At 45.0% G+C, this 57,095-nt stretch overlaps 1 protein-coding gene across 1 annotated transcript; it reads left to right on the top strand.

Annotated features, from left to right (window-relative positions):
- Window positions 1–19,772: 19,772 nt before the first annotated feature.
- Window positions 19,773–48,495, top strand: LOC139398362 (N(G),N(G)-dimethylarginine dimethylaminohydrolase 1-like; the record flags this gene model as incomplete). The annotated part of the gene is made up of 5 exons (XM_071144409.1): window positions 19,773–19,872; window positions 23,234–23,333; window positions 24,624–24,697; window positions 28,254–28,373; window positions 48,352–48,495. Coding segments are annotated over exons 1-5 (459 nt in total), but the record flags the coding sequence as incomplete, so codon positions are not given.
- Window positions 48,496–57,095: the final 8,600 nt, after the last annotated feature.

Genomic DNA, 57,095 nt, shown 5'->3' with positions numbered 1-57,095 from the left:
AGGGGGGGTAGAGGGGGGTAGGAGGGGTGTAGGGGTACAGTCCCTGGTGGTCAAGGCAATACAGGAAGGAATCCAACAGACTAAAACCTCTTTGTTCTGTCTGAGTTGGAGTAGAGTTACAAAGAGGCAACCCATACCCTCTCCCACACACACACACACTCTCTATTCGCTATATTTGTGGAGCCGTCAGAGCACAGTGTGAATGTAAAATGTGTGAAATGGCTAGCTAGTTAGCGGGGTGCACGCTAATACTTTCCAGGTCTATGCCCAAACAGTTTGAGCTTCTAATCTTAAAAATTAATCTCTCCAGAAATAAATCTCTCACTGTTGCCTCCTGTTACAGACCCCCCTCAGCTCCCAGCTGTGCCCTGGACACCATATGTGAATTTATTGCCCCCCATCTATCTTCAGAGTTCGTTCTGTTAGGTGACCTAAACTGGGATATGCTTAACGCCCCGGCAGTCCTACAATCTAAGCTAGATGCCCTCAATCTCACACAAATTATCAACGAACCCACCAGGTACAACCCTAAATCCGTAATCATGGGCACCCTCCTAGATATTATCCTGACCAACTTGCCCTCCAAATACACCTCTGATGTTTTCAATCAGGATCTCAGCGATCACTGCCTCATTGCCTGCATCCGCTATGGGTCTGCGGTCAAACGACAACCCCTCATCACTGTCAAACGCTCCCTAAAACACTTCTGCGGGCAGGCCTTTCTAATCGACCTGGCCCAGGTATCCTGGAAGGATATTGACCTCATCCCATCTGTCAAGGATGCCTGGTCATTCTTGAAAAGTAATTTCCCCACCATCTTAAATAAGCATGCCCCTTTCAAAAAATATAGAACTAAGAACAGATATAGCCCTTGGTTCACTCCAGACCTGACTGCCCTTGACCAGCATAAAAAACATCCTGTGGCGGACTGCACTAGCATCGAATAGTCCCCGCGATTTGCAACTTTTCAGGGAAGTCAGAAACCAATACACACAGTCAGTCAGGAAAGCTAAGGCTAGCTTTTTCAAACAGAAATTTGCATCCTGTAGCTCTAACTCCCCAAAATTTTGAGACACTGTAAAGTCCATGGAGAATAAGAGCACCTCCTCCCAGCTGCCCGCTGCACTGAGGCTAGGTAACACTGTCATCACCGATAAATCCACGATAATCGAGAATTTCAATAAGCATTTCTCTACTGCTGACCATGCTTTCCTCCTGGCTACCCCAACCCCGGCCAACAGCTCCGCACCCCCCGCAGCTACTTGCTCAAGCCTTCCCAGCTTCTCCTTCACCCAAATCCAGATAGCAGATGTTCTGAAAGAGCTGCAAAACCTGCACCCATACAAATCAGCTGGGCTAGACAATCTGAACCCTCTCCTTCGAAAATTATCCGCCGCCATTGTTGCAACCCCTATTACCAGTCTGTTCAACCTCTCTTTCATATCGTCCAAGATCCCTAAAGATTGGAACGCTGCCGCGGTCATCCCCCTCTTCAAAGGGAGTGACACTCTAGACCCAAACTGTTATAGACCTATATCCATCCTGCCCTGCCTTTCTAAAGTCTTCGAAAGCCAAGTTAATGAACAGATGACTGACCCTTTTCGAATCCCACCGTACCTTCTCTGCTGTGCAATCCGGTTTTCGAGCTGGTCACGGGTGCACCTCAGCCACGCTCAAGGTACTAAACGATATCATAACCGCCATTGATAAAAGACAATACCCAGCAGCCGTCTTCATCGACCTGGCCAAGGTTTTCGACTCTGTCAATCACCACATTCTTATCTGCAGACTCAACAGCCTTGGTTTCTCAAATGACTGCCTCGCCTGGTTCACCAACTACTTCTTAGACAGAGTTCAGTGTGTCAAATCGGAGGGCCTGTTGTCCGGACCTCTGGCAGTCTCTATGTGGGTGACACAGGGTTAAATTCTCGGGCCGACTCTTTTCTCTGTATACGTCAATGATGTTGCTCTTGCTGCTGGTGATTCTCTGATCCACCTCTACGCAGACGACATCACTCTGTATACTTCTGGCCCTTCTTTGGATACTGTGTTAACAAACCTCCAGACGAGCTTCAATGCCATACAACTCTCCTTCCGTTGCCAACAACTGCTCTTAAATGCAAGTAAAACTAAATGCAGGCTCTTCAACCGATTGCTGCCCGCACCTGCCCGCCCGTCCAGCATCACTACTCTGGACGCTTCTGACTTAGAATATGTGGACAACTACAAATACCTAGGTGTCTGGTTAGACTGTAAACTCTCCTTCCAGACTCACATTAAGCATCTCCAATCCAAAATTACATCTAGAATCTGCTATATAGCCTCATTATTGTTATTTTATTGTTGCTTTTTATTTTTTACTTTAGTTAATTTAGTAAATATTTTCCTAACCAACAATGCTGTTTTCAAGAGAATAGAGTTAAGGGCTTGTAAGCAAGCATTTAACGATAAGGTCTATATACCTGTTGTATTCGGCGCATGTGACAACTTACATTTGATTTGATACCGCACTTACGCTCACATCCTATAAGACTTCCCTTGTGAGTTTACTGCATACTGAAGCACGCCTATAATAATAAGATGTTACTGCACAGGTACTGTGCCGAAGTTTCTTTAAACTCGTCTTTAAAATGGATAGTGATAGTGCTTATTATAGTGATTTTTATTTTATTTTATTTATTTCACCTTTATTTAACCAGGTAGGCAAGTTGAGAACAAGTTCTCATTTACAATTGCGACCTGGCCAAGATAAAGCAAAGCAGTTCGACACATATAACGACACAGAGTTACACATGGAGTAAAACAAACATACAGTCAATAATACAGTAGAAACATAAGTCTATATACAATGTGAGCAAATGAGGTGAGATAAGGGAGGTAAAGGGAAAAAAAGGCCCTGGTGGCGAAGTAAATACAATATAGCAAGTAAAACACTGGAATGGTTGATTTGCAGTGGAAGAATGTGCAAAGTAGAGATAGAAATAATGGGGTGCAAAGGAGCAAAATAAATAAATACGGTAGAGAAAGAGGTAGTTGTTTGTGCTAAATTATAGATGGACTATGTACAGGTGCAGTAATATGTGAGCTGCTCTGACAGCTGGTGCTTAAAGCTAGTGAGAGGGATAAGTGTTTCCAGTTTCTGAGATTTTTGTAGTTCGTTCCAGTCACTGGCAGCAGAGAACTGGAAGGAGAGGCGGCCAAGGGAAGAATTGGTTTTGGGGGTGACCAGAGAGATATATCTGCTGTAGCGCGTGCTACAGGTGGGTGCTGCTATGGTGACCAGCGAGCTGAGATAAGGGGGGACTTTACCTAACATGGTCTTGTAGATGACCTGGAGCCAGTGGGTTTGGCGACGAGTATGAAGCGAGGGCCAGCCAACGAGAGTGTACAGGTCGCAGTGGTGAGTAGTATATGGGTTTTTTGGTGACAAAACGGATGGCACTGTGATAGACTGCATCCAATTTATTTAGTAGGGTATTGGAGGCTATTTTGTAAATTACATCGCCGAAGTCGAGGATTGGTAGGATGGTCAGTTTTACTAGGGCATGTTTGGCAGCATGTGTGAAGGATGCTTTGTTGCGAAATAGGAAGCCAATTCTAGATTTACATTTGGATTGGAGATGTTTGATGTGAGTCTGGAAGGAGAGTCTACAGTCTAACCAGACACCTAGGTATTTGTAGTTGTCCACATATTCTAAGTCAGAGCCGTCCAGAGTAGTGATGTTGGACAGGCGGGCAGGTGCAGGCAGCGATCGGTTGAAGAGCATGCATTTAGTTTTACTTGTATTTAAGAGCAATTGGAGGCCCACGGAAGGAGAGTTGTATGGCATTGAAGCTCGTCTGGAGGTTTGTTAACACAGTGTCCAAAGAAGGGCCAGAAGTATACAGAATGGTGTCGTCTGCGTAGAGGTGGATCAGAGACTCACCAGCAGCAAGAGCGACATCATTGATGTATATAGAGAAGAGAGTCAGTCCAATAATTGAACCCTGTGGCACCCCCATAGAGATTGCCAGAGGCCCGGACAACAGACCCTTCGATTTGACACACTGAACTCTATTAGAGAAGTAGTTGGTGAACCAGGCGAGGCAATCATTTGAGAAACCAAGGCTGTCGAGTCTGCCGATGAGCATGTGGTGATTGACAGAGTCAAATGCCTTGGCCAGGTCAATGAATACGCCTGCACAGTATTGTTTCTTATCGATGGCGGTTAAGATATCGTTTAGGACCTTGAGCGTGGCTGAGTTGCACCCATGACCAGCTCTGAAACCAGATTGCATAGCGGAGAAGGTATGGTGGAATTCGAAATGGTAGGTAATCTGTTTGTTGACTTGGCTTTTGAAGACCTTAGAAAGGCAGGGTAGGATAGATATAGGTGTGTAGCAGTTTGGGTCAAGAGTTCCCCCCCCTTTGAAGAGGGGGATGACCGCAGCTGCTTTCCAATCTTTGAGAATCTCAGACGACACGAAAGAGAGGTTGAACAGGCTAGTAATAGGGGTGGCAACAATTTCGGCAGATAATTTTAGAAAGATAGGGTCCAGATTGTCTAGCCCGGCTGATTTGTAGGGGTCCAGATTTTGCAGCTCTTTCAGAACATCAGCTGACTGCATTTGGGAGAAGGAGAAATGGGGAAGGCTTGGGCGAGTTGCTGTGGGGGGTGCAGTGCTGTTGACTGGGGTAGGGGTAGCCAGGTGGAATGCATGGCCAGCCGTAGAAAAATGCTTATTGAAATTCTCAATTATAGTGGATTTATCGGTGGTGACAGTGTTTCCTATCTTCAGTGCAGTGGGCAGCTGGGAGGAGGTGTTCTTATTCTCCATGGACTTTACAGTGTCCCAGAACTTTTTTGAGTTTGTGTTGCTGGAAGCAAATTTCTGCTTGAAAAAGCTAGCCTTGGCTTTTCTAACTGCCTGTGTATATTGGTTTCTAGCTTCCCTGAAAAGTTTCATATCACTGGGGCTGTTCGATGCTAATGCAGAATGCCATAGGATGTTTTTGTGTTGGTTAAGGGCAGTCAAGTCTGGAGAGAACCAAGGGCTATATCTGTTCCTGGTTCTACATTTCTTGAATGGGGCATGCTTATTTAAGATGGTGAGGAAGGCATTTTTTTTAAATAACCAATATCCTCTACTGACGGGATGAGATCAATATCATTCCAGGATACCCCGGCCAGGTCGATTAGAAAGGCCTGCTCGCTGAAGTGTTTCAGGGAGCATTTGACAGTGATGATTGGAGGTTGTTTGACCGCTGACCCATTACGGATGCAGGCAATGAGGCAGTGATCTCTGAGATCTTGGTTGAAAACAGCAGAGGTGTATTTAGAGGGCAAATTGGTTAGGATGATATCTATGAGGGTGCCTGTGTTTACGGCTTTGGGGTGGTACCTGGTAGGTTCATTGATAATTTGTGTGAGATTGAGGGCATCAAGCTTAGATTGTAGGATGGCTGGGGTGTTAAGCATGTTCCAGTTTAGGTTGCCTAGCAGCACGAGCTCTGAAGATAGATGGGGGGCAATCAGATTTTTAAAGTAGAAGTTCAAATTGTTTGGGTACAGACCTGGATAGTAGGACAGAACTCTGCAGGATATCTTTGCAGTTGATTGCAACACCGCCGCCCTTGGCCGTTATCTCTTGTCTGAAAATGTTGTAGTTAGACCACCAAAAATTCAGAAATTTTCATTCTTATCTAAGCCATGATTCAGACACGGCTAGAACATCCGGATTGGCAGAGTGTGCTAAAGCAATGAATAAAACAAACTTAGGGAGGAGGCTTCTAATGTTAACATGCATGAAACCAAGGCTATTACGGTTACAGAATTCATCAAAAGAGAGCGCATGGGGAATAGGAGTGGAGCTAGGCACTGCAGGGCCTGTATTCACCTCTACATCACCAGAGGAACAGAGGAGGAGTAGGATGAGGGTACGGCTAAAATCTATGAGAATTGGTCGTCTAGAATGTCTGGAACAGAGAGTAAAAGGAGGTTTCTGGGGGCGATAAAATAGCTTCAAGGTATATTGTACAGACAAAGGTATGGTAGGATGTAAATACAGTGGAGGTAAACCTAGGTATTGAGTGATGATGAGAGAGATATTGTCTCTAGAAACATCATTGAACGCAGGTTATGTCATCGCATGTGTGGGTGGTGGAACTGAAAGGTTGGATAAGGTATAATGAGCAGGGCTAGAGGCTCTACAGTGAAATAAACCAATAAACACTAACCAGAACAGCAATGGACAAGGCATATTGACATCAAGAGAGGCATGCTTAGTCGAGTGATCATAAGGGTCCAGTGAGTAGTGAGGTTGGTTGGGGTCACGGCGATTCAGACAGCTAGCCGGGCCATCGGTAGCAAGCTAGCATAGGATGGAGGTCTGTTTTTAGCCACCTCCGTCTGTAGATTAGTGGGGTTCTGTGTGGTAGAGGGGATCAATTCAATTGGCAAAATAGATACAGTGACCCAAGAAAAATTGTCCGATAAATCTATTCAGATAGCAGCCGATAAGACAGCTAACGATTAGCGGGCGTTCAGGTAAAGTCGCGATGGAGGGGCCAGTTGGATAACTCTCTCGGGCAGATAACGTCGGTAGTCCAGTCGTGAAGGCCCGGTGGGGCTCCGCGTTGGCAGTAAAACGGGTCCGGATAGGTGATTGTAGCCCAGGAGTGGCTGATGGAACGCTTCAGCTGGCTAGCTCCGGAATAATTTATGTTTGCTCCGGGATTGACGTAAGCAGCAGGATAGCTTAGTGGTTAGAGCGTTGGACTAGTAACCGGAAGGTTGCAAGTTCAAACCCCCGAGCTGGCAAGGTACAAATCTGTCGTTCTGCCCCTGAACAGGCAGTTAACCCACTGTTCCTAGGCCGTCATTAAAAATAAGAATTTGTTCTTAACTGACTTGCCTAGTTAAATAAAGGGAAAAAATTGAAAAAAAGCCAATAGTTACACAGATAGCAGCTAGCTAGCTGTGAGATCCAGGTGTAAATATCCAGAGCTATATAGATAGATTGAGTGCTTATGAAATAAAAAAGTATTATTATTACTAGTTTGTTAGACTCTTTCCCAGTGTGGAAGGGTAGTTGACTCATTCCCAAGAGGGAGGGTCTGAGTGAATCACTTTGACAGAAAACAAAACAAAGTGAACGTCCTTATTGTGGAGCCCTTAACAAAGCCAGTCTTCAACATGGTGTATCTAATGATAGTGACAGAAAAACCGCCTTTCTCTCTCAATGCTCTGAATGCCAGGGCAGATGCCTGAGCTGTTATAGCAGCTGCCTTGATACAGTTGAAAACAAACTCTACGTTTGACTAACAAGAGATATAATGGTCCCCTTCTTGCCTAACACCCCAGGGGGTTGGAGCGTTAATGGTAACACCAAGGGGATGGGACTGAAATGTACCCCCACCAGGGTGAGAGGGGTGGGGGATGGGAGGGGGGCTACCTGGGGGTTCACTCTGGCTCGCTTGGGTAACAGGGTGGAGGGTGGAACATAACAGAATAGAAGAGAACATAGGGTGGCACAGAGAACTCTACCTTACCAAGTCTCTCAAGTGCCCCCCCCCTTCCCCCTCTCTCTCCCTCTCTCTGGTCTGTGTCTCTCTCTCTCTCTCTCTCTCTCTCTGGTCTGTCTCTCTCTCTCATCCTCTGTCTCTCTCTCTCTCTCTCTCTCTCATCCTCTGTCTCCACCCCTTCTCTCTCTCTTTTTTTCATATCTCCCTATAACTCTGAGAGTTTTCTATGTGAGGTTCCTCAGACCTAAAGTCAGTGTCCAGCACAACAATCCACACTCAGACCATAATGTACCATAATGTACCCACACCCTCCATAGTACCCTGGCCTGCCATAAGTGTGTCAGCCTCACAGGTTGTTTGAATATCCTGGGAGTCCAAATGAAACCGGTCTGGCAGCAGTTGGCTCTTGTCTGCCTCCTAAATGGCACCCTTTTCAATTCAAATCAAATTCCATTTGTACTGCACTACCTTTGACCAAAGCCATGCCCTCTGCACTATATAGGGAAATGGAATGCAATTTTGGACAAAGCCTCAGTCTGGCATTGGTTGGATCTGGGTCTCCTGCTCTAGCTAGCTTCCTCGCCTTTTCTCTGCTGTTGAGCCAGGCGGCCAGATCTCCTATGGAGGTTGCTCTGCTCTGCTGTGAAGTTCTAGATGAAAATACTGTTCCTGCTTTACTTTGACCTACTTCTCAAAGATGGATGTAATCCCTAAACTGATGGTTGTGTTAAGAAAGAGAAAGAGAGAGAGGAGAGAATGGAGGGCTTGGTTAACTTAGCCGCAGCTATCTTTTCAATGTATTCCGCTGGGATTTGTATGGATACCGACCTGCCTGGCCTGGACAAGGCTTTGAGAGGTTATTTTCATTAGACTTGTTCCTTTGTTAGCAGGTTGTGTTCTATAACGCAGTTCACTGCAGGAATGGGACATTTGACTATAGTTACAGAAGCTGGTCATATAGTATGCTACTTATGGAACACAAAGCAGGGCATAAAGTATGATATTTATGCAACACAAATATAATTGACACAGTACTATGTGTGCACATGCATTTCGTTTTGTGTGAGAGAAAGTGAGATAGCTCGGCAGCTGTGTTGGTGTAATGGAGAGTTAGATGTTAGAGGGGACAGTCCAGAGCTGTGTTGGTGTAATGGAGACTTAGATGTTAGAGGGGACAGTCCAGAGCTGTGTTGGTGTAATGGAGAGTTAGATGTTAGAGGGGACAGTCCAGAGCTGTGTTGGTGTAATGGAGAGTTAGATGTTAGAGGGTATAGTCCAGAGCTGTGTTGGTGTAATGGAGAGTTGGGTGTTAGAGGGGATAGTCCAGAGCTGTGTTGGTGTAATGGAGAGTTAGATGTTAGAGGGGACAGTCCAGAGCTGTGTTGGTGTAATGGAGAGTTAGATGTTAGAGGGGACAGTCCAGAGATGTGTTGGTGTAATGGAGAGTTAGATGTTAGAGGGGACAGTCCAGAGCTGTGTTGGTGTAATGGAGAGTTAAATGGTCATCAAGGTAACAGTGTCCCTGCCAGGGTCTTATTAGCCCTCACTAGCACACTCACCCTAGCTGCTGCTGCTATGTGAATGTGTTCGTGTTACCCTCAAGGCCAGGTATGCAAATTCTGAGGGAACCACTCAGTGAGAATCATTGACCATAGCAAACCTCTGGACAAACTGTGATTGATTCCTTAAAGAGTGTATGCCTTTAAAAAGCAATGGATCCCTTTGAAAATGGCCTATGTGGTATTGATATAAGTCAGAAACAGTTATTCTAGTGTCAGAATTAACTACAAAATGTAAATGGGATCATTTTGGTCATAAAGACAGTCTCATCTAATATGGGTTGAGTTTTGATTTGATGATGTCCATTTGCCCACTAACATGGGGTGAACAGCTGTGGTGATTGCTCTGTATCCAATAGCATAGACCGTGAGACAGACCTGCCCAGTAGCTCCCACTTTGTTTACATAAGACAAAACGTTGCACATTTTTTACATGAGAAATACTGCACCAAACACATTACTTACATGTAAAATTGTGCGACTAAAACATCCTCTGCAAAAAAAGTTAAATTACAGAATTCTTTAGTTATCTTACATTTATACTGGGAATTTTGAGGAGGTAAAATAGGCTACAGTGTCTCATGAGTGACAAACATCATTGACCAAACGTGGAATGGTCAGGAAACACACCTCCAAGACTGAAATCTCGTTTTGTTTTATGAGCAACATAAAAACATGTTCAGTGGGCTCTTTAAGGCTCTCTGTTACTCCTATCATCACTGAACAGAGTTCAGTCGTCTCTCTGGTTCTTCCATGACGTCAAATATGTACTAAAAAGATCTGATAACGTTATCCTGATGGAAAGCGTTAGGTAGCTTTGTCATTAGTGTTTTCCTACTCCGATCAGCATTCCCATTCCATTCTGTGAACTTCCTTCTTTGCATTAGTCCTATATGTTCATACTCATCTGTGTTCTGAGATTAGGAAGGGTGCAATTGCTGCCAGCAATTTGGGGCATTCCTGCATCTGCAGGAACCCTTCTTTATACTTCTATTAGTACATTTTTAAGCTAGTACTGGCGGGAGGCAGGGACGCTCCTGTACAATAGATGCCGGTAATGCACCATAACGCCCACATGCAAGAACACTCAGAATTGTGGGCCACAATCACACACTGTTGCTGGGATGTCAAGCCAAAGCACTAAATCAAATCAAACTTTATTTGTCACATGCACCAAATACAACAAGTGTAGACCTTACCGTGAAATGCTTACTGTTAGCATTAGAGTTTAGAAAATATTTACCAAATAAAGTAAAACATAAAGTAACACAATAACATAACAATAACGAGGTTATATTCAGGGGGTACCGGTACCAAGTCAGTGTGCGGGGGTACAGGTTAGTTGAGGTAATTTGTACATGTAGGTAGGGGTAAAGTGACTATGCATAGATAATAAACAATGAGTAGCAGCGTGTGTAAAAACAATGGTTGGGGGGGTAAAAAAAAAAAGTATTGTCATGCCCTTGTCTTGACGTTGGCCTGGGGGTAGGTTTATGACAGTCATAAATACCTCTTCCCTCCTTTTTCCGCTCTCTAGCCTACTGATGTTACATTTGCAAAACCCTTGGTTAACATAGAGATTCTGGGAACATCAGAAGGTGGGGGGAAATTAACTATATTCTGAACATATGCAGTGGTACTTAATGAATATGATGTCAGTTCGGTTGTCATCTGAGACATTCTCATCAATGATAAGATTACATAAACTCTACAGTGGAAAGTCTACACATTAGAGTTATCGGATTCACATGGAATTGTTGTTCAATTTAAATGTTTGAATATGAAGTTATTCGTGATGGGATGAAATGTGATTTTAGCTTCTAAAATGTGTTTTTAGCTTCTAAAATGTGAGATTTGGGGTTCCATAAGGTTAGGGCTCTGCTCAATCAGTAGCCCGCCCCTGTGAAGAGACATGGGCTATAAAACTTTTCAAACACGCCCTCCTCTCCCTTCCTATATAAAGCCTTGACGACAATGTCGACCTCCTGTTCCGAGGACGACGGTCCGATGTCAGAATGGTTCAGAAAGTAACTACAGAACGGAGCCAACATCAGCGTGAGCTTTGGTTGCGAATGGTATGAACTTTGAACTCTTATTCAATACAGAAGTGATACCTCCTAGCCGTTGAGTTAGCAACAGCCGCCGCAAACGCAGGTTAGGAAGGAACAGGCAGAGTATCCGGTCTACCACACAATGACGGTACTGCAACGTATCCAATTTACCAGCAGAGACATTCTTCAAAGGACTCGGTTGGGCAACACGGCCTTCCATCTACCGCCAACCTACCAAAGCGCAGCTCAGAGTAAATATTTATTGCATTTTCCTTATCCAAATGGGCGGTAATTTAGAATGCATAACATACTGTATTTACGATAGCACAGCTTCGCCCTTTGTCCCTCAGTCTTCCCGCTCTTTCACTCAAACCCAGCCCCTTTTCTTTTGTGTAACCAGCTGTCATATCTGTTCCGCCCGCTAGGGACGTTTTCCTTTATGACGTAATTTGAAATCAAGTTATGATTAATTATGTGTATGTGTAATTCTGTGTGATTAGTTAGGTATTTAGCAAATAAATAATTAAACCCAATTTTGTATTGCTGATTCAACTTGTTAGCCAGGGTTCGTGCAGATAACCAAGAATTTACAACTTTCAGATGAGACTGAATTAAGGTGAGGATTAATATTGACTGCTATTGATGTAAAATATTACTAGGTCTTTAAGAGTTTATTCGGAAGATAACAGCTCTATAAATATTATTTTGTGGTGCCCCGACTCTCTAGTTAATTACATTTACATGATTAGCTCAATCAGGTAATATTAATTACAGAGAAATTATTTTATAGAATAGCATTTCATATCACTTAATCCGGCATAGCCAAAGACACGACACCCTCTTCACGACTGTCTTGGTGTGTTTGGACCATGATAGTTCGTTGGTGATGTGGACACCAAGGAACTTAAAACTCTCTACCATTGATGACACGTGAACTTGACTTTTTTATTCCAATGGCCATGGAATTAAAGGGAGGCTATTTAATTATCTTTTCATGTTTCGACTATTAGTAGCCTGGTCCCACATCTGTTAGTGATATCATGCATGACAGTGACCATAGGAGTTGTCAAGGCAGCACAAACAGATCTGGGACCAGACTAACAAGGGCCCCAGTCCAAAATAACATGCTGTTAATACTAAGTGTCATCTCAAGCCAATCACAGAGTACAATCTCAGTGTACAGTACATATATACAGTTTAAGTCGGAAATGTACATACACCGTAGCCAGGTACAGTGAGGCAAAAAAGTATTTAGTAAGCCACCAATTGTACAAGTTCTCCCACTTAAAAAGATGAGAGAGGCCTGTAATTTTCATCATAGGTACACTTCAACTATGACAGACAAAATGAGGGAAAAAATCCAGAAAATCACATTGTAGGATTTTTAATGAATTTATTTGCAAATTATGGTGGAAAATAAGTATTTGGTCACCTACAAACAAGCAAGATTTCTGGCTCTCACAGACCTGTAACTTCTTCTTTAAGAGGCTCCTCCGTCCTCCACTTGTTACCTGTATTAATGGCACCTGTTTGAACTTGTTATCAGTATAAAAGACACCTGTCCACAACCTCAAACAGTCACACTCCAAATCTCCAAAGAGCTGTCAAAGGACACCAGAAACACAATTGTAGACTTGCACCAGGCTGGGAAGACAGAATCTGCAATAGGTAAGCAGCTTGGTTTGAAGAAATCAACTGTGGGAGCAATTATTAGGAAATGGAAGACATACAAGACCACTGATAATCTCCCTCGATCTGGGGCTCCACGCAAAATCTCACCCCGTGGGGTCAAAATGATCACAAGAACGGTGAGCAAAAATCCCAGAACCACACGGGGGGACCTAGTGAATGACCTGCAGAGAGCTGGGACCAAAGTAACAAAGCCTACCATCAGTAACACACACTCAAATCCTGCAGTGCCAGACGTGTCCCCCTGCTTAAGCCAGTACATGCCTAGCCCGTCTGAAGTTTGCTAGAGAGCATTTGGATAATCCAGAAGAAGATTGGGAGAATGTCATATGGTCAGATGAAACCAAAATATAACTTTTTGGTAAAAACTCAACTCGTTGTGTTTGGAGGACAAAGAATGCTGAGTTGCATCCAAAGAACACCATACCTACTGTGAAGCAGGGGGGTGGAAACATCATGCTTTGGGGCTGTTTTTCTGCAAAGGGACCCGGACGACTGATCCGTGTAAAGGAAAGAATGAATGGGGCCATGTATCGTGAGATTTTGAGTGAAAACCTCCTTCCATCAGCAAGGGCATTGAAGATGAAACGTGGCTGGGTCTTTCAGCATGACATTGATCCCAAACACACTGCCCGGGCAACAAAGGAGTGGCTTCGTAAGAAGCATTTCAAGGTCCTGGAGTGGCCTAGCCAGTCTCCAGATCTCAACCCCATAGAAAATCTTTGGAGGGAGTTGAAAGTCCGTGTTGCCCAGCAACAGCCCCAAAACATCACTGCTCTAGAGGAGATCTGCATGGAGGAATGGGCCAAAATACCAGCAACAGTGTGTGAAAACCTTGTGAAGACTTACAGAAAACGTTTGACCTCTGTCATTGCCAACAAAGGGTATATAACAAAGTATTGAGATAAACTTTTGTTATTGACCAAATACTTATTTTCCACCATAATTTGAAAATAAATTAATAAAAAATCCTACAATGTGATTGTCTGGATTTTCTTTTCTCATTTTGTTTGTCATAGTTGAAGTGTACCTATGATGAAAATTACAGGCCTCTCATCTTTTTAAGTATGAGAACTTGCACAATTGGTGGCTGACTAAATACTTTTTTGCCCCACTGTACATTTAAACTCAGTTTTTCACAATTCCTGACATTTAATCCTAGTTAAAATTAGGATCTCCACTTTATTTAAGAATCTAAGATGTCAGAATAATAGTAGAGAGAATGATTTATTTCATATTTTATTTCTTTCATGACATTCACAGTGGGTTATACATTTACATACACTCAATTAGTATTTGCTAGCATTGCCTTTCAATTGTTTAACTTGAGTCAAACATTTCGGATAGTCTTCCACAAGCTTCCCACAATAAGTTGGGTGAATTTTGGCCCATTCCTCCTGACAGAGCTGGTGTAACTGAGTCAGGATTGTGGGCCTCCTTTGCTCGCACACGCTTTTTCAGTTCTGCCCACACATTGTCTATGGGATTGAGGTCAGGGCTTTGTTATGGTCACTACCTTGACTTTGTTGTCCTTAAGCCATTTTGCCACAACTTTGGACAACTGGTCAGGCACCGTGTTATGCGGTGGAGTGCACAGTGTCTCCAGTGCGTGTTCACAGCCCGGTGCGCTACATTCCAGCTCCCCGCATTGGACCGGCTAGAGTGGGCATCCAGCCAGGACGGATGGTGCTGGCTCAGCGCGCCTGTCCTCCAGTGCGTCTCTTCGGCCCAGTGCGTCCTGTGCCAGCGCACCGCATTTGCCGGGCGAAAGTAACCATCCAGCCAGGACGGGTTGTGCCGGCTCTACGTTCGAGACTTCCAGTGCGCCTCCACGGCCCAGTGTATCCGGTGCCTGCTCCAAGAACCAAGCCTCCAGTATGTCTCCCCAGCCTGGTGAGTCCTGTGCCTGCTCCCAGAACCAGGCCTCCTGTATGCCTCCCCAGCCTGGTAAGCCCTGTGGCAGCTCCACACACCAGGATGCCTATACGTCTCCTCACTCCAGTGATAATCCATGGCACATGGCCCCAGTCCGGAGCCTCCAGCGACGGTCCCCAGTCCAGGGGCCTGCAGTGAGGGTCCCTGGTCCGGGGCCTGCAGCTAGGTTCCCCAGTCCAGAGGCGCCACCAAAGTGGGGGGAGCCAGAGGTGGAGCGGGGTCTGCGTCCCACACCGGAGCCGCCACCGAAGTAGATGCCCATCTGGACCCTTCCCTATAGAGTCAGGTTTTGCGGCCAGAGTCCGCACATTTGGGGGGGGTGGTACTGTCACGCCCTGGCCATAGAGAGGCTTTTATTCTCTATTTTGATTAGGCCAGGGTGTGACTAGGGTGGGCATTCTAGTTTCTTTATTTCTATGTTTTGGCCGAGTATGGTTCTCAATCAGGGACAGCTGTCTATCATTATCTCTGATTGGGAATCATACTTAGGCAGCCTTTTCCCACCTGTTTTTTGGGTAGTTGTTTTCTGTATAGTTTATGCACCTTACAGAACTGTTTCGGTTTTCCCTCTTGTTTATTTTGTTTGAGTGTTTTGTGATCTAATAAAATCATGAACACTTACCACGCTGCGCTTTGGTCCAATCCTCATTACGACAAGAGCTGTGACAGGTTAGACGGCTGAGTGGCCCCATGGTGTTTATACTTGCGTACTATTGTTTGTACAGATGAACGTGGTACCTTCAGGCGTTTGGAAATTGCTCCCAAGGATGAACTAGACTTGTGGAGGTCTACAATTTTTGTTCTGTTTCAAATATTTTTTATTGAACACACACAAGAATGGTGTATACAAGACAGGTATACAATTCTTATCTAACCATAAAAGAGCATACAGGAACAACAAGACCCAGAGTTCTGGGTGCAGAACAAATAATACAAAACACGACATACAAAACAAGGACACGTAGAAGAAAGAGGGAAGATGTCCCCCCTATCCCCCCCCCCACCCTTATTCCCCCAAATGGTAGATTAAAATATTACAATTGAGAGTGCGTTAATAAGTACAAATTCACAGCGCCGACTCGTCCAAGTAGGAGAGGAAAGGCTGCCAGATTTGATCAAATGTTGATAATTTATTGTTCAGAATATATCTAATTCTTTCTAAGTGTACAGTGTTTGCCAATTCACTGAGCCATAATTTGGTAGAGGGCGCTTCCCTCCTTTTCTAAACAACAAGATTAGTTTTTTTTGCCGAGATGAGATCGTACGAGATTAGTTGTTTTTGGGGGTTGGTTAATCCGTTTAGGGACTCAGATACTCCCAGGATTATCAGAAGCGGGTCTGGATCTATTGAAGTCTCCAAAACTTCAGAGAGTCTGCCCCCTCCCAACCATCACCCCCAGTCCCCTGCAAGCAATACATTAATGGTATGGTAGTAAGAATAATGTAAGGATTGTAAAATAAATAACGAAACAAAACAAAAGTGGGGGAATATAAGTATATCCGTCCGAAGGTGTCAGTGATCAAACCTGGAAGTAAAAAATATGCATCGCTCTGAGCACAGCCGGGATGAAAGTGAATTTAACGTTAAATGAGAGCTCTGACCGCCATCCATTGGTCTGCTCAACGTCTTACATGTTCGGTAGCCCTTGTTGAGCCCGTTTAATACGTTTTCACCCAATATGGTATAGTATGGATTCGAGTCCATGAGCAGACCCTAACACGCAATAACAAGGCACTCTAACCTGTACAGGGGATTGGTGTATATCCCCGGATAAACTTCTCTGCGTCCAAAACCGAGGAGAGACAAATCTTCTCACCGGAAGGCGGGGTAATTCTTAGTCTTGCAGGGAAGAGTAAGGCTGGGCGAAGATGGAGTTTGTCGAGTTTGTCGAGTTCTGGTCATGACATCTCTGTAGTCGGCGCGATGCTTTGCCACATCGGGCGCATAATCCTCATAGACACGGAATGGATGCCCTTTATGTGACAGGTTGCCCCTCATTCGAGCTTCACGCAGGATAAGATCCTTGGTCTTGATACTGTGACAGCAGATGATTACTGGGCGAGGACGTTTGCCCGGTCCAGGCACTGGGACAAGGGAGCGATGTGCGCGGTCCAGCTGGGGATCCGAATCCAAAACATCCGATCCCATTGCATCCTTCAATAGCTTGGCGAAGAAGTTGGTGGGGCGAGAGCCCGCCTCTACCCCCTCTGCCAGACCAACAACGCAAAGGTTATTACGTCTGGATCGGCCCTCCAGGTCAACCACTTTCACAGAAAGCCTCTGTACACTATCCTGCAATGACTTGCATAGCTTCTCTAACTCGTCGATCCTACCAGCGTTGAATTCAGAAGCTTTCTCAAGGTCCACAATACTCTGGCCATGCGAAGCGACCGTTCGAATGATGCTCTCGATTTTGGTGTCCAGTTCAGCAATAGTGGCCTTAAGATCCTCAGCTATAGCAACACGTAGCTCCCCCAAAGCCCGGGTAAGTTCTGTAAGTGTCACGTTGTTGCATGTGCCTCCCGCCATGTCTGTCTCGTTGTTTAGTGGGGAGTAGGCCTCCGCTGTGGATTTGTTGTCCTTTGGTCGCTTATTACTCGGCATTTTCATATAAAAAGTTACAATCTTGTATTAGAAAGAAACGTTTGTTGTAAAAAGTGCCATAAAGTAGGTTAAATTAGTTTATTTCGCAAAAAAGTTGCAGGAGCCTCTCACGCACAGCCGTTCACTCCAACATGCTAGCTCCGCCTCCTACAATTTTTGTTCTAAGGTCTTGTCTGATTTCTTTTGATTTTCCCATGATGTCACGCAAAGAGGCACTGAGTTTGAAGGTAGGCCTTGAAATACATCCACAGGTACACCTCCAATTGACTCGAATGATGTCAATCAGCCTTTCAGAAGCTTCTAAATCCATGACATAATTTTCTGGAATATTCCAAGCGGTTTAAAGGCACAATCAATTTAGTGTATGTAAACTTCTGACCCACTAGAATTGTGATACAGTGAAATAATCTGTATGTAAACAATTGTTGGAAAATGACTTGTTTAATGCACACAGTAAATGTCCTAACCAACTTGCCAAAACTATAGTTTGTTAACAATAAATTTGTGGAGTGGTTGAAAAACGAGTTTTAATGACTCCAACCTAAGTGTATGTAAACCTCCGACTTCAACTGTATCTGAGTCTAGTTAAAGGCAGCCCAAGAATCTTGGTAAGTAGCCGTTGTAACCACCCCCCTTTCATCCCTCTCTGAGATCCTCCTCACGGCAGGCAGTGACCTGGGGAATTCTGTCATTGACCCACCTGCCACCACTAACACTGTTGAGTAAAGTGTAACTTATCTGCAGGAGTTAACTTCATTACATGAGACTGTGTGGTGTGTTATGTTGGCCCCATGGAGCGTGGGACACTGTTACTGGGGGTAGAATGGGGTAGGATGACTGGGGGAAGCGGGGCTCTGGAATACCGGCCAAGGCTCTGGAATGTCATTGTGTTCTTCATTCCTATTCGAAATGTTCCAAGTTCTATCTGGCTGATGGTTCTTTTTAGCAATTAGATGCGATATCACTGCTGGGTCCAGAGTGTTCCAGGCAAGCAGGACAAGAGGGGGGTCTATACAAGCCCAGAGAAAAGGCTCTCCTGTCCTTTCTGCTCTCTCTGCTCCATCTCCCCTGTCTGCTCTGCCCAGGAACGGGAGGAATGTTGGCAGGCGGGGCCAAGAACAGAACATCTAAAACCCCCTCATGAATTTTAAAAGGCCTTTCTCATTCAAAGCAGAGCCTGGCTCTCAGCGTGTGGCCCTGGGCAGGGCGGGCCGGGCGGTGTAGCAGAAGAGTGGGTAGCGGCCGGTTTGAGAGCGGAGCTGGCACCCTCTTTACATAACATATTGGGATATTGGGTGTCCCAGGCCTGGGAGATAATGGCCACTCACTCCGTCTGTGCGGCTAGGCTATCCAGATGGATTCTTGGCCCTGCCGTGCATGTCTGGAGAGAATGGGTGGAACAAGAGAGAGGGAGACAGAGAGAGACTGAACATTATAGAAGAGGGTTCCATTAGTTAGGCCAACAGTTGACCTTGTGCAGTTTAATGGGACTTATGAATGAACAAACAAATAACCTAGTTATATGCAGGTAGACATAGCCTCTTTAATTCAGCCAGAGCGTTAATGTGAGTGCATCAGGGTGTACGAGCTGGGAAGAGAAGAGGCCTATTGGAACAGAGCAGAGGGATTGTCAGCCTCAAAGTTTTTTATTTTATTTATTCTAAGTAGCACCATGTCTGCTGAGCCTTGCAGAGGCCTAGTGGAGGCTTAGCAGCATGCTAATTGTTTTAGGCCCTGTACCAAATAGCACCCTATTCCCTATGAAGTACAATGCTTTCGATCAGGGCCCATAGGGAATAGGGTGCCATTTGGGACATCACCCTAGCCTCGTCTGCATGCTGATAGGCGCGCTACGTCAATCACCGTTAGTTACAGCACCAACAGGTCTGTCTGCTGGAACGCCCATAGGTAATAATGACACACTGCAGTGTGTGCGCGTGTGCGCGTCGAGACAAGCCATTCTACTCCCGGCCTTCTGCTATCTGCCAGAGAAACAGCAACCATTGAGATGCATTCTGAGCTGAGGCCTAGTTAGAGAGGTGGGTGGATGCTCAAGGCTCACACGATGGAGGTGTTTCCAGCTTTTCTGGCAAGAGGAGACCAAGGAAAGACAGAAATAAACATAAAATATTACTAGAGGAGGGACACAGTAAAGACTTAATAGAATCTACTTTTATTAACACTCATTTAACAATTACCTCATAAATGATGTGTGACTATAGCTAGGTCTTTAATCCATTGGCGACTGATTTTCATGTGAATATTCTAAAATCTGCATAAAGAATATACCACTGGTGGGAAAATGTGCATGTTTCTACCAAACGGACTTGTCGCAGATAAAAAATTGTTGAGTGATGACGTAGTGCTCACAAAATGTACTTTTTCACTTAAGTTTTCATGTACCGAATAAAAATATGTTGTGTTAAACAGGAAATGTGCATACTCTGGTGTTGGCAAGTTTGCGCGACTGTAACGGATCTCTTCGTCGTCTGACGACGAGTATGAAATATGGGACCAATGCGCAGCGTGGTAAGTGTCCATGTTAATTTATTAACTGAACACACAAAACAAAATAACGAAGTGAATGGAAGAAACTAAACAGTTCTGCAAGGTGACATACACTCAACAGAAACAACCACCCACAAACAAGAGTGGGAAAACAGGCTACCTAACTATGGTTCTCAATCAGAGACAACGATTGACAGCTGCCTCTGATTGGGAACCATACCAGGCCAAACACATAGAAATACCAAACATAGAACAAAAACATCAAATGCCCACCCCAACTCACGCCCTGACCAACCTAAAATAGAAACATACAAAAGGAACTAAGGTCAGGACATGCCAGAATCTTAAGTACATTTTTGACAGCAGCCATTCTGTGAGCCATTCAAAATGATGAGGAGTTATGTTACGTCAATCACCATTAGTTACAGAACAGGTCTGTCTGCTGGAACGCCGATAGATAACTATGACTGTCTGTCTGTCTGTCTGTCTGCCTGCCTGCCTGCCTGCCTGCATGCCTGCCTTCCTGCCTGCTGGAACGCCCATAGATAACTATGACACTCTGTCTGTTGGAAAGCGCATAGATAACTATGACTGTCTGTCTGTCTGTCTGTCTGTCTGTCTGTCTGCCTGCCTGCCTGCCTGCCTGCTGGAACGCCCATAGATAACTATGACACTCTGTCTGTTGGAAAGCCCATAGATAACTATGACACTGTCTGTCTGTCTGTCGGAACGCCCATAGATAACTATGACACACTGTCTGTCTGTTGGAACGCCCATAGATAACTATGACACACGCAAAATTGGCAGTATATCAAATACTTGTTCTCCCCACTGTAGCTTTTACACACTGTATGTCTGTCTGCATGCGTAGACCTGATCATTAGTTGGTGGGTTGACGAAGATTTGTGGAGGCTGCAGCTGTGATTGCAGTAGCAGAGGCTCCAGAGTGCCACATGGGGAAGCAGAGGGGAAGGTAAAGGAGAGGGGCAACTGCATTGGTGGAGACTGGTCAGCTGTAGGGGAATGGTGGAGTAGGCTGGTCAGCTGTAGGGGAATGGTGGAGTAGGCTGGTCAGCTGTAGGGGAATGGTGGAGTAGGCTGGTCAGCTGTACGGGAATGGTGGAGTAGGTTGGTCAGCTGTAGGGGAATGGTGGAGTAGGTTGGTCAGCTGTAGTGGAATGGTGGAGTAGGTTGGTCAGCTGTAGGGGAATGGTGGAGTAGGCTGGTCAGCTGTGGGGGAATGGTGGAGTAGGCTGGTCAGCTGTGGGGGAATGGTGGAGTAGGTTGGTCAGCTGTGGGGGAATGGTGGAGTAGGCTGGTCAGCTGTGGGGGAATGTTGGAGTAGGCCAGGGTGGGTAGCTGGCTTAGCAGGGTGACTAAGGGGTGGGGACTCATTATAAAGTTGAATCTTAACCCCTTGTTGCGCTTTCTCCATCCTTAAACCGCAAGGAAGGAAAGAGTAGTGAGATATAGAGAAATGGAGATGAAACTGAATAAAGGGAGATGTTGACTTATGTGATTTCGCTCCCTACACAATATAAGGCCACAGAGAGGGAATGTAGACCTAAAATCTTAGGGCAATTACTATTCATCTCAATTACTATTCATCTCAATTACTATTCATCTCAATTACTATTCATCTCAATTACTATTCATCTCAATTGGAGCTGAAGGTGTTGCCACTGATAACCTTCTAAAGGAAACAATGTCTGGTCCAATTCCAATAGCTATTTTCCTTGCTGACCATTAAGAATTGACTTCATAGTATCTACCTATAGGGAGGTACAAGGGAGGTTTTGTGTGTGTGTGTGTGTGTGTGTGTGTGTGTGTGTGTGTGTGTGTGTGTGTGTGTGTGTGTGTGTGTGTGTGTGTGTGTGGTGGGAGCATAAGAAACTACGTGTTTGTGTTATCTGTGCGTGGCCCGCATGGCAGGCTACCTGGGTGACCTCATGGCTTGGCCCAGGTGTCAGCTAGGCTGAGGTCATGGTGAGATAGAGGCCTGTGGAATCTCGATGGTCCTAGTTCCCTGGGGACCCCAAAAACAGACTGGGTGGTCAGAGCCCTCACGGCCAGACGATACTGACCCAGTTCACCTCCACCAAACAACTGGTATTCTTCTACAGAGAGAGAGAGACACACACACACACACACACACACATCACACCACACAGCTGACCCAGAGAATGGCCCAGGAACACTGAAACCTCCAACCCTTTTTAGGTTAGTGTTGGTCTCCTCTCCATGTACCCCTCTTTCCAGAGTCGCGGCCTCATAAAAACTTTAACATACTTCCTGTGTTATGACTTCGTGGATCGCTAAGATGATGTAATGATGATCTCTTGGACAGACTGTTTTGGTTTTACTGTCGTGCTTCATAACAAGAACCTGGCTCTGCTGTCTGATCATCTGCCTTTTAATGCTCGTATTTTACATGATATGTAATGATGATATCATCGTAATACCTTTCTGTGAATGAACGCTATTTGTTGGGCTGTGGGGCTACCCTCAGTATGTATATGACCCATATGATGTCATTGAGAGCTCTACTGTTGGTGTGTGTTGTAATGTAATCTCATTACCGTTTAGCTCTTTGCGGTACAGATTGATGGCATGCAGTGAATGTTTTGTGTGTGGGTCCCTATGTGTGTGTACCTGTGTCTTAACCATATGTGTCTCTCTGTGTGTCTTAACCATGTGTGTCTCTCTGTGTGTCTTAACCATGTGTGTCTCTCTCTGTGTCTTAACCATGTGTGTCTCTCTCTGTGTCTTAACCATGTGTGTCTCTCTCTGTGTCTTAACCATGTCTGTCTCTCTCTGTGTCTTAACCATGTGTGTGTCTCTCTGTGTCTTAACCATGTGTGTGTCTCTCTGTGTCTTAACCATGTGTGTGTCTCTCTGTGTCTTAACCATGTGTGTCTCTCTCTGTGTCTTAACCATGTGTGTCTCTCTCTGTGTCTTAACCGTGTGTCTCTCTGTGTCTTAACCGTGTGTCTCTCTCTGTGTCTTAACCATGTGTCTCTCTGTGTGTCTTAACCATGTGTGTCTCTCTCTGTGTCTTAACCATGTGTGTCTCTCTCTGTGTCTTAACCATGTGTGTCTCTCTCTGTGTCTTAACCATGTGTGTCTCTCTCTGTGTCTTAACCATGTGTGTCTCTCTCTGTGTCTTAACCGTGTGTCTCTCTCTGTGTCTTAACCATGTGTGTCTCTCTCTGTGTCTTAACCGTGTGTCTCTCTCTGTGTCTTAACCATGTGTCTCTCTCTGTGTCTTAACCATGTGTGTCTCTCTCTGTGTCTTAACCATGTGTCTCTCTCTGTGTCTTAACCATGTGTCTCTCTCTGTGTCTTAACCATGTGTGTCTCTCTGTGTCTTTGTGTTTTCTAGACAGCGGCCATACGGCAGACCCTGAAGGAGCTGGGCCTGAACATCGTTGACATGTCTGATGAGAACGCCACTCTGGACGGAGGGGACGTCCTCTTTACAGGTACACCACCATATCCCATCAATAAAACACCATTATCACCATTACCTGCCAAGGCCACTGCCACTACCATAATTGATCACTATGGAAACTGCTATATTCAGTGAACTAAACATTTATGACCACTTTATCATGCAAATGATATGACCTATCACCACAGGGGTGTGATTAAAATTGTTCAGAATAGTTGTAACTCTGAATAGTCAAGTAGTTGATGTGACCTGAACTAAAATGGCAAATTACAAACTGACTGGCTGTCTGACTGGCTGTCTGACTGGCTGTCTGACTGGCTGTCTGACTGGCTGTCTGACTGGCTGTCTGACTGGCTGTCTGGTTTTTATGCATGATTGAAAATGGTTCTCTCAAATGGAAAAGAAGCCTCCCCCCACACACACACGCACAAACACACACCACCTAATTTCATCAGCTGCCTTGTTCCACATCAAGCATCTCACAATAAACCTGATGAGAGCAGAGGTAGAGAAACCGAGGTCTTTATAATGTTCCCTCTCTGTATGTTCTGTATCAGTTGTGCTGCCTTGCCTTTGAATCTAGTGTGGTTCATTCTGTATGCTGTTTAGGGCCTGGAAAAAGCCCTAGAACACTTAATTGAGTTTCTAGACGTTGGCTCTCTCTCCGTGGTGTGTTCCTCCCATCTCATCCAACTGAAATGGGTTTCACATGGCAGGCAGGGCTAAAAACATTTCCTCTTGGCAACGGCGTCGCTAATGGATCATTTGTAAAAGCTCAGCAGCTACGCCCATTCTCTCTGCTCTGGAGTGGTTCAGGCCTGTAAGGGGTGTGTAACTGGTGGCAGGGAAGTCAGACGCAGGAGAGCAGAACTGGGTAATAACCAGAGCAGTTTAATATACAAAACCACCGGCATCCAGAATAACAACGTATGGGTACAAACGCCGTCGTGCACCAGACAACAATGTGCACAAGCACTTAAACAAACAATGGGTTAGGGTTAAATACACAACACGTAATGAGGGAATGAAAGCCAGGTGTGTGGGAAAACAAGACAAAACAAATGGAAAATGAAAAATGGATCGGCGATGGCTAGAAGACCGGTGACGTCAACCGCCGAACACCGTCCGAACAAGGAGAGGAACCGACTTCGGTAGAAGTTGTGACAAGGCCACTCTTGTTTCTATCTTTCTATCTATCTCTCTCTGTCTGTCTATCCGTCTGTCTCTCTCTTCTCTTCCTCCTTTCTCTCTCTATCTGTTTATGCCTCTATTTTCTCTCGCTCTCCATACTGACCACAGGTTGTTGTCTGTTTTTCCTCAGGTAGAGAATTCTTCGTGGGCCTTTCCAAACGGACCAATCAGAGAGGAGCTGAGATCCTGGCGGACGCGTTCAAGGTGAGTGAGAGCAGACTAGAGCAGTACACCCTGAGATTATTCAGATTGACTTCCTGTGCCATCAAACCACCATTAGTGAGGTAATCCTGGTCTCATTCAGGGGTCTCAAGGGCCACATGGCATTCTAATCAGCTATTGATTAGACGACAACCTCTCAATGATCAGCTATGAAAAGCCAACTGACATTTACTCCTGAGGTGCTGACTTGCTGTACCCTTGACAACTACTGTGATTATTATTATTTGACCAGGCTGGTCATTTATGAACATTTGAACATCTTGGCCATGTTCTGTTATAATCTCCACCCGGCACTGCCAGAAGAGGACTGGCCACCCCTCATAGCCTGGTTCCTCTCTAGGTTTCTTCCTAGGTTTTGGCCTTTCTAGGGAGTTTTTCCTAGCCACCGTGCTTCTACACCTGCATTGCTTGCTGTTTGGGGTTTTAGGCTGGGTTTCTGTACAGCACTTTGAGATATCAGCTGATGTACGAAGGGCTTTATAAATACATTTGATTTGACATTGATTAGTTGGCAAACCTGGTGTATCAGGAATATATGGTTAGTTAATGAGATGAATTGATTGAATTAGTACCGAAGAGAAACCAGAGAAGGCCTGCACATACTGTACTGAGATATTAGAGGACTGGAAGATCAGTGCATATACTCTAGGTAGATAGAGCTCTGGAGAAGAGGGTCATTCAACCCCAAGCCTCCTTAACACACACACACACAGTCAGAAGGCCTTTGTTGACTTGTAAAGCCATGGGGTCCTGGAGAGTTCAACCCCCAACAATAATCTGAATGTTTCTTACTGCCTGTTTTTCTGATCCCGTCTGTGACTCATTTAAATTCCACCATCATATCTCTCAGCCTCTCACTTTTATTCTTGATAAGGATAAGTCAGGTCTTTTTCCCTACTATCGTTTTTCCTCCTTCCTTTATCACATTTAGGACCATTGAACATTCTGTTCTGGTCAGGCCAGGATTAACCACTGATGTGAGTGAGGGGTTAGATCTCTTCTCCTTTATGATCCTTGTTGATTGGGGGAAACAGAGGGAGTGGAGGAGGTCAAAGTGCAGGGGAGACTAGTGTACCAGGCTATTGTCTCCCATTCAGGGTCACAACACTGTACAGCATCAGTCAGACACCATAAAGAAAACTTTCTCTAGAAATGAATGAACATACATTACAATTAGCACAGCAGAACTTCTCACTCAAAATGTATCTCAAAGCTGAACACATCGCTGAGATTCCCCACAATATGATAAGTTGTTATCATGTCTCTCACAATAAGCTCAATGGAGGGCATTTTACTTCTGCTATCTCTTTGAATCACTGTTTGGGCTAAACTGTCTTTCCATTGATAAGGAATGACGACAGTTTGATTAAGTGGTCTACTTTGCTTTGATTCATTCAAATGAACTCTGAGGGTTGAGTTAAGAGAGCAGGAAAGACTTTGGTGATGAGGGGAAGAGGACAATTTCACACATGATAAACTGTCAGGAAATGCAGTCCCTTGTTCCAGTCAGAGAGGAGATTTGCTTTCATCTAGGCTGACTCTTAAGCAAAAGGAGGTTAAAGTAAGTAACATTTAGTAAGTAAGTCAAATGAACTTTTCCCTTAATATGGACCAGGCCAGAGAAACAGGGGAAGGTATGATGTTTCAGATATGACATAGCAGTGAATTGACACTCCATATAACATGTCCATTCCTGCCACAGTGGACCTGCTAATCAAACCCATGTCACAAGAAGACAACGTACTTGTCATGCCCTGGCCATAGAGAGGCTTTTTATTCTCTATTTTGGTTAGGCCAGGGTGTGACTAGGGTGGCCATTCTATGTTCTTTTTTCTATGTTTTTGTATTTCTTTGTTTTTGGCTGGGACAGCTGTCTGTCGTTGTCACTGATTGAGAACCATACTTAGGTAGCCTTTTCCCACCTGTGTTTTGTGGGTAATTATTTTTCCGTTTGTGTGCACCTCAGTTGTGTCAGGTTGGAGACCTGAGCCCACTCCCCGTGCTTACGGGGGCGAGCAGGTGACAGGTCAGGCCCCGTGCTATGGAGTGATGTGCACTGTGTCTCGGCCGAGTATTCACAGGCCGGTGTGCTCGGTGCCAGCGTCCCGCATTTGTCGGGTGGAAACTGGCATCCAGTCAGAATGGGGGGGGGGGGCTATGCGGGCGAGACTGCCAGTGCGCCTCCACGGCCCTGTGTATCCTGTGCCTCGGCCAAGGAAGAGGCCGCCTGTATGTCTCCCCAGCCTGGTGAGTCCTGTGCCTGAACCAAGTCTCCCTCCTGGCCAGAACCAAGTCTCCCTTCTGTCCGCAGCTGCCAGAGCCGCCCGTCAGTCCAGAGCCGCCCTTCACCCCGGAGCCGCCAGAGTCGCCCTTCACTCCGGAGCCGCCAGAGTCGCCCTTCACTCCAGAGCTGCCAGAATCGCAGCCCCCCCAGTCCAGAGGCACCCCTCAGTCCATTGGCGCCCTCTACGAGGGTTTTCAGTCCGGGGCCCGCACCCGAGCTTTGTAAGAAGGCCCACCCGGACCCTACCCTTTAGAGTCAGGTTTTGCGGCCGGTGTCCGCACCTTTGGGGGGGGGGGACTGTCACGCCGTTTACTCCACAAACAGAGACGCATACAATGCTGTCACTCTCCCTCCATTTGGCAAATCTGACCATAATTATATTCTCCTGATTCCTGCTTACAAGTAAAAACTAAAGCAGGAAGTACCAGTGACTCGCTCAATATGGAAGTGTTCAGATGACACGGATGCTACGCTTCAGGACTGTTTTGCTAGCACAGACTGGAAAATGTTCCCGGGATTCATTCAATGGCATTGAGGAGTATACCACCTCAGTCACCAGCTTAATCAATATGTGCATCGACGACGTCGTCCCCACAGTGATTGTACGTCATATCGCAACCAAAAGCCATGGATTACAGGCAACATGTACAGTGAGCTAAAGAACTATCATGGTCCAAACACACCAAGACAGTTGTGAAGAGGTCACGACAACACCTTTTCCCCCTCAGGAGACTGAAAAGATTTTGCATGGGTCCCCAAAAAGCTCTACAGCTGCACCATCGAGAGCATCACCGCCTGGTATGGCAACTGCTCTGCATCAGACTGTAAGGCGCTACAGACGGTAGTGCGGATGACCCAGTACATCACTGGGGCCAAGCTTCCTGACATCCAGGACCTATATACTAGGCGGTGTCAGAGGAAGGCCCAAAAAATTGTCAAAGACTCCAGTCACCCAAGTCATGGACTGTTCTCTCTCTCTCTGTCCTAAAACCACCGCTGTAATTACAGACTGAGGGGAGGGGCCTGTGTCCTGGGGTTCCGGTGACCTCACCTCTCAGACTCTCAGCTAATCAGTGGCCTAGGGATTTGGTGAACTCATCCGTCAAACTCTCAACCAATGCCGGTTTGGTTACCTTTCCCAGTGGGGCCTGTTTAGTCCAATTATCCGTGTGTGTAATGCAGTAGGGTTGTCGTGTATTTGCAGGACTATGTCCACGGTCCCTGTAATGCAGTAGGGTTGTTGTGTATTTGCAGGACTACGCTGTGTCCACCGTCCCTGTCACTGATGGTCTACACCTGAAGAGCTTCTGCAGCATGGGAGGACCAGGCCTCATCGTGATTGGCTCCAGCGAACCAGCCCAGAAAGCCCTGAAGGTATGAGTCACCAATGAGCGTATGGGTCATGCAAGATAGAACTATGTTCTTACTTTCCTTTGCACCATCTCTTATTAATTACATTTAGTTTAATAGTGTTTGCAGAAAACATATTTGAAATATACTCTCCCATCCCATCCTCGTGTATTTTTAATACAAACAATACAAACAAGTGAGGTAATGCAAACAAGTGAGGTAAGCACACTGCATTGAGAAGATGGATTCTTCAGCGTAAAGCAACAGTACCGTTGACAGGGAAGACAGGACATCGCACATGTTGACTCAGTACCATCACCACCACCTCACACACACGTCCAGATCACCCTCCCTCTCTCTGTGGTTTGATGCCTGCCTCTGACTGAAACTTCTACAAGCCTGCAGAAACCACATGATATCAATGTGATCTCCCTCTGATAAATGTATGTTCGTAGGTAATCTACTGTGTAATCCCTGCTATACAATATTTAACCTTAATCTACTTTTTTCTTGTGGGGACCCGGCGAAATATCCCCCATTTATCCAATTTTCCTTGTTTTACTATCCTTGTGAGGCTTTCTGGTAGTTAAAACAAAACACAAGCACACACTCCCTATCGGGAATACAGATCTTCTTCGTAATGGACGGGGAACAAACACAAACACACTGACATGTTGGTACTTAATGCCATTCATGGAGGCTGTTGAAATAAATCTCTGCCTGTTATTTTCTGATGGACAGACACACGGAATTCCCCATCACCATGGCAGAAGACTGGCACACACCACATCTAACTACAGACAGTAGTGGTGTACCCGCGGCTGGCATGCAACTCAGTGTCAACACACAGTACAGACACGCAACAGAATGTGGCAGGTTTTGAAACCTTTACAGACAAGACCACAAACGCACCCGAGACACACGCATCGGAGAGTTGACAACCAGGAGTTCTCAGTCACAGGGTTCCTCCTCATCTGCCTACTCAGGGAGACGTCGCCCCCTACTGGCCCAGGGCTGCAGAGGATGTAACACTGTCAGTAAACCATCTACACACGTCAACCACAGACAGATACAGACAGATACAGACAGACAGACAGACAGACACATCTCTTTATGTGGATCCCCATTAGCTGCTACAATTGCATCAGCTCCTCTTCCTGTAGTCCACAAGTATTCTTATCAGTGAGATGTGTAAAGACTGCATAGGTTTAGTCCCTTATTTGTCCCCCTATGTTATCCTCATTTAACACACTAAGGCAAGCATATCCACATACTAGTTAAATACACTGCTGATTAATTATTAGGTCATGATGACAGCTAACTAATACATCACACTTTTATTTGATACAGACTGGAGCCCCATTAAGATTCCATACTATTATCAAGCCTTGTTAATTAGCTACTGAAGAGAAAGAGAGAGAGAAGGGTCATTAGCATGAGTTAATGACAGTGTCTCACAGTGTTGTAATTACACATTACATCACCCCCTCTCCAACATGCAATTAGCTCTGGTTATAAAATATTTTAATGAATGTCTGAGATCAGATTTTCAATTAGGTAATGTTCTGCTCAGGGTGAAAGTGACTAGTGAATGTAGGTGTAATGAACATAAAGGGGTGGTTGTGAATGCTATTGTAACGAATGCAAATGGTTTGCTATTGTTGTGAAAGTAGCTCTAATGAACTTAACGGGGTTGTTGTTGTGAATGTAGCTCTAATCTAATTATATTACATGCCTGCTGGCTTCCCTTGGGGTGAGCTTTTGTGAACGCACCCCTAATCTTGATATTGAAGTAGTGGTGATGAGATGAGCAGGGATAAGGTTAGTATGTTGTGTTGTCAACAGACCAAACTGGGAATTTGTTATTAGAGCAGGCTGTGACTCTATTGTCATGTCACCATGTCTGGTCTGATACTGAGTCATGGTTTGGATACAGTATGGATGATGGCACCCGAATGTGGCAGCCAGTGTGCGTGTTTGCGTGCGAGTGTCTGTGTGTGCGTGTCCTTGCGTGCATGTGTGTGTGCCTTGCATAGTCTGCAGTCATACTATGTTTAGCCCTCCCAAGCTGAGGACCGAGGACGTGGACCGGATGAATTCCATCAACTGAACGCACTCATAACAATCGTGGCTCTCCACTGCTATCACTGCCAAGCCTCAGCCGTGAAGTCATCTCCCACAAATACTCCCTCTCTTCCTGAAATGCTCCTTCTCCCTCTCCACATTTTGCCTTTCCAGCAGGCATTGTATTTCACGCTTCTAGGACTCCCTGACTGACTGACCCCCCTAGGCTTGGACCAAGCCCTATACCCCAAACCTAGACCTCAGGCCCAATACCCCAGACCTAGACCTCAGGCCCAATACCCCAGACCTCAGGCCCAATACCCTAGACCTCAGGCCCAATACCCTAGACCTCAGGCCCAATACCTCAGACCTAGACTTCAGGCCCAATACTCCAGACCTAGACCTCAGGCCCAATACTCCAGACCTAGATCTCAGGCCCAATACCCTAGACCTCAGGCCCAATACCCTAGACCTCAGGCCCAATACCCTAGACCTCAGGCCCAATACCTCAGACCTAGACCTCAGGCCCAATACCCCAGACCTAGACTTCAGGCCCAATACTCCAGACCTAGACCTCAGGCCCAATACTCCAGACCTAGACCTCAGGCCCAATACCCTAGACCTCAGGCCCAATACCCTAGATCTCAGGCCCAATACCCTAGACCTCAGGCCCAATACCTCAGACATAGACCTCAGGCCCAATACCCCAGACCTAGACTTCAGGCCCACTACTCCAGACCTAGACCTCAGGCCCAATACTCCAGACCTAGACCTCAGGCCCAATACCCTAGACCTCAGGCCCAATACCCCAGACCTAGACCTCAGGCCCAATACCCCAGACCTAGACCTCAGGCCCAATACCCCAGACCTAGACCTCAGGCCCAATACCCCAGACCTAGACCTCAGGCCCAATACCCCAGACCTAGACCTCAGGCCCTATACCCCAGACCTAGACCTCAGGCCCAATACCCCAGACCTAGACCTCAGGCCCAATACCCCAGACCTAGACCTCAGGCCCAATACCCCAGACCTAGACCTCAGGCCCAATACCCCAGACCTAGACCTCAGGCCCTATACCCCAGACCTAGACCTCAGGCCCTATACCCCAGACCTATGCCTCAGGTCCTATACCCCAGACCTAGACCTCAGGCCCTATACCCCAGACCTAGACCTCATTCTCCATACCCCAGCCCCATACCCCAGTCTCAGACCTAGACCTCAGGCCCAATACTCCAGCCCTAGGCCCAATATACCCAACCTCTGGTCCAGCCTCTGGCCTAATCAGATCATGAGGAGCAGCAGACCCCCTGAACACACCACCACAAACCACTTGGGCCCCCGCATTCAGCTTCCTGATTAGACACCGCCCTAAGCGGACAGGAATACACATGGAATATTAGCCAATAACAGTCTGTTCTCTGGGAAGAAATGTGTGTCAAGGACCAATCAAAAATAATGACATCAACAGGAAACTATTAGAGTGTAATAACCATTCTCCTGATCCCTGGACTGTTAGGATTTGGAAGACTTTTGGATAGGAACTGTTTTTGTATTTTTTTGAAAACAACCATTGTTTACACGGGTCGGGGAAGATTATTGTGTGTGAACTGTGAACATTCCACATATTCTAAATGTGTTGCTGAAAATACACTGTGCACTAGTGACTAGAAGAAAGACATGCACTAATTCAATAAGTAGTGTCAGTAGTTTTTGTTATGCCCCATTGTCTTACATCAGATAGCACAACTTTCATCTGCAGGGGGTTTGTAAGCTTGACAGTAGCGACAATATCTCTGTGGGCCGAGTTAAGTAAAGGGTTAATTGTGCCCAGGAGGTGTGGGATAAGCAGTACTGGTCTAACATCATTCAGCTGGTCTAACATCATTCAGGCATTGTTCATCATCAGTTCCATCCTCATTGTCCTGTTAGTCTTGCATTTCCTACAGACTGCTTTTCTTGTATGTCTCCTAGGCTGGACACCATTGTCATATCTGCTGGCTGGATTGTTCTAAGATGGCGTAGCAGTCAGATGTATTTTGTCCTCGTCTTGTCGTGTCGCCTGTGTATATCTTTTTCTTCGCAGATATTTTTTATAATTTTTCGAAAACTCAACTTCAAAACACTCTCCTGCAACCCGCCTCACCCAATGTGGTGCGGATCTGTTTTTTTCTAAAGTATTATTCACCTCAAATCCGGAATCCCCCAACAGATGCTAGCCAGCTCACTAGCTACTAGCTAGTAGTCAGCAAACCACTGCTAGCGGTCATCAGCTAACCTTTACCTCGGAAATCTCTCGCCAGTTTGTACAACGCGACTCATACCAGAGCATACCGGACCTGTTTTCTCACCATATCCCCGGATTCCTACCGCAAGCTCTGGAAATTTTCATCTGGATCATTGCAGCTAGCTAGCTGCTATCCGAGTACTGGCTAACGTCGGTCCCAGAGCAAGCACAAATTAGCCTGGAGCTATCCCATGCTAGGCCCTTTCTCCCAGCTAGCTAGAGAGGCCCACCACTCCTGGGCTACAATACCCGGACCCCTTCTACTGCCGGTACGGGGCACGGAACCCAGCCGATCCTTCATGACTGGACTACGACGTAATCTGCTCGAGGGGGGTATTCAACTGGCCTCGATATCGCGCCGTCCCCTGAATGCCTTGCAAAATGGACTTGGACCCCTCTACTACTCGGGAACCCTACTAATCCATCACGACTGGTCTATCAATGTCAATTGATACAAGCTTTCCTCCAACGATATGTCCCATAAGACCCTTCTGCTAGCTTGCTAGCCCTAGTCTGCTAGCTTGCTAGCCCCGGTCTGCTAGGTCAAATCAAATGTATTTATATTGCCCTTCGTACATCAGCTGATATCTCAAAGTGCTGTACAGAAACCCAGCCTAAAACCCCAAACAGCAAGCAATGCAGGTGTAGAAGCACGGTGGCTAGGAAAAACTCCCTAGAAAGGCCAAAACCTAGGAAGAAACCTAGAGAGGAACCAGGCTATGTGGGTTGGACAGTCCTCTTCTGGCTGTGCCGGGTGGAGATTATAACAGAACATGGCCAAGATGTTCAAATGTTCATAAAAGACCAGCATGGTCAAATAATAATAATCACAGGCAGAACAGTTGAAACTGGAGCAGCAGCACGGCCAGGTGGACTGGGGACAGCAAGGAGTCATCATGTCAGGTAGTCCTGAGGCATGGTCCTAGGGCTCAGGTCCTCCGAGAGAGAGAAAGAAAGAGATAATTAGAGAGAGCATACTTAAATTCACACAGGACACCGGATAGGACAGGAGAAGTACTCCAGATATAACAAACTGACCCGAGCCACCCGACACAAACTACTGCAGCATAAATACTGGAGGCTGAGACAGGAGGGGTCAGGAGACACTGTTGCCCCATCTGAGGACACCCCTGGACAGGGCCAAACAGGAAGAATATAACCCCACCCACTTTGCCAAAGCACAGCCCCCACACCACTAGAGGGATACCTTCAACCACCAACTTACCATCCTGAGACAAGGCCGAGTATAGCCCACAAAGATCTCCGCCACGGCACAACCCAAGGGGGGGGCGCGAACTCAGACAGGAAGATCACATCAGTGACTCAACCCACTCAAGTGACGCACCCCTCCTAGGGACGGTATGAAAGAGCCCTAGTAAGCTAGTGACTCTAGCTAGCCCCTGTAATAGGGTTAGAGGCAGAGAATCCCATTGGAAAGAGGGGAACCGGCCAGGCAGAGACAGCAAGGGCTGTTCGTTGCTCCAGAGCCTTTCCGTTCACCTTCACACTCCTGGGCCAGACTACACTCAATCATAGGACCCACTGAAGAGATGAGTCTTCAGTAAAGACTTAAAGGTTGAGACCGAGTTTGCATCTCTCACATGGGTAGGCAGACCATTCCATACAAATGGAGCTCTATAGAAGAAAGCCCTGCCTCCAGCTGTTTGCTTAGAAATTCTAGGGACAATTAGGAGGTCTGTGTCTTGTGACCGTAGCGTACGTGTAGGTATGTACGGCAGGACCAAATCAGGTAAGAGCAAGCCCATGTAATGCTTTGTAGGTTAGCAGTAAAACCTTGAAATCAGCCCTTGCCTTGACAGGAAGCCAGTGTAGGGAGGCTAGCACTGGAGTAATATGATCACATTTTGGGGTTCTAGTCAGGATTCTAGCAGCCGTATTTAGCACTAACTGAAGTTTATTTAGTGCTTTATCCGGGTAGCCGGAAAGTAGAGCATTGCAGTAGTCTAACCTAGAAGTGACAAAAGCATGGATACATTTACGTAGATGGAAAAAAGCTGTCCTTGAAACAGTCTTGATATGTTCGTCAAAAGGGACATCAGGGTCCAGAGTAACGCCAAGGTCCTTCACAGTTTTATTTGAGACGACTGTACAACCATTAAGATTAATTGTCAGATTCAACAGAAGATCTCTTTGTTTCTTGGGACCTAGAACAAGCATCTCTGTTTTGTCCAAGTTTAAAAGTAGAAAGTTTGCAGCCATCCACCTCCTTATGTCTGAAACACATGCTTCTAGCGAGGGCAATTTTGGGGCTTCACCATGTTTCATTGAAATGTACAGCTGTGTGTCATCCGCATAGCAGTGAAAGTTAACATTATGTTTTCGAATGACATCCCCAAGAGGTAAAATATATAGTGGTCCTAAAACGGAACCTTGAGGAACACCAAAATTTACAGTTGATTTGTCAGAGGACAAACCATTCACAGAGACAAACTGATATCTTTCCGACAGATAAGATCTAAACCAGAACTTGTTCGTGTAGACCAATTTGGGTTTCCAATCTCTCCAAAATAACGTGGTGATCGATGGTATCAAAAGCAGCACTAAGGTCTAGGAGCACGAGGACAGATGCAGAGCCTCGGTCTGATGTCATTTACCACCTTCACAAGTGCAGTCTCAGTGCTATGATGGGGTCTAAAACCAGACTGAAGCATTTTGAATACATTGTGTGTCTACAGGAAGGCAGTGAGTTGCTGTGCAATAGCCTTTTCTAATAATTTTGAGAGGAATGGAAGATTTGATATAGGCCGATTCGTTTTTTATATTTTCTGGATCAAGGTTTGGCTTTTTCCAGAGAGGCTTTATTACTGCCACTTTTAGTGAGTTTGGTACCCATCCGGTGGATAGAGAGCCATTTATTATGTTCAACATAGGAAGGCCAAGCACAGGAAGCAGCTCTTTCAGTTGTTTAGTTAGAATAGGGTCCAGTATGCAGCTTGAAGGTTTAGAGGCCATGATTATTTTCATCATTGTGTCAAGAGATATAGTACTAAAACACTTGAGTGTATCTCTTGATCCTAGGTCCTAGCAGAGTTGTGCAGACTCAGGACAACTGAGCTTTGAAGAAATACGCAGATTTAAAGAGGAGTCCGTAATTTGCTTTCTAATAATCATGATCTTTTCCTCAAAGAAGTTCATGAATTTATTACTGCCGAAGTGAAAGCCATCCTCTCTTGGGGAATGCTGCTTTTTAGTTGCCGTTGCGACAGTATCAAAAAGGAATTTCGGATTGTTCTTATTTTCCTCAATTAAGTTGGAAAAATAAGATGTTCGAGCAGCAGTAAGGGCTCTTTGATACTGCACTGTACTGTCTTTCCAAGCTAGTCGGAAGACTTCCAGATTGGTGTGGCGCCATTTCCGTTCCAATTTTCTGGATGCTTGCTTCAGGGCTCGGGTATTTTCTGTATACCAGGGAGCTAGTTTCTTATGACAAATGTTTTTAGGGGTGCAACGGCATCTAGGGTATTGCGCAAGGTTAAATTGAGTTCCTCAGTTAGGTGGTTAACTGATTTTTGTCCTCTGGCGTCCTTGGGTAGACAGAGGGAGTCTGGAAGGACATCAAGGAATCTTTGTGTTGTCTGTGAATTTATAGCACGACTTTTGATGTTCCTTGGTTGGGGTCTGAGCAGATTATTTGTTGCAATTGCAAACTTAATAAAATGGTGGTCTGATAGTCCAGGATTATGAGGAAAAACATTAAGATCCACAACATTTATTCCATGGTACAAAACTAGGTCCAGAGTATGACTGTGACAGTGAGTAGGTCCAGAGACATGTTGGACAAAACCCACTGAGTCGATGATGGCTCCGAAATATTTTTGGAGTGGGTCTGTGGACTTTTCCATGTGAATATTAAAGTCACCAAAGATTAGAATATTATCTGCTATGAATACAAGGTCCGATAGGAATTCAGGGAACTCAATGAGGAACACTGTATATGGCCCAGGAGGCCTGTAAACAGTAGCTATAAAAAGTGATTGAGTAGGCTGCATAGATTTCATGACTAGAAGCTCAAAAGACTAATACGTATTTTTTTGTTTTGTAAACTGAAATTTGCTATCGTAAATGTTAGCAACACCTCCGCCTTTGCGGGATGCACGGGGGATATGGTCACTAGTGTAGCCAGGAGGTGAGGCCTCATTTAACCTCTAGCGTCGAGCAATCCCGTATCCGGGAGCGTAATCATAGCCTTAAGCTCATTACCATAACGCAACGTTTCCTATTCATGAAAATCGCAAATGAAATGAAATAAATATATTGAAACACAAGCTTAGCCTTTTGTTAACAACACTGTCATCTCAGATTTTCAAAATATGCGTTACAGCCAACGCTAGACAAGCATTTGTGTAAGTTTAGCATGGCATAATGCTATGCTAGGCTGTGCTGGCAGCAGGCAACATTTTCACAAAAATAAGAAAAGCAACCAAATTAAATCATTTACCTTTGAAGAACTTCAGATGCTTTCACTCAGGAGACTCCCAGTTAGATAGCAAATGTTCCTTTTAATAATATTTTTGGAGGCAAAAAACGACACGTTTGTTCATCCTGCTTGGCTGAGAAAACGACTGAAAATACTTAAACTATAACGCCAAACTTTTTTCAAAATTTGCTCCATAATATCGACAGAAACACGGCAAACGTTGTTTAGGATCCATCCTCAACGTGTTTTTAACATATGTATTCAATAATATATCCGTGGAGGCAGTTGGTTTCTCATAAGAAACTATTGGAAAAATGGCTACCTCAGTATTTTACGCAACGTTTTCTCCGGGAGACACCATGTGACCACATGCTATATATGGTCCCTTACAGCCATTCTCCAATGGAAATGCCTAAAAAGACATCACAATGCTGCAGACACCCTGGGGAAAACGTGGAAAACGTAAGCTGACTCCTAGCTTCTTCACAGCCATATAAGGAGTCATTGGCATGAGGCTGTTTAAAAAAATGTGCCACTTCCTGATTGGATCTTTATCTGGGTTTCGCCTGTAACATCAGTTCTGTGGCACTCACAGACAATATCTTTGCAGTTTTGGAAACGTCAGAGTGTTTTCTTTCCAAAGCTGTCAATTATATGCATAGTCGAGCATCTTTTCGTGACAAAACATCTTGTTTAAAACGGGAACGTTTTTCATCCAATAATTAAAATAGCGCCCCCTATATCCAAGAAGTTAACACAGTAAATTCATCAGGCTTAAGCCATGTTTCAGTCAGGCCAATCACATCAATATGATGATGAGTGATTAGTTCATTGACTATAATTGCCTTTGAAGTAAGGGATGGACAAGGCATATATACAAGGCTAGCTGTCTGAATCGCCGTGTCTCCAGCCAGCCCAACCACTCGCTGGACCCCTATTGATCACCCGGCTATGCATGCCTCTCCCTAATATCAATATGCCTTGTCCATTACTGTCCTGGTTAGTGAATACTGTCTTATTTCACTGTAGAAATAGCCCTACTCAATATGCCTTAACCTACCATTTAGTTCCACCTCCCACATATGCGGTGACATCACCTGGTTTAAATGTCTCTGGAGACAATATCTCTCTCATCATTACTCAATGCCTAGGTTTACCTCCAATGTACTCACATCCTACCATACTTTTGTCTGTACATTATGCCTTGAATCTATTCTCTCACGCCCAGAAACCTGCTCCTTTTCCTCTCTGCTCTGAACGCACTAAACGACCAGTCCTGATAGCCTTTAGCCGTACCCTCATCCTACTCCTCCTCTGTTCCTCTGGTGATGTAGAGGTTAATCCTGGCCCTGCAGCCCCCAGCTCCACTCCTACAGTGCCTTGCGAAAGTATTCGGCCCCCTTGAACTTTGCGACCTTTTGCCACATTTCAGGCTTCAAACATAAAGATATAAAACTGTATTTTTTTGTGAAGAATCAACAACAAGTGGGACACAATCATGAAGTGGAACGACATTTATTGGATATTTCAAACTTTTTTAACAAATCAAAAACTGAAAAATTGGGCGTGCAAAATTATTCAGCCCCCTTAAGTTAATACTTTGTAGCGCCACCTTTTGCTGCGATTACAGCTGTAAGTCGCTTGGGGTATGTCTCTATCAGTTTTGCACATCGAGAGACTGACATTTTTTCCCATTCCTCCTTGCAAAACAGCTCGAGCTCAATGAGGTTGGATGGAGAGCATTTGTGAACAGCAGTTTTCAGTTCTTTCCACAGATTCTCGATTGGATTCAGGTCTGGACTTTGACTTGGCCATTCTAACACCTCGATATGTTTATTTTTGAATCATTCCATTGTAGATTTTGCTTTATGTTTTGGATCATTGTCTTGTTGGAAGACAAATCTCCGTCCCAGTCTCAGGTCTTTTGCAGACTCCATCAGGTTTTCTTCCAGAATGGTCCTGTATTTGGCTCCATCCATCTTCCCATCAATTTTAACCATCTTCCCTGTCCCTGCTGAAGAAAAGCAGGCCCAAACCATGATGCTGCCACCACCATGTTTGACAGTGGGGATGGTGTGTTCAGCTGTGTTGCTTTTACGCCAAACATAACGTTTTGCATTGTTGCCAAAAAGTTCAATTTTGGTTTCATCTGACCAGAGCACCTTCTTCCACATGTTTGGTGTGTCTCCCAGGTGGCTTGTGGCAAACTTTAAACGACACTTTTTATGGATATCTTTAAGAAATGACTTTCTTCTTGCCACTCTTCCATAAAGGCCAGATTTGTGCAATATACGACTGATTGTTGTCCTATGGACAGAGTCTCCCACCTCAGCTGTAGATCTCTGCAGTTCATCCAGAGTGATCATGGGCCTCTTGGCTGCATCTCTGATCAGTCTTCTCCTTGTATGAGCTGAAAGTTTAGAGGGACGGCCAGGTCTTGGTAGATTTGCAGTGGTCTGATACTCCTTCCATTTCAATATTATCGCTTGCACAGTGCTCCTTGGGATGTTTAAAGCTTGGGAAATCTTTTTGTATCCAAATCCGGCTTTAAACTTCTTCACAACAGTATCTCGGACCTGCCTGGTGTGTTCCTTGTTCTTCATGATGCTCTCTGCGCTTTTAACAGACCTCTGAGACTATCACAGTGCAGATGCATTTATACGGAGACTTGATTACACACAGGTGGATTGTATTTATCATCATTAGTCATTTAGGTCAACATTGGATCATTCAGAGATCCTCACTGAACTTCTGGAGAGAGTTTGCTGCACTGAAAGTAAAGGGGCTGAATAATTTTGCACGCCCAATTTTTCAGTTTTTGATTTGTTAAAAAAGTTTGAAATATCCAATAAATGTCGTTCCACTTCATGATTGTGTCCCACTTGTTGTTGATTCTTCACAAAAAAATACAGTTTTATATCTTTATGTTTGAAGCCTGAAATGTGGCAAAAGGTCGCAAAGTTCAAGGGGGCCGAATACTTTCGCAAGGCACTGTATTCCCCAGGCGCTCTCTTTTGATGACTTCTGTAACCGTAATAGCCTTGTTTTCATGCATGTTAACATTAGAAGCCTCCTTCCTAAGTTTGTTTTATCCACTGCTTTAGCACACTCTGCCAACCTGGATATCCTAGCCGTGTCTGAATCCTGGCTTAGGAAGTCCACCAAAACCCTGAAATTTCCATCCCTAACTATAACATTTTCCGACAAGATAGAACTGCCAAAGGCGGCGGTGTTGCAATCTACTGCTGAGTTCTGTCTTACTATCCAGGTCTGTACCCAAACAATTCGAACTTCTACTTTTAAGAATGCATCTTTCCAGAAACAAGTCTCTTACTGTTGCCGCTTGTTATAGACCACCCTCTGTCCCCAGCTGTGCCCTGGACACCATATGTGAATTGATTGCCCCCCAAGTCCTTCTGTTCACCTGACTTAGAATTCCTCACAATCAAATGTTGACCGCATTATCTACCAAGAGAATTCTCTATGATTATAATCGCAGCCGCATATATTCTCCCCAAGCAGACACATTGATGGCTCTGAACAAACTTTATTTGACTCTTTGCAAACTGGAATCCATATGTCCTGTGGCTGCATTCATTGTAGCTGGGGATTTTAACGAGCTAATCTGAAAACAAGACTCCCTAAATTGTATCAGCATATCGATTGCGCAACCAGGGCTGGAAAAACCTTGGATCATTGCTATTCTAACTTCCGCGACGCATATAAGGCCCTGCCCCGCCCCCCTTTCGGAAAAGCTGACCACGACTCCATTTTGTTGATCCCTGCCTACAGACAGAAACTAAAACAAGAAGCTCCCGCGCTGAGGTCTGTTCAACGCTGGTCCGACCAATCTGATTCCACACTCCAAGACTGCTTCCTTCACGTGGACTGGGATATGTTTCGTATTGCATCAAACAACAACATTGACGAATACGCTGATTCGGTGAGCGAGTTCATTAGAACGTGCGTTGAAGATGTCGTTCCCATAGCAACGATTAAAACATTCCCAAACCAGAAACCGTGGATTGATGGCAGCATTCGCGTGAAACTGAAAGCGCGAACCACTGCTTTTAATCAGGGCAAGGTGACCGGAAACATGACCGAATACAAACAGTGTAGCTATTCCCTCCGCAAGGCAATCAAACAAGCTAAGCATCAGTATAAAGACAAAGTAGAGTTGTAATTCAACGGCTCAGACAGAAGAGGTATGTGGCAGGGTCTACAGTCAATCACGGATTACAAAAAGAAAACCAGTCCTGTCGCGGACCAGGATGTCTTTCTCCCAGGCAGACTAAACAACTTCTTTGCTCGCTTTGAGGACAATACAGTGCCACTGACACGGCCCGCTACCAAAACCTGCGGACTCTCCTTCACTACAGCCGACGCGAGTAAAACATTTAAACGTGTGAACCCTCGCAAGACTGCAGGCCCAGACGGCATCCCCAGCCGCGCCCTCAGAGCATGCGCAGACCGGCTGGTGTGTTTACGGACATACTCAATCAATCCTTATCCCAGTCTGCTGTTCCCACATGCTTCAAGAGGGTCACCATTGTTCCTGTTCCCAAGAAAGCTAAGGTAACTGAGCTAAACGTAGCACTCACTTCCGTCATCATGAAGTGCTTTGAGAGGCTAGTCAAGGACCATATAACCTCCACCCTACCTGACACCCTAGACCCACTCCAATTTGCTTACCGCCCCAATAGGTCCACAGACGATGCAATCTCAACCACACTGCACACTGCCCTAACCCATCTGGACAAGAGGAATACCTATGTGAGAATGCTGTTCATCGACTACAGCTCGACATTTAACACCATAGTGCCCTCCAAGCTCGTCATCAAGCTCGAGACCCTGGGTCTCGACCCCGGCCTGTGCAACTGGGTACTGGACTTCCTGACGGGCCACCCCCAGGTGGTGAGGCTAGGTAACAACATCTCCACCCCGCTGATCCTCAACACTGGGGCCCCACAAGTGTGCGTTCTGACCCCTCTCCTGTAGTAGTCCCTGTTCACCCACGACTGGCTGGCCATGCACACCTCCAACTCAATCATCAAGTTTGCAGACGACACTACAGTGGTAGGCTTGATTACCAACAACGACGAGGCGGCCTACAGGGAGGAGGTGGGGGCCCTCGGGAGTGTGGTGTCAGGAAAAAACCTCACACTCAACGTCAACAAAACTAAGGAGATGATCCTGGAATACAGGAAACAGCAGAGGGAGCACCCCCCTATCCACATCGACGGGACAGTAGTGGAGAGGGTAGTACGTTTTAAGTTCCTTGGCATACACATCACGGACAAACTGAATTGGTCCACCCACACAGACAGCGTTGTGAAGAAGGTGCAACAGTGCCTCTTCAACCTCATGAGGCTGAAGAAATTTGTCTTGTCACCAAAAGCGCTCACAAACTTCTACAGATGCACAATCGAGAGCATCCTGTCGGGCTGTATCACCACCTGGTACAGCAACTGCTCCGCCCATAACCGTAAGGCTCTCCAGTTCTGCACAACGCATCACCGGGGGAAAACTACCTGCCCTCCAGGACACCTACACCACCCGATGTCACGGGAAGGCCATAAAGAGCATCAAGGACAACAATCACCCGAGCCACTGCCTGTTCACCCAGCTATCATCCAGAAGGCGAGGTCAGTACAGGTGCATCAAAGCAGGTACTGAGAGACCTGAAAATCAGCTTCTATCAGACTGTTAAACAGCCACCACTAACATTGAGTGGCTGCTGCCAACATACTGACTCAACTCCAGCCACTTTAATAATGTAAAAATGGATGAAAAATGGATCACTAGCCACTTTAAACAATGCCACTTCATATAATGTTTACACACCCTACATTACTCATCTCATACTGTATGTATATACTGTATGAGATGCCATCTACTGCGTCTTGCCTATGCCGTTCTGTACCATCACTCATTCATATATTTTTATGTACATATTCTTCATTCCTTTACACTTGTGTGTATAAGGTAGTTGTTGTGAAATTGTTTGGTTAGATTACTCGTTGGTTATTACTGCATTGTCGGAACAAGAAGCACAAGCATTTCGCTACACTCGCATTACCATCTGCTAACCATGTGTATGTGACAAATAACATTTGATTTGATCTATCTTCAGTGCTCGTGCTGCTAGGTTATCTAAACTGTGACATGTTTAACACCCCGGCCATCCTACAATCTAAGCTTGATGCCCTCAATCTCACACAAATTATCAATGAACCCACCAGGTACAACCCCAAATCCATAAACACGGGCACCCTCATAGATATCATCCTAACCAACTTGCCCTCCAAATACACCTTTGCTGTTTTCAACCAAGATCTCATCGATCACTGCCTCATTGTCTGTATCCGTAATTGGTCTGCGGTCAAACGACCACCCCTCATCACTGTGAAACACACCCTAAAACACTTCAGCAAGCAGGCCTTTGTAATCGACCTGGCCCGGGTATCCTGGAAGGATCATCACGTCAGTAGAGGATGCCTGGTTATTCTTTAAAAGATCCTCCCTCACCATCTTAAATAAGCATGCCCCATTCAAAAAATGTAGAACCAGGAAAAGATATAGCCCTTGGTTCTCTCCAGACCTGACTGCCCTTAACCAACACAAAATCATCCTGTGGCGTTCTGCATTAACATCGAATAGCCCGCGTGATATGCAACTTTTCAGGGAAGTTAGGAACAAATATACACAGGCAGTTGGGAAAGCAAAGGCTAGCTTTTTCAAGCAGAAATGTGCATCCTGTAGCACAAACTCCAAAAAGTTCTGGGGCACTGTAAAGTCCATGGAGAATAAGAGCACCTCCTCCCAGCTGCCCACTGCACTGAGGCTAGGAAACACTGTCACCACCGATCAATCCACTATAATTGATCATTTCAATAAGCATTTTTCTACGTTTGGCCATGCTTTCCACCTGGCTACCCCTACCCCGGTCAACAGCCCTGCGCTCCCCACAGCAACTTGCCACAACCTCCCCCACTTCTCCTTCACCCAAATCCAGATAGCTGATGAAAGAACTACAAAATCTGGACCCCTACAAATCAGCTGGGATATACAATCTGGACCCACTCTTTCTAGAATTAACTGCTGAAATTGTTGCATCCCCTATTACTAGCCTGTTCAACCTCTTTCGTATCATCTGAGATTCCCATAGATTGGAAAGCTGCCGTGGTCATCCCCCTCTTCAAAGGGGGAGACACTCTAGACCCAAACTGCTACAGACCTATATCTATTTTACCCTGCTTTCCTAAGGTCTTCGAAAGCCAAGTTAACAAACAGATTACTGACCATTTCAAATCCCACCATACCTTCTCCACTATGCAATCTTGTTTCAGAGCTGGTCATGGGTGCACCTCAGCCTCGCTCAAGGTCCTAAACAATATCATAACTGCCATCGATAAGAGACATTACTGTGCAGCCGTATTCATCGACCTGGCTAAGGCTTTCGACTCTGTCAATCAGCACATTCTTATCGGCAGACTCAGCAGTCTTGGTTTCTCAAATGATTGCCTCGCCTGGTTCACCAACTACTTCTTTGATAGAGTTCCGTGTGTCAAATCGGAGGGCCTGTTGTCCGGACCTCTTGCAGTTTCTATTGGGATGCCACAGGGCTCAATTCTCGTATTGAAATAAACTTTTGTTCTTGACCAAATACTTATTTTCCACCATAATTTGCAAATAAATCCATTAAAAATCCTACAATGTGATTTTCTGGATTTTTTTTCTCATTTTGTCTGTCATAGTTGAAGTGTACCTATGATGAAAATTACAGGCCTCTCTCATCTTTTTAAGTGGGAGAACTTGCACAGTTGGTGGCTGACTAAATACGTTTTTGCCCCACTGTATATCTCGCTGGTCACCCCCAAAGCCAATTCTTCCTTTGGCTGCCTCTCCTTCCAGTTCTCTGCTGCCAATGACTGGAACGAACTGCAAAAATCATTAAAGCTGGAGACTCATGTCTTCCTCACTAGCTTTAAGCACCAGCTGTCAGAGAAGCTCACAGATCACTGCACCTGTACATAGCTCATCTGTAAATAGCCCATCCAATCTACCTCATCCCCATACTGTATTTATTTATTTATCTTTCTCCTTTGCACCCCAGTATCTCTACTTTCACATTCATCTTCTGCACATTCTACCATTCCAGTGTTTAATTACTAAATTGTAATTACTTCGCCACTATGGTCTATTTATTGCCTTACCTCTTATCCTACCTCATTTGCACATAGATTTTTTTCTACTGTATTATTGATTGTATGTTTGTTTATTCCATGTGTAACTCTGTGTTGTTGTATGTGTCAAACTGCTTTGCTTTATCTTGGCCAGGTTGCAGTTGCAAATGAGAACTTATTCTCAACTAGCCTACCTGGTTAAATAAAGGTGAAATAAATAAAAAATATCGGCACCCAGAATGGGTCGGTGTCCAGTATGGATTTGAGAGGAGAGAAAATGACTATTTTAAAACAGACTTAGTGAAGGCTGATCAGTATGGTGTGATAGTCTCTCACTACAGGCAGACAGCTAAGAGAGCGTTCGCGTTCGCGCACATTTACATGTTTTCATTTAGGACCACTGCGATGACGCAACACACCAGACATGACCCGAGGTGTTAATTGTTACTCTGTCCCCCAGTCGGGCCCAGCCGGGCAGAGCCGGCCACGCTCTAGACTAGCAGATCTGGGTGATACACACACACACACACACTCTCTGTCTCTAACACACATACATATACTCACACACACACACACATGCACCAGTCAAACCAAGGCTAGAGTGGAATGTGTGAACAGGTCGAGCCACAAAGCCCATTGTTCACATTATAAACCACAGAGACACATGGAGCACTGTGAGGGGTTGATAGATGTATCATGGATTAACACCACAAACACTCATCTAACCCTAACTCTCCTCACTCACACACACAGAGACACACACACACACACACACACACAGACACACAATTCTAACCCTAACTCTCCTCACTCACACACACAAACACACACACACAGACACACAATTATAACCCTAACTCTCCTCACTCACACACACAGACAAACACACAGACACACAATTCTAACCCTAACTCTCCTCACTCACACACACAGACAAACACACAGACACACAATTATAACCCTAACTCTCCTCACTCACACACACACAGAGACACACACACACAGACACACAATTCTAACCATAACTCTCCTCAAACACACACACACAGAGACACACAATTATAACCCTAACTCTCCTCACTCACACACACACAGACACACAGACACACAATTATAACCATAACTCTCCTCAAACACACACACAGAGACACACGCACACACACAAACACACACACAGACACACAATTCTAACCCTAACTCTCCTCAAACACACACACAGAGACACACACACAGACACACACACACGCCAGCTCAACCTTTCTCTCTCTGCATGATATAAAAAAGGAGAGCAGAGCAGAAGGGATGAGAGGAGGGATGAGAGGAGGGAGAAGAGGAGGGGTGAAAAGAGGGATGAGAGGAGGGAGAAGAGGAGGGATGAGAGGAGGGGTGAGAGGGAGAAGAGGAGGGGTGAGAGGGAGAAGAGGGAGGATGAGAGGAGGGAGAAGAGGAGGGATGAGAGGAGGGAAAAGAGATGACAGGATGGACAAAACAGTTGAGTGGAAAGGAGAGTATGACAGGAGGAGGATCTGACCCTGGTTAAATCAACTTTTCTTATCCTGGGGGAGATCTCATGCTCCACTTGTGAAAATACCTTTTTAATGTTGTTTGGTTTACTTTCATTCTCCTTCCTCCTACTTCTCTAAGGCATCCACAGATGTTCAGGGCGTAAACATTTTGGAGACACACACACACACCTGCTCTGCATGCAGGTCATAACATCCTCATTGCTCCTTCTCCCCCCCAACCCCGACTCGGCTGATTACATCAATTACATGACATCTGCTGTGAAAGAATGTCAGTCAGTCTGTCTGCGCCTGTCTGTGTTCTCTGTTAAGGCTCAGTCGCCCAGATAGACGTTTGGAGTCTGTCTGCCCCTGTCTGTGTTCTCCGTTAAGGCTCAGTCGCCCAGATAGACTTTTGGAGTCTGTCTGCCCCTGTCTGTGTTCTCCGTTAAGGCTCAGTCGCCCAGATAGACGTTTGGAGTCTGTCTGCCCCTGTCTGTGTTCTCCGTTAAGGCTCAGTCGCCCAGATAGACGTTTGGAGTCTGTCTTCCCCTGTCTGTGTTCTCCGTTAAGGCTCAGTCGCCCAGATAGACGTTTGGAGTCTGTCTGCCCCTGTCTGTGTTCTCCGTTAAGGCTCAGTCGCCCAGATAGACTTTTGGAGTCTGTCTGCCCCTGTCTGTGTTCTCCGTTAAGGCTCAGTCGCCCAGATAGACGTTTGGAGTCTGTCTGCCCCTGTCTGTGTTCTCCGTTAAGGCTCAGTCGCCCAGATAGACGTTTGGAGTCTGTCTGCCCCTGTCTGTGTTCTCCGTTAAGGCTCAGTCGCCCAGATAGACGTTTGGAGTCTGTCTTCCCCTGTCTGTGTTCTCCGTTAAGGCTCAGTCGCCCAGATAGACGTTTGGAGTCTGTCTGCCCCTGTCTGTGTTCTCCGTTAAGGCTCAGTCGCCCAGATAGACGTTTGGAGTCTGTCTGCCCCTGTCTGTGTTCTCCGTTAAGGCTCAGTCGCCCAGATAGACGTTTGGAGTCTGTCTGCCCCTGTCTGTGTTCTCCGTTAAGGCTCAGTCGCCCAGATAGACGTTTGGAGTCTGTCTTCCCCTGTCTGTGTTCTCCGTTAAGGCTCAGTCGCCCAGATAGACATTTGGAGTCTGTCTGCCCCTGTCTGTGTTCTCCGTTAAGGCTCAGTCGCCCAGATAGACGTTTGGAGTCTGTCTGCCCCTGTCTGTGTTCTCCGTTAAGGCTCAGTCGCCCAGATAGACGTTTGGAGTTTAGAACTTGAGCGGACAGGAACAGCTGGGTCTGGTTCTATTTTGCCCGGCACCAATATACTCCCTACCCCTCCTCCTTGGACCTAACCCTTCATTGTTTGCCTGGAAATGTATAGCAGTGTAGTGGTGGAGCTCCCATCATATTCCTTACACCTTACAGATCTACAAACCCCAGAGAGTTTTAGGGGGAGTATAGGAGGGAATTTTGACCGTGGTGCTGTGTCCCTCATAGCTTACCATCCATCTGTCTTCCTTTGTGTCTATAGATCATGCAGCAGATGAGTGACCATCGTTATGACAAGCTGACAGTGCCTGATGACATTGCAGCCAACACCATCTACATGAACCTCCCTGGCAAAGGTCATGTGCTGTTACACTGCACCCTAGAGGAGTTCCCAGAGAGTGCCAAGGTGAGCAAACACACACACACACACACATGCGTACAGTATACACACATATTCACATGCACGCATACACTAACACACACACACTGTGACTCTTGGATATCAGCTCGTATGGGAGCAGTGAATGTTATTGTCTCTGTAGCGGTAAGGCATGGTTGGGGATGAGCCATGTCATTTACATTCCTCAGTGTCACTACACAGTAACTCACTCTGGGCTCCTGGTTACCACATCACCAACACCCTGCAATCTGCACAGACAGCTCCAACACCTCAAATGTACTCTGTGGTTAAAACCCAAACTTTAACATTTATTTTTAGTACAAAGCGTTTATTGAAATATGTCTCTTTGGATTTGGAACCGTTGTCCAAAGGCTGACTATTATATTTTCCTTGAGGATTGGCTGAAGGGAAATTCAAGCCAAACATTATAAAATCAGAGTGACTGCCTCTCTTTCCTGTATCAGACCACTGTGGGGACGTGTGTATTCATATGTGTCCTGGATGGAAACTTGGGACACTTTCTGCCTCTGAGCACCAGCTGTGTGATGAAGAATCATTCATGTAGAAGTGTTGGAATCCCAATATTCAGTGGTGTCAGACCATAGGGATACATCTCTGTGTGTCAGACACAGTTCCATGTAAACACACACACACAAATACACACACTCACTCTCTCTCTTTTTCTCTATATATTTCAAAAGCAGCATGATTGAACATCACATCTACAGTTGAAGTCAGAAGTTTACATACAGTGGGGCAAAAAAGTATTTAGTCAGCCACCAATTGTGCAAGTTCTCCCACTTAAAAAGATGAGAGAGGCCTGTAATTTTCATCATAGGTACACTTCAACTATGACAGAGAAAATGAGAAAAAAAAATCAGAAAATCACATTGTAGGATTTTTATTGAATTTATTTGCAAATTATGGTGGAAAATAAGTATTTGGTCACCTACAAACAAGCAAGATTTCTGTCTCTCACAGACCTGTAACTTCTTCTTTAAGAGGCTCCTCTGTCTTCCACTCGTTACCTGTATTAATGGCACCTGTTTGAACTTGTTATCAGTATAAAAGACACCTGTCCACAACCTCAAACAGTCACACTCCAAACTCCACTATGGCCAAGACCAAAGAGCTGTCAAAGGACACCAGAAACAAAATTGTAGACCTGCACCAGGCTGGGAAGACTGAATCTGCAATAGGTAAGCAGCTTGGTTTGAAGAAATCAATTGTGGGAGCAATTATTAGGAAATGGAAGACATACAAGACCACTGATAATCTCCCTCGATCTGGGGCTCCACGCAAGATCTCACCCCGTGGGGTCAAAATGATCACAAGAACGGTGAGCAAAAATCCCAGAACCACACGGGGGACCTAGTGAATGACCTGCAGAGACCAAAGTAACAGAGCCTACCATCAGTAACACACTACACCGCCAGGGGCTCAAATCCTGCAGTGCCAGACGTGTCCCCCTGCTTAAGCCAGTACATGTCCAGGCCCGTCTGAAGTTTGCTAGAGAGCATTTGGATGATTTAGAAGAAGATTGGGAGAATGTCATATGGTCAGATGAAACCAAAATTTAACTTTTTGGTAAAAACTCAACTCGTCGTGTTTGGAGGACAAAGAATGCTGAGTTGCATCCAAAGAACACCATACCTACTGTAAAGCATGGGGGTGGAAACATCATGCTTTGGGGCTGTTTTTCTGCAAAGGGACCAGGACGACTGATCCGTGTAAAGGAAAGAATGAATGGGGACATGTATCGTGAGATTTTGAGTGAAAACCTCCTTCCATCAGCAAGGGCATTGAAGATGAAACGTGGCTGGGTCTTTCAGCATGACAATGATCCCAAACACACCATCCGGGCAAGGAAGGAGTGGCTTCGTAAGAAGCATTTCAAGGTCCTGGAGTGGCCTAGCCAGTCTCCAGATCTCAACCCCATAGAAAATCTTTGGAGGGAGTTGAAAGTCCGTGTTGCCCAGCAACAGCCCCAAAACATCACTGCTCTAGAGGAGATTTGCATGGAGGAATGGGCCAAAATACCAGCAACAGTGTGTGAAAACCTTGTGAAGACTTACAGAAAACGTTTGACCTCTGTCATTGCCAACAACAAAGTACTGCGATAAACTTTTGTTATTGACCAAATACTTATTTTCCACCACAATTTGCAAATAAATTCATAAAAAATCCTACAATGTGATTTTCTGGATTTTCCTCATTTTGTCTGTCATAGTTGAAGTGTACCTATGATGAAAATTACAGGCCTCTCTCATCTTTTTAAGTGGGAGAACTTGCACAATTGGTGGCTGACTAAGTACTTTTTTGCCCCACTGTACACTTAGGTTGGAGTCATTAAAACACATTTTTAAACCACTCCACAAATTTCTTGTTAACAAACTATAGTTTTGGCAAGTCGGTTAGGACATCTACTTTGTGCATGACACAAGCAATCTTTCCAAAATTTGTTTACAGACAGATTATTACACTTATAATTCATTGTATCACAATTCCAGTGGGTCAGAAATTTACATACACTAAGTTGACTGTGCCTTTAAACAGCTTGGAAAATTCCAGAAAATGATGTCATGGCTTTAGAAGCTTCTGATAGGCTAATTGACATCATTTGAGTCAATTGGAGGTGTACCTGTGGATGTATTTCAAGACCTACCTTCAAATTCAGTGCCTCTTTACTTGACATCATGGGAAAAATTAAAATAAATCATCCAAGACCTCAGAAAAATAAAATTGTAGACTTCCACAAGTCTGGTTTGTCCTTGGGAGCAATTTCCAACGACCTGAAGGTACCACGTTCATCTGTACAAACAATAGTACGCAAGTATAAACACCATGGGACCACGTAGCCGTCATATCTCTCAGGAAGGAGACGCGTTCTGTCTCCTAGAGATGAACGTACTTTTGTGTGAAAAGTGCAAATCAATCCCAGAACAACAGCAAAGGACCTTGTGAAGATGCTGGAGGAAACAGATACAAAATTATCTATATCCACAGTAAAACACGTCCTATATTCAGCAAGGAAGAAACCACTGCTCCAAAACCGCCATAAAAAAGCCAAACTACGGTTTGCAACTGACAAAGATCGGACTTTTTGGAGAAATGTCCTCTGGTCTGATGAAACAAAAATAGAACTGTTTGGTCATGATGACCATCATTATGTTTGGAGGAAAAATGGGGAGGCTTGCAAACCGAAGAACACCATCCCAACCGTGAAGCACGAGGGTGGCAGCATCTTGTTGTGGGGGTGCTTTGCTGCAGGAGGGACTGGTGCACTTCACAAAATAGATAGCATCATGTGAGAGGAAAATTATGTGGATATATTGAAGCAACATCTCAAGCCATCAGTTAAAGCTAGGTCGCAAATGGGTCTTCCAAATGGACAATGACCCCAAAGTTGTGGCAAAATGGCTTAAGGACAACAAAGTCAAGGTATTGGAGTGGCCATCACAAAGCCCTGACCTCAATCCCATAGAAAATTTGTGGGCAGAACTGAAAAAGCGTGTGCGAGCAAGGAGGCCTATAAACCTGACTCAGTTACACCAGCTCTGTCAGGAGGAATGGGCCAAAATTCACCCAACTTATTGTGGGAAGCTTGTGGAACGCTACCCGAAACGTTTGACCCAAGTTTAACAATTTAAAGGCAATGCTACCAAATACTAATTGAGTGTATGCAAACTTCTGACCCACTGGGAATGTGATGAAAGAAATAGAAGCTGAAATAAATCGTTATCTCTACTATTATTCTGACATTTCACATTCTTAAAATAAAGTGGTGATCCTAACTGACCTAAGACAGGGAATTTTTACTAGGATAATATTTCAGGAATTGTGAAAAACTGAGTTTAAATGTATTTGGCTAAGGTGTATGTAAACTTCCGACTTCAACTGTATATAACAATATAGAATTAGAAAACAAATCCAATTTTGATAAACTCCCTTATCTATTGGGTGAAATACCAGTGTGCAATCACAGCAGCAAGATTTGTGACCTGTTGCCACAAGAAAAGGGAAACCAGTGAAGAACAAACACCATTGTAAATACAACCTATATTTATGTTTATTTATTTTCCCTTTTGTACTTTAAATATTTGCACATCCTTACAACTCTATATAGACATAATATGACATTTGAAATGTCTTTATTCTTTTGGAACTTTTGTAAGTGTAGTGTTTACTGTACATTTTTTGTTTATTTCACTTTAGTTTATTATCTACTTCACTTGCTTTGGCAATGTATGTTTCCCATGCCAATAAAGACCCTTGAATTGAGAGAGAGAGAGAGAGAGAGAGAGAGAGAGAGAGAGAGAGAGAGAGAGAGAGAGAGAGAGAGAGAGAGAGAGAGAGAGAGAGAGAGAGAGAGAGAGAGAGAGAGAGAGAGAGAGAGAGAGAGAGAGAGAGAGAGAGAGACAGTCAGTCAGTCAGTCAGAGAGACAGAGACTTAGAGAGACAGAGACTTAGAGAGACAGAGACTTAGAGAGACAGAGACTTAGAGAGACAGAGACTTAGAGAGACAGAGACTTAGAGAGACAGAGACTTAGAGAGACAGAGACTTAGAGAGACAGAGACTTAGAGAGACAGAGACATAGAGAGACATAGACTTAGAGAGACAGAGACAGAGACTTAGAGAGACAGACAGAGACATAGACTTAGAGAGACAGACAGAGACATAGACTTAGAGAGACAGACAGAGACTTAGACTTAGAGAGACAGACAGAGACTTAGAGAGACAGACAGAGACTTAGAGAGACAGACAGAGACTTAGAGAGACAGAGACATAGACTTAGAGAGACAGAGACATAGACTTAGAGAGACAGAGACATAGACTTAGAGAGACAGAGACATAGACTTAGACTTTGAGAGACATAGACTTAGACTTAGACTTTGAGAGACATAGACTTAGACTTAGAGAGACAGAGACATAGACTTAGACTTAGAGAGACATAGCCTTAGACTTAGAGAGACAGAGACATAGACTTAGAGAGACAGAGACATAGACTTAGAGAGACATAGACATAGACTTAGAGAGACATAGACATAGACTTAGAGAGACATAGACATAGACTTAGAGAGACATAGACTTAAAGAGACATAGACTTAGAGAGACAGAGACATAGACTTAGAGAGACAGAGACTTAGAGAGACAGAGACATAGACTTAGAGAGACAGAGACATAGACTTAGAGAGACAGACAGAGACTTAGAGAGACAGAGACATAGACTTAGAGAGACAGAGACATAGACTTAGAGAGACAGAGACATAGACTTAGACTTAGAGAGACATAGACTTAGACTTAGAGAGACAGAGACATAGACTTAGAGAGACAGAGACATAGACTTAGAGAGACATAGACATAGACTTAGAGAGACATAGACATAGACTTAGAGAGACATAGACATAGACTTAGAGAGACAGAGACATAGACTTAGAGAGACAGAGACTTAGACTTAGAGAGACAGAGACTTAGACTTAGAGAGACAGACAGAGACTTAGACTTAGAGAGACAGACAGAGACTTAGACTTAGAGAGACAGACAGAGACTTAGACTTAGAGAGACAGACAGAGACTTAGACTTAGAGAGACAGACAGAGACTTAGACTTAGAGAGACAGAGACTTAGACTTAGAGAGACAGAGACATAGACTTAGAGAGACAGAGACTTAGACTTAGAGAGACAGAGACATAGACTTAGAGAGACAGAGACATAGACTTAGACTTAGAGAGACAGACAGAGACTTAGACTTAGAGAGACAGAGACTTAGACTTAGAGAGACATAGACTTAGACTTAGAGAGACAGAGACATAGACTTAGAGAGACAGAGACATAGACTTAGAGAGACATAGACATAGACTTAGAGAGACAGAGACATAGACTTAGAGAGACAGAGACTTAGACTTAGAGAGACAGAGACTTAGACTTAGAGAGACAGAGACTTAGACTTAGAGAGACAGAGAGAGACTTAGACTTAGAGAGACAGACAGAGACTTAGACTTAGAGAGACAGACAGAGACTTAGACTTAGAGAGACAGACAGAGACTTAGACTTAGAGAGACAGACAGAGACTTAGACTTAGAGAGACAGACAGAGACTTAGCGAGACAGACAGAGACTTAGAGAGACAGACAGAGACTTAGACTTAGAGAGACAGAGACTTAGACTTAGAGAGACATAGACTTAGACTTAGAGAGACAGAGACATAGACTTAGAGAGACAGAGACTTAGACTTAGAGAGACAGAGACATAGACTTAGAGAGACAGAGACATAGACTTAGAGAGACAGAGACATAGACTTAGAGAGACAGAGACAGACTTAGAGAGACAGAGACATAGACTTAGACTTAGAGAGACATAGACTTAGACTTAGAGAGACAGAGACATAGACTTAGAGAGACAGAGACATAGACTTAGAGAGACATAGACATAGACTTAGAGACATAGACATAGACTTAGAGAGACATAGACATAGACTTAGAGAGACAGAGACATAGACTTAGAGAGACAGAGACTTAGACTTAGAGAGACAGAGACTTAGACTTAGAGAGACAGAGACATAGACTTAGAGAGACAGAGACATAGACTTAGAGAGACAGAGACATAGACTTAGAGAGACAGAGACATAGACTTAGAGAGACAGAGACATAGACTTAGAGAGACAGAGACATAGACTTAGAGAGACAGAGACATAGACTTAGAGAGACATAGACATAGACTTAGAGAGACATAGACTTAGAGAGACAGACAGACAGACAAAGAGACAGACAGACAGACAGACAGACAGAGAGACAGACAGACAGACAGACAGAGAGACAGACAGACACATACAGACAGAGAGCGAGACAGATAGAGAGAGACAGACAGACAGACAGAGGTTGGCAGTCCCCTGATCCTCTTTTCAGATAGAGAGAGGACGAAGAGAGAGATTTCTCAACATACTCACTCTGCCTGAAAAGCTGCTCTGCTTTCTAACTCTATAAACACTAAACATTCTTGCCCCAAAAACTGCCTCCAGCTATTTTTAGCAATGTTACATAACAAATGCAGAAGGTCATGGGAGAGGGTGGGGGGGGTGACTTTAGGGTCTGGGGTGGTGACTGTCACATAAGCTGAGCAGAGATAAAGAAGTCAACCACAGTTATAAGAACGCAGCTGGAAAGCACAGACTCGCTGCCATAAAAACAGAAACACTTGAGAAAGAGACAGACAGACAGACAGACAGACAGACAGACAGACGGACGTAGAAATGGGAACAGATTTAGTGATGTTGTGGAGGAGTTTGGCTATAGTGCTTGTCCCCCCTGACCTCATGACTCCCCTCCCATGTGTAACAGTATAACTTTAGTCCGTCCCCTCGCCCCTACCCGGGCTCGAACCCACGAAGCATCGTCACCCATCGCTCCACAAAGGCCACGGCCCTTGCAGAGCAAGGGGAACCACTACTTCAAGGTCTCAGAGCGAGTGACGTCACCCGATTGAAACGCTATTAGTGCGCACCACCGCTAACTGGCTAGCCGTTTCACATTGGTTACACATGGTTGATGGGCTTTATTCCGATTCTACATATTGATTATAGTAGGGCCAGAGTAAGACCTCTAGCATCATGGCTGGATAATCTGATAGCCAGAGTTGGATGGGTTGCTTGTTGCCCCTATGGTAGTGCAAGCCCAGGCTTTTAGTATGGCAGAGAGAGGGGGGAGATATTTTCAAACTTTCATTTGTAATGTTAACTGTTTATGTCTGATTGTTCTCGTGTTTTGCTTTCATTTGCTTTGGCAATGTTAACATATGTTTTTCATGCCAATAAATCCCCTTTGAATTGAACTGAGAGAGAGAGAGAAGTATTCTGGCTTTGGAAGGCTCTTAGGAAAACAGTGGTTTTCTTCTGGAGCGGCTCTACAGGGTGACACATTGCTTTATGAGGGTTTTTGGAGATTACGTAATATTTCTCACTCCGTTTTTGAGAACTCTTCTCTACCTAAATGTTCATTCTTAATGTCTTAGATTTGTATCCCTTGTAAGTGCTCCCAAATAAAATTACCAAAGCCTGTAACCTAAAGTCAAGACTCCTACCTTCTCTAGTGGGTAGTGTTGATCAAACTATTGTCTGTAGTGTTGTTCAAACTATTGTCTGTAGTGTTGTTCAAACTATTGTCTGTAGTGTTGTTCAAACTATTGTCTGTAGTGTTGTTCAAACTATTGTCTGTAGTGTTGTTCAAACTATTGTCTGTAGTGTTGTTCAAACTATTGTCTGTAGTGTTCTTCAAACTATTGTCTGTAGTGTTGTTCAAACTATTGTCTGTAGTGTTGTTCAAACTATTGTCTGAGGAGCGACCATTATTTGTACTTGTCCTGGAGAGGCTGAGCTGAGGTGTATATCAATATTATTTCATAATAATTTCCTTTCTTCCTCTCTCTCCCCATTCCTCTCTCTCTCTCTCTCTAACCATCCCTCTCTCTCTCTCTCTCTCTCTCTCTCTCTCTCTCTCTCTCTCTCCCATCCCTCTCTCTCTCCCCATCCCTCTCTCTCTCTCTCCCTATCCCTCTTTCTCTCTCTCCCTATCCCTCTCTCTCTCTCTCCCTATCCCTCTCTCTCTCTCTCCC

The sequence above is a fragment of the Oncorhynchus clarkii genome, unplaced genomic scaffold (genome assembly GCF_045791955.1).
Source record: "Oncorhynchus clarkii lewisi isolate Uvic-CL-2024 unplaced genomic scaffold, UVic_Ocla_1.0 unplaced_contig_11427_pilon_pilon, whole genome shotgun sequence".
NCBI lineage: Eukaryota > Metazoa > Chordata > Actinopteri > Salmoniformes > Salmonidae > Oncorhynchus > Oncorhynchus clarkii.
This window is presented reverse-complemented; position numbering and strand designations above follow the sequence as displayed.